The following is a 72089-nucleotide window of genomic DNA, read 5'->3' as shown; positions in this document are numbered from 1 at the left end:
TCTTCCTTAAATTTTTTTATTTGTTGGATATGTGCACGTGTGTGCATTGGTGTACATATGTGAGTTTGGCCACCCCAATGGGCTAATACTTGGATGATTTGGATGTCATATAAACATTTTTGTGGGGCCCACTATCAATGGGTCCCACATGAACTTTATAATAAATTGATTTTATATGTTTTCTCCTATCCATCCACACCATTAATAGCATCATCATCATTATTATAATTTTCTTCACCATCAATCATACTATCTTCATCATCTACACCATTGCTAACATTTGAGTATCATATTCACTATCCATAAACATAATGAAAACAAAAATAAAAATAAGTTGGGAGGGACTCACCTTGATGAATTACATGGATGGTTCAGATGGATGGAAGGGATGGAATTGATGGTTGAGATGGATGGAAGGGATGAGATTGATGGAGTTGATGGCCCACCAAGATCACTCCTCTCTCTCTCTCTCTCTCTCTCTCTCTCTCTCTCTCTCTCCATGTGTAGAAAAATGGTGAAATGTTAAGGGATGGAGGGGTATTTGTAGAGAAATTCATAAAAATTTGGTTAAGTTAGGCTAATGTGATTAATATTAGCTTAGGTTAGAATTATGAAAATTAATTTATGATTTATAATTAATGGTGAGTTAAAGGAGTATGGGATGGAATGGTGTGATGATGTCACACATGAGGTGTGGCATGGAGAAGAGTTGACTTGAGGTGTACATGAGAGATGGGAGGTATGGGTGTGTGCATCACACACATGGGTAGAGATTCTCTCACCCATGTGTGGCATGTGCATGTGTGTATGACATGTGTTGTGCACATGTATGGAGTGAAGTACATGGCGCCTTACGCACATGATACACTAATTATTCTTCACGACGTATCTCACAAACGGAGTATCGTATAGAGGCACGGGTTGTACCTCCATGATCCCGGCGACGGGGCGGTCGATATGAGATAGGTTTGGGGTCTTGGAGTTCCGGTCAGTTGAGTGTGTACTATGCTCAGCTAGTCCAGGTTTGGTCAAGGGCGTCGATCATCATGTATATGAGCATAGAAAGTCGTACGGAATAGATGGGGTCTTACAATACGGCTTAGTGTATCCCCTTGGGGAGCACTGGTATTGTTTGTAAAGAAGAAGGACGGGTCGTTACGGTTGTGTATTGATTATCGCAGACTGAATAACGTCACGGTTAAGAACAAGTACCCTCTGCCTAGGATAGATGACCTGTTTGACTAGTTGAAAGGGCCACGATATTTCTCTAAGATTGACCTGTAGTCAGGGTATCATCAGTTGCGCGTCAGGGATGAAGACATGCATAAAACAACATTTAGAACCAGTTTTGGGCACTATGAGTTTCTTGTGATGTTGTTCAGTGGGCTTGACGAACATCGTGGGAATCAAGCCCAAATAGTATCCAGAAATGCACAACTTGAGCCCTGAGCGAAGTGTGTGAGAAACGCGAATATCCTTAGAAAAGGTATTGAAATTTAAGTGAATTGGGTCATTCACTTGTGAGCAAAATTGAAGATTTTAGACCGTCAGTTTCTAACCGAACTTGAACAATGGATCAGGAAAATTTTCCTACACATATATGTATACTTGTGGCCCTGATCGAGCGACAATGACCGTTGATTTGACAAGGGTCCTCCATGGTCAATCCACTAATCCGATTATACCAAAATCATAACTTGGCTTAGATCTATGGTTAGGGAACTTACCCTACGCCGTAAGTGAGAAAGGGACCTTCCTAAGGGCTCTGTTTGTCAGAAACAGGCACTCTTTGGCTGTAGCCTAAGTATACCATAGCCTTGGGGCCATTTACACCAGTCTTGGGCCTATATAATGCCCTTAAACCACCCTATTCCCATTTCATACGAATTTCTCTAACTCTAGGAGAGAGAAGAGAGAAAAGAAGAGAAATGAGTGAGGAGAAGAGAGAGAGATAGGGAGATCGTTGCTGGGATTCACTCCCACTAGTCCACGGGCTGAATCACCTCTTCCGTTTCGCTACACAACCTATTTCAACTACGATTTGAGTAAGAAATCTTAACCCTAATCTTGATTTAGGGATCCAGATAGCGTAAACGATAAAATAGCTAACCTATTTTAATGTTTAGGTACCTGTTGTTCTGTATTCGGGAACGTAGGATTCGAACTGAGTTCGAAACGAGTATTCCGACGAAAGGTACGAACTATAAACGTTTTGGTTATGATTTTCAATGCTCTCAATGTCAGCTAATGATTTATGTCTGACTTGATTACTACCATATCATCTTAGATACATCGATTTCGATGTATTACACATGTATGAACTATGTTGTATAACTATGCATCCTATATGTTTGTTGAAATGTTTGAATGAACATATAAACATGATTTGTGCTTATTATGATTACTAAGCTAGGATTCATGATTGCTATTTGCATGATGATATCCTTGTAGATGGAATTGCTAAAATACTTGTTATAACTAGCCTAGTCTATATATTTGCTTATGTGTAACATAAGTGTTTGATAAATTGTCAGAATGAGAAAATGTTGATGATTTGTACTTATTATAAGTATTAAAATATTATTTTGCATTACCTTGTACGTATGTATAATTTATTTCATGTAATCATACTTGCCACTACGCAATCTATGAATAAAATGCAAGTGTTTATTAACAAGTTCAAGGTGTTTGATAAAATGCTCAAATGAAGTATTTACTTGGATTGTTTGTCAAATGCTGAAATGATTATCACATGTATTTATTCGCTACATCTGAGTAAGATTGGGGCTACAACGTAATCCAGGCAATCAGTAACAGTCCCTGTTCAGGTGGCTAAATTAGTCATGTCACATCGGAAAAACTTGACGAATCTGGGTCGCACGAGCATTGTCGGAAGTGGTTAGGCCACATGGAGTGTTTATGCACTCCATGTCAATTACATTAGCGTGTGCTCGTACCAATCGAACTTTCCTAACAAATCGATCGACCTATTGTATGTTCACCATGTATGGATGCCACTGCTTGAATCTAAGATACCCCCGCCAGTATAAAAGCCCATTTTAACCATGGTACCACAATCCGCTAAGACTCATGAGTCGGGCATGGTGGTATGGGACACCGTGGTCAAGCTGTCGACCTACGCTGGGGTGACGAGCTTCCCCGTAGTGACCAGTGAGCAACCCAAACTCATGAGCCGAATACGGTGGTGTGAGATACTGTATTCAAGCTGCCGGCCTGCGCTGAGGTGACGAGCCTCCCCGTAGTGATCTCGAGTATAAAGTCTCGAACTTACCTATCCACTGCTTTTCATTAGGAGTGATGTCCTACAACTTGCCTATTGTATGTGATTAACTAGGATCGACGACCCTAAATGGATCTTTTGGTCGAGTAAATGATATAAAGGGAGGTACCTTAGCTTCTCGAATTTGTTGTATGAATCAGCCTAATTAAGTACTTGGCTAACACGATCATGCACCGCATTGCATGTGCTTTGGCGAGGAAGTGCACTTTAGGGAGTTTGCCATGCGCGAATGGTTGATGTAGTCGCTTGAGGGAGTGTCGTGCGAGGGCATGCATCATTACTGTAAGACCCGTATCCTAGACCGTACCGTTCCGTAGGCTTCCACGATCCTCCCGGTCAAATTTCGGCAATCCTCGACCTATATCCGACGTTTGTATGCGATCCTAAGCCGAGTCCTGCATACCAAAGTCGGCTCGACCCGAAACTTGTACCCTAGTGACCTCGCCAACGCTGCGGTTCCAATGCCATGTCTCGCGCGCCGAGGCGATACCCCGGCTAGGAGATGTAGGCTCGCATGTGGTTCGAAGAAAACACCGCGCATTGCAATCCCGAGAAAATCCATCACATCAAATGTCAAGTATACATCACATCACCCCCATCACTCACACCCATCCCCAAGTACAACTACCCATCCCCAAAAGTCAACTTTCCATCACTTCGCCCATCTCTCTCCCCATTACTCCATCACTCACATCACCTCTCTCTCTCATCTCTCTCTCATTTTTCTCCCAAGCTTCATGAGAGCAACCCACGTCCAAGCAAGCTCCATGAGAGAGCTTTGTGTGGCCCACTCCCTACCACTCAATCCAACCCTTCAAAGATGATCTCAATCGTTGGAATCCACCATTTGGAGCTCTAGATCATGTGGGTGAAAGAAGAAAGAGGAGATCGACGGTGGGTGCTTTTATTATTTGATTTGTGATTTGAGGGCCCACATATGTGGGACCCATCTTGATGTATGCATTGTATAGAGGGGCCTATAGTGGCGGGGTCCCTCCGCTACTCCGATCTCTCTCTCTCTCCCTCTCTCTCTCTCTCTCTCGCTTGTGATGTGTGGCCCATCATGATTTTATCCGCACTGTCCCATTTGTGGGGCCCACCTCACTGACGTCCCGGGGCAGCGGCCCACTATGATGATTTTATCCATGCTGCCCATTTAGTAGGGCCACCCTGCTGGCCATCCAGCAACAGCCCTTGCTGCCCGTCCATGATCGGACCACTTAGACAAAGGGATAGTACAAATATCAGCTTTATTTAAAGTTGGTGGGTTCCACGTGTGTGGACCCACCTGATGCATGTCTTTTACTGTGCCATCCGCCGTCCAGTCTGTTGGACGGTGGGGCCTACCCAGCGTGATGTGGTGCCATTAACACCATCCACGTAGGGACGGTGGGGTCCTGATGTGGTGATTGTTCACGTGGGATGTGACCCACCTTGGTGCTTATGTATGAGATCTAAACCATCCACCACGTAGCAGCAGCTGCTGTTTGGTGTTGACAAGTGCCATGGGCTCCACCATCTCCACCTACTCCAACGACATCAGCAAGTCTAGGGGCCACCATGAGGTATGGGTTTTATCCTAACAATCCGTCCCTTACTAGGACGTGGACCCCACTCATGTGGCCCCACCTTACTGTTGCATTTTATCTGCATTGTCTAATGCAAAGGCCTGGACAGTGAAGATCCACCTTAATTACATGCCTGTCATCCCTGCCGTCCATCACATGGACCCTATGTGGTTTAAATCCACACCGTCAGTCCAGACGCTGGACTCCCTCTTTCTCATATAATATTTTATTATATTTTATATATATGTGTGTGATATACACACACACACACATATACATATATGTATACGGTGGGCCCCATGTGGGACCCACTTGCTAACGGATTGGATGGTGTGCCTCATGCCTGCTATATGGTTGGTGAATTAACGTCACCAAGTTCTGTGGTCCCCATGAGGAATGTGCCTCATCTATGTCGTCCAGATGGAGGACCCCATCTTGATATACGTGTTTCATATGCACCATCCGTTTGGATGATGCCATGTGCGGTCCCACCATGATGCAACTGCACAGTCTGACCACCCACCATGATGCAGGCGTTGTGTCTACACCGTCCAACCATTTTGAGAGACAATTTTAGGGCTTGAGATTAAAAATAAGACAGATCTAATTATCAAGTGGACCACACTACAGAAACAGTAGGATTAAACGTCTACCATTGAAACCCCTTTGGTTACAAAAGTTTTAGACCAATATGATATTTGTTTTTCCTCCCAGTTCAAGTCCTTGTGGCCTTATGAGCAAATTGGATGGGAAATGAACACTATGGTGGGCCCATTGAGGTTTTGCCAGTGGAAAAAATCATTATCTCCACCGTTATTTGTGGTATGGTCCAGATGATCTTTTGATACGATTCATTTGTTTGGATAATGCCCTAAAATGATCTCTATAGATGGATGAATGGTGTAGTTGGTGTGGCCCGTTGATACAGCCCATTTAATGTATTTGGGGCCCATTTGAGAAGGGCTGATATAATGTATTAGGGCCCATTTGGTGAGGCCCAATGTGATGTACTAAGGGCTCATTTGATAAGTCCCCATGTGATATATGAGGCCTTTGTAAGAGGCCCAACTTGTTGTATTTGCGGAGGCCCATCATGATGTATTTTTGGCCCACGTGATAGGGCCCACTTTGATATATTTGTAGCATATCCATGAGGCCCATTAGTGCAGCCCATTGATGTAGCCCACTTGATGTATACGATGGCCATGGGTGCGGACCATTGTGATGTACTAAGGCCCATGGGTTAAGGCCCATTGTGATGTATTTGGAGCCCATGGGTAGAGGCCCATTGTGATATATTTAAGGCCCATGGCATGTGGCCTTTTGTGATGTATATTAGTTCTGTGTTAAAGGCCCAATATGATGTATATGTGGCCCATATGATGCGGCCCACCTGATGTATGAGAGGCCCATGGATGTGACTCATCGTGATGTGTATTAGGCCTTTGTGTGAGGCTATGGGTCCACTATATGTTTGACCTTATGTGGGCTACCCCCTTAGGGGTAATGTTAGTTGAATGTCCACATTAATGGGCGGTGATGGTTAAATGTCCACATTGTGACCTTCCCTTAGGCCTGGATAGGCCCATTCTCATCGTTCTCTAGTGGGTTAACCCAAATGCTTGGGCCCCATTGATATTGCTTAATCCATCATCGGTCGTCCATCAATGGACCTTGCCTTGCATCGAGGCCAATTTTGATTGCCGAGGTTGATTCCGTTTGTCTAGGCCGATTCTGATTGTCGATTCCAATTGTCAATTGTCGACCCCGATTCCGTTTGTCGAGGCCGATTTTGATTATCGATTCCGATCTTCGATTGACGAGGCCGAGTCCGATTGACAAAGCTGATTCCATATGTCAAGGCCAATTCCGATTGTCGAGTCCAATTGACGAGACCGATTCCGTTTGTCGAGGCCGATTCTGATTGTCGAGGCAGAGTCCGATCGACGATGTCGAGGCCAATTTCGATTGTCGAGGCTGAGTCCGATTGACGAGGCCAATTCCATTTGTCGAGGCCGATTGTTGAAGTTGATTCTGATTGTCGATTCCGATTGTCAATTGTTGAGGCCAAGTCTGATTGTCGAAGCCGATTCCGATTGTCGAGGCTGAGTTCGATCAACGATGCCGATTCCGATTGTCGAGGCTGAGTCCGATCGATGATGCCGATTTCGTATGTTAAGGCCGATTTAGATTGTTGAGGCTGAGTCTGATTGACGAGGCTGATTCCATTTATCGAGGCCAATTATCGAAGCCGATTCCGATTGTCGATTCCGATCATCGATTGTTGAGGCCGAGTTCGTATGTCGAGGCCAATTTCGATTGTCGAGGTCGAGTCCAATTGACTAGGCCGATTCCGTTTGTCGAGGTTGATTCGGATTGTCGATTCCAATTGTCGAGGCCGAGGCCAATTGACGAGGCCGATTCCGTTAGTCGAGGCCGATTATTGAGGCCGATTCCGATTGTCGATTCTGGTTATCGATGTCGATTCTGATTGTCGAAGCCTAATGTAATGTATATGCAGTCCGTATTTGAGGTCCATTATGATGTATATTCAGCCCGTGTTTGAGGCCCAATGTGATGTATATTAAGCATATGTGATGAGCCCTAGTGTGGTGCGTTTGAGGGCCAGGCGATGGAGCCCATTGTGATATAACTTAGACCCATGTAAGAGGCCCATCGTGATGTGTATTGAGCTCTTGAGTAGGGCCCATGGTGCTATATATTAGGCCCTTGTGCGACGACATGGGTCTACTATATTTAGGCTCTATGTGGGCCATTCCACGGGAGCAATGTTGGTTAAATGTCCACATTGTCGAGGCCGACTGTTGATGTCGATCATTAATACCGATTATGAGTATGTGACAGCATAGCATCATGATACATGCCCATACGCATCATCTGCATGTTTGTTATGGGATGTGGTTGACCATTGCATATATCAGTGGGCAGGTTGTTATAAGACTCCCTAATAGGCAGAGGTTATCTCACATGATCGCACGGTATGCGCAGGATTAATGCATGACTAGATTGTATGACTCATGCATATTGCATTGTGTGTTGTGATTACTGTATGCCCTAGCGACATCAAGGCCATAGCCTCCATAGGCATATCGTGGATGGCAGATGGGATACCGAAAATGTTTGGTTCGAGCATCGGGCTGCCATAGATGGCCCTGGGTAAAAATTTCTAAACCCTCTTGGTACCAGAGAACACCCCAACGTCGAGATCGACTGGATATGTATGAGCACATGAAGGCCGTATACTTGTAGGCTACGTCTCCTACTGTATTGTGGTTGGTAGGGAGGGGGTGTGGCCTTACCCGCCCGAGGGAGTAGGCATAGCTTGGTTGAGTTTGATCAACTCGTGAATGGGTCTGCTATTGACGTGCCAGGTAGATATTGGCTGACTACTGGCCAGGCGGATAGTGGGTCTCTTCCACTTACCCAGTTATGCGCTTGATGGGGCGGCAAGCTGATATAGAGTGTACTAGACCCCGGTGATGATCCCAGAGATGAACAGTACTGATATGTGGACTCATTGAGCGGGAGTTGCATACTCATTCATTCATTCATTTACTATCCACTTGAGCTGGTGGTGCGTAACTATTTGTTACGTGTACCTCCGCAATGACCAGGATTTCGGTTGGGGCGTGCGACTAACCTGAGATCAGGAGTTTATCACATCGAGTTTGACTATCCAAATTAGGTATGAGACTGGTTTGAATAGAAGTCCCTTGTGATGGATCCTATAGCCTGTGATACTACGTACTATCATCCCGACTTCACACTCCAGCATGGTCATTCCATTTACACCACATATTGCATTTCATCTACGACATATGACATTTTAGATTACTGTGTTTTTTGCATTTATATGGTCTAGGTATGGCCAACACTATACACGAACTCATCAGGAATTGTATATTGTATTGCATCATCGGCATCTGATATTTGGCTCTTTATGACTCTTCATTGGCATAGCTGATCTGTATTGCGTATTCTGATATTGATTGACTCATGGACTTGTCAGTATTTCCGCTTACTCTAATATCATATGATTCATGATCTTACCAGTATTTTCGATATTGTGTGATTATAGCATTGTATCGAATACTTGGCACTTACCTTGTGCACACACTTACACCACCCTCTAAGCTTTCTATAAGCTTATGCACAATAGATGCGTACAGGTGATGTTAGGCTGCAGCAGCGTGGAGCTTGGAGCATGTAGCTGACTTCTGGAGCTTTGATTTTGACATATGTATTTTCCTTTCAGTATTGTATTCAAATGTTTATATTAGTGGATATGTGAAGATGATGTTGTCCTTATGATTTAGGTAAACTTGTAGTTATGCTTGTTATGAAACAAATGTACATTAAAAATCTTTCTTGTAGGATCCCAGGATCGGAATCTGGCGTATGGATGTTGGAAGCTGAGAATGGGGTACTACGGAGGCTGTCGGCACCGGATTCGGCAATCCGAGAATTTTGTGAGCCCAGTTTCCGAATTTGGGGAGTGACAATTACTGCAAACCATCCCTGCATTAATAAGAGTAGTTAGGGAATGATTGTTGTACTGCTTTATCATTACTGCTTGATTAAATTGATAACATTATAACCTTTGCCTTATAGTACCACTGAGTTGATCACTCACTCCCACTCTGGGATGGTATTTTAAAATACCAACCAGACTCTATTATAGATGCAGGTGATGAGGATGTATATGCAGCGGAGTTAGAATTCGCAGACAAGGAGGAAGAGTTCTCCTATGTTCAGCTCTCTGGCAGGTCTATGTAGACCTCATGCTGCTTCGATGAGATTTCAGGGATACATGGATTAGTCAGACACTTACATTTTGTCATTTTGTATATTTTGAGTTAAAACATGTATATATTCGGCCCGATAATGTACTCATACTCTGGAGGTTGTGAAACACGTACATATACCTTATATATCTATCTTAGTCTTCTGCTTGCTTAATTACATTAACTCTGGAGTATGATATGCCGATTTAGTGTAATCCCTCTCATGTTTAATGCACTAATATAGACAATATTTAAACATCACTATCTATGTTGCATAAGTGATGCGTTGGATCTCGGGAGTTGAGCTTTGCTCGACCCTCGAAATCCGAGGCGTTACATTAATGAACTTGGTTATTTGTGATTATATAAGTCCTATATGGGCGCTATGTTTGGATTTTTATCATAGTTGGAACATTTTTTTATGTCAATGCATGGTTTACTCTAGCTTCGTCACTGTTGACTCTGATTAGTGATAAACGGTTCGAATTTATACTGAATTTTCGAGATTAACACTTAGATTTTTGGGAAACGGGTCATATACTCAGGTCCTGAAAACATGGGGCGTTATAACTCCCCAGCTGAGCTAACAACGTAGTTCGGCCAGACCTGTCCCATCTCACGTTTCTGGGACCATCCCTTTGCCCGCGTCGGACATATGAGATGGGTTAGATTGGAATAGGTGTGGCAAAGACCCGGTTGAAGCTACTGCTGAAAGTGGAGAACCATGGAAAGCCGAGCTAAAGCATTTGCGAGACCAGATCGGCAACATGCAATAGACATACCGAGCTAATGCGACAATGACTACAGTGGAAGAAACCGAGTCCCCATTCACTGCTGACATCCTTCGGGCACGACTGCTAGACAGGTTTTGCTTACCTCGGATCACCCCCTTCTCAGGAAACACTGACCCATCAGAACACATGGAATCCTTCCGGATCTACATGGAACTCAATAATGCTTCGGATGCAGTCATGTGCCGAGCTTTCTCCTTAACCTTGTCTGACACTGCCCGGCTATGGTTTAAGAAACTGAAGCCGAAGTCCATCAGCTCATTCTCTCAGCTCAGCCAGGCCTTCGTCACGAATTTCATCAGAAGGAAAAAGAGGCTCAAAGCACCTGCCCATCTTCTACATGTGATTCAGAAAGATGGCAAACTTCTGAAAGAATACATCAAGCGCTTTAACCTACAAGCACTACAAGTTCGGAAGCATTCAGACGATGTCGCCCTAAATGCTATCATGAGCGGGCCCCATGGAAAACAAGTCATGGACTGGACAAAAGAATGCAAGGTGGTCTTCCAGCAACTCAAGCAGTACCTAGGGTCGCCGTTGTTGCTTTCCAAACTCGAACTAGGCGAATCTTTATTACTATATTTGGCCATCTTCGATGCTGCAATTAGCTCGGCCTTAATTAGAGAACATGAGGGAAAGCAGTTCCCAGTCTACTACATTAGCAAAGCTTTAGTCTCAGCGGAGACAATGTATCCTATCTTGCAGAAATTAGCTCTGACCTTATCAAGAGATTGGATGGCAAATAAACACTACATAAACATTAAAGGTGTTCACTAAGAAGTTTTTAATGGTAGGGAGTTCAATTACTATTGTTTCATATGATATGGACTAGATAATAATTAGATCTACTTCATTTTTTTCTCTTAATGCCATAAAATGATATGTAAAAACATATGGACAATGTTAATACAGAATACATACACCATGGCGAGCCCCACGGAAAGGGCCGCGCAAGTCTTAGGTGATTCAGGTGACTCAACGAATCCGCGTCCCCTTGGTTAAGTTTGATTGATTTTTGTAATCCAAGTTTCCTTGGGCACATGAGAGAGATGCCAGTTAGTCTCAAAGCGCACGAGAGGTGAGTTGCCCCTTACCCCGCTCCCAAATGGAAGCTACATGGAACGAACCCTCATGTTTTTTAGAAACCCATCTGTTTCACCAGCTCATGTCATTACATGATGTCAAAACTAACGAATATTTAAAACTCAATTAGGCCACATTGCAAGAAACGGTAGATAGGCAGATGCTTACCATTGTTCTAAAATCCAACATGGTGTTTATGTGCTATCCCAAACGTTCGTAAGGTTATTTCCACGCGCTTAGATTCACTTCGCCTAAATTAAATGTTGTGATGACTACCGCGTTTTGATACTGACTGTCTTGATGGACCAGATTGAATAACATTACTCATACTGTCCAACTGTTTTTCATTAGTTAACCATTTGGATATTTTCTTAAAATATCAAAACCTGTTTACAAAATTATTATATATGACTATCATTGACATTACTCAATGAGGCCCAAGTGGAAGAATGTAAGAACTCTATTTAGTGGACCTCACTGATCAACGGTCTGGATTGTCATACATTCGGACTGGATGATTGAGTAGACTAGTGGGCCCCACTTTAGGTGATGCGTTGCGCAGTATATCTGTGCAGCTCTGCGTACTAGGGCTGGAATGCTATAGCTGTCTTACGCAGACAGCAATTTGAGTTGCACTAGGATGCTACAATGTGGAGCGTGGGAGAGAGAGTTGTGATGAGTTTCAAACTCTCTCTCCACAGATTTTATAAAAGAGAGCTGGGTCCCCTATCCTACACTACAGTAGAAATTCGAGTCCCATCTTGTGAATTACAGAAAGGGTATGAAGGAGAGGAAGATCCTAAGCTCTACAGGTATTTTGGTATTCTTATCCGGCTTCCATGGCGGCATCTCAGCTAGGTAAGCTATCCGACCCCTGATCGCCATGTCCCATGCACAGACAGATCCGTGGGCCTATTCCACATATAGATTAGATTCCACATTTGGTATTAGAGCCACTGTGCAAAGGCATGATGATCAGATTCATCTAATTTTCATATTCAGGTTCGTATTAGGGATTTCAGTTCAAAACTCATATAGATAATCAGGGTTTATTTTTTCCCAAATTTGAAGCTTTATTAATGTTTAGGGATTTTAATCCCAAATCCAATATTGGGATTTCAGTCTCATAAACCCCAAAAATCCAGCTAAGATTAGGGATTTAGAATCCCTGTATTCAGCAGATAATTAGGGTTTTCGATTTCGAATCCCTAAATCCAGTTAAATTAGGGATTTTGGATTCGAACCCCCTAAATACAGACATCTGATTAAGGATTTCGGAATCCAGATCCCTAGATTCTGAGAATTAGGGATTTTGGATTCAAAACCCCAAATCGGGATTTTGGAATCCAGTAATACAATTAGGGATTTCGAATCCCAAATTCAGAATTAGGGATTTTAATCCCAAATTTAGATATTGGGGATTTCAGATTCTAACCCCCAAATCATTAATTAAAGATCATTCGAAACCCTAAATCACGTTAATTAGGGATTTGTATACCCATACCTATGAATTGGTGAAGGCCGGCATGAACGATTGGTTCTTCCACTAGAGCTGTCTGAGAAACTTCGATTTCTCTAGATCCACCTCCATTCATGGCTGTTGAAGCTTTGAACTAGCCACATCGTTCAACCACGACCATGTCCGACGTATTTGGAGGAATTTGCGTCTCATATAGAATCGAGGGAGATACCATCGTCAATCTTCTCTTCATCTGATCGAGCGGACAGAGGAGAACAGATGAGATTCATCTCTCTTTCTTCTTCTTTTTTCGAGACTGCATACAGCGGGTCGAGATCCACCGGCTCCTTCCTCGCCGCAGACATCCGGTCGAAAACGACCTGCGGCTGGAATTAGGTCGAAAACCGACCTTATAAGAGGACGGGTCCTCTGACCCGATTTTAGTTTAATCGGATCCGTTGTCTAGACCCGATTTTAGTTCAATCGGATCTGCTCTTTGGAACTTTGAACCGGGCCTGACATGATGTGTAAGCCCATTTCTGACCCTTGGGCACATTCCACTGAATATTTGGGCCATTAGTCTTCTAAAAGACATCCATGGGCCTGATTTTTCATAACCATTGATGGGCCAAGGTCATATATGATTGACATTGTAAACATTGTGTTTACATTGTGGACATTGATTAATAGATCTAAATCATCCATTATGTATTCCGTAGGCATCTCATGTAGAATATTCAGTAAGTGGGGATCAAGGGTGTGTATACACCATAATTGAACTAAACGTATTATTGATTATTACCACCCATCTTGTGATAATTCTAATCTAATTATGAGTGCCTTAAGGATGATATATAGATCATACAGATTAAATTCTGATGAAGCCCCTATTTAGGCCCATTACCCATCCTTGATATTATTACATAGACCATAGGATCATAGAAAGCGAAACATATCTGACAGTTTCTCTTTAGATAATCTATTTTCCAATGATCAAAACTAACTATCTAGTGGGCCGCATCAGAATAATTAAGATATAATCCATAGAGAGGCAGGATTATAATAGCAATCTTGCAGTCTATATTTGTAGTTTTGGATTCGGTTGTGCTAGCCACCATAGTGACCTCAATTGATAAAAATTTTACAAGTACAAACTTGTAACATTGGGATAAGCGGATTGCATACAGTTGCGTTCACGTTTTCATGCGTACGGTAGCGAAAACATAGATGATTATCGTATGGCAGTCAATTGAACGGGTGAAGTAAATGGTGTCGGTAATGTAAAGCTGAAAGACTCATCTCACCCACAGGTGTTGAGTGTCTCAAATTTACATCACTGACATCACTTAACTTCATATTTAGGAGGATTACTATCGTGTTGTCATTACCGCCCACAGGAGGAATGATGATGATGTAACAGATTCTCACTAGGATGAGATGGTTGGGCCCATCGTCATTCTAGATAATTCAATTGATGCCTCCCTTAGCAACTGAATTGGTTAACTTTGCCTGATATTTGTTTACATTCACGAAATTGATTTGTGAAACTATGAAGTAATGTGAGTATATATGTATCTCCTTTATTTCAGTCTCAATTCCAACTAATCAGAATCAAGTCCCTGCCCTTAATGGATCTAATTACGCTCAATGGAAAAACGCCATTGAAGTTGTACTAGGCTGTCTTCAATTAGATCTTGCCCTGATAACACCAGAACCGCCAAAGCCATCTGATAATGCCACTGAAGCTGAATACAATCGACGGGTTGCATGGTTTAGATCAAATGATACATGCTTGAAAGTCATTAAGTATTCAATTTCTGAATCGATGAAGGGTGCTATGCCTGAAACAGATAAGGCTAAAGTTTTCCTGACTGAAATGGAAAACGATTCAAGAAATCTAATAAATATGAAGTGGGCATTCTTTTGAATAAATTGACTCGCTCATCCTACGATGGAAAAGGCAACATCCGTGAATATATTGTAGAGCAGATCGAAGTTGTTTCTAAGATCCGTGCTCTAGGGCTTGTACTCACTGATGATCAACTGGTTCATTTGATCATGAACAACCTACCTCCCCAATTCGGCACGTTCCTGGTAAACTATAACACTATGAAGGACATGTGGACATTGGATGAACTCATCACTCAATGCGTCCAAGAAGAAGACAGGATCAGACAGATGATAAAAGTTCAAAATATTAATATGGTGACTTCAGGACAAGGGTATGAGCAAGGGAATAAAGGTAAAAGGAAGAGGAAACAAGGTTCTAATAATGGATTCTCTGGTCCTCAATCTGGAAACCATGAGAATCAATCTGAAAATGGATCTAAACGCAAACGGGTTAAAGGCAAATCGTGTTTCTTTTGTAAAAAGACGGGTCATCTAAAGAAAGACTGCGAAGGTTTTAAGGATTGGCTCATAAAGAAAGGTAATCATTCTGTTCTTGTCTGTTTTGAATCTAATTTGACCGATATGTCAACAGATTCTTGGTGGATAGATTTAGGAACTACTATTCACATATGCACTTCTATGCAGGAATTACTATAGGCCAGGCTACCAACTGATGCGGAGCGCTCAGTATACATAGGCAATGGTGTCAAAGTTGACGTGGAGGCAATAAGAGTCTATAGGCTTAAGTTGAAGTCTGGTCAATTTTTGAATTTAGTAAATACATTCTGTGTGCCGTCTATAAGGCGCAATTTAGTTTCAATTTCCTGTTTGGATAAGTTGGGATATTCGTTCCACTTTGGAAATAAAAATTTTAGTATTTACTTTAATTCGATTAAAGTTGGAACTGGCTCTTTAGTAAACAACTTATATCAGTTAGACTTGATTGCCTCTCACGTCTATAATATTAATACCTTGCATGGAAATGTAGTGAGATCCAAGCGAAGACTAGACTATGAGAATTCCTCCATGTTGTGGCACAGGCGGCTATGCCATATATCTCGTGAGAGATTAGACGGGCTTGTGCGAGAAGAAATTTTACATTCTCTAGACTTCTCTGACTATAAAGTATGCATTGATTGTATAAAAGGGAAACAGACTAGAACGAGAAAGAAAGGTGCAACCAGGAGTGTAGATCTATTAGAGGTTATACATACAGATATCTGTGGACCATTCCCTACAGCCTCATGGAGTGGCCACAAATATTTCATTACCTTTATAGATGACTACTCTCACTTTGGGCACCTATACCTTATCAGTAAGAAATCAGATGCCCTGGATGCTTTTAAAATCTTTAAGGCCGAGGTTGAAAATCAACTCGATAAGAGAATTAAAGTTGTCAGATCTTACCATGGTAGTGAATACTATGGCAGATATGACGAATCAGGACGTAATCAAGGGCCATTCGCTAAATACCTACAGGATTGTGGCATTGTTGCTCAGTACACTATGCCTGGTACTCCAGAGCGGAATGGAGTTACTGAGAGACGTAATCACACCCTTATGGATATGGTGCGAAGTATGGTCAGCAATTCAACATTGCCAGAATCTCTGTGGGGTGATGCGATCAAAACCGCAGTTCATATATTAAACAGGGTTCCTAGCAAAGCAGTAAGCAAAACTCCTTTTGAGTTGTGGAATGGGAGAAAACCAAGTCTCCGATATCTACATGTCTGGGGTTGTTCTGCTGAGGCCAAAATTTATAACCCGTATGAAAAGAAGCTTGATCTTAGAACCATAAGTTATTTCTTCATTAGATACCCAGAAAAATCAAAAGGCTATCGATTCTACTGTCTTTCCCACTCCATCAGGATTGTTGAGATTAGGAATGCCAGATTCATTGAGGACACTGAAAACAGTGGGAGCACGAATATAAGAAATTTTGTATTTGAGGAACAAAGGACTGTGACTCCTGTCATAGTCAATCCAGATCACGTGGACATTAATGATGCAGTCGATTATGCAGTCACTGCAGAGCACCACGTAGAACCTCATATACAAACCACTGATGAGGAAAATCAAGATCAGACCCAACAAGCTGAACCATTAAGAAGATCTGAAAGAGAGAGAAGGCCTGTAAATCGAGACGATTACATCGTATACTTACAGGAACACGACTTTGACATAGGAGTGGAAAAGGATCCTGAATCCTTTACACAAGTCAAACAAAGTGCTGATCCTTCTCGTTGGTTTAATGCCATGAAAGATGAGTTGAAATCCATGCAGGACAATAAAGTATGGGATCTTGTAGAGTTATCCACTGGAATAAGGCCGATTAGTTGTAAATGGATATTTAAAACCAAACGGGACTCCAAAGGTAATGTCGAATGATATAAAGCCAGACTTGTAGCCAAGGGTTTTAACCAACGTGAGGGCATTGACTTTAAGGAGACTTTCTCACCAGTATCCAAGAAAGACTCATTCAGGATCATAATGGCTCTTGTAGCTCATATGGATTTAGAGTTGCATCAGATGGATGTAAAGACTACATTTCTCAATGGGGATCTGAATGAGAATGTGTACATGTTGCAGCCCGAAGGTTTTGTAGCTACTGGCTCAGAACATTTGGTTTGCAAACTTAAGAAGTCCATCTATGGGATGAAACAGGCATCGTGACAGTGGTACCTTAAGTTTCATGAAGTAATTTCTTCATATGGCTTTGTAGAAAATACTGCAGATGAATGTATCTACATTAAAACCAGTGGGAGTAAGTTCGTTGTGATGATTTTGTATGTTGATGACATTCTGTTAGTAAGCAGTGATACCAGGATGTTGAATGACACCAAGAAATTCTTATCTCAAAGGTTTGAAATGAAAGACCTTGGTGAAGCTTCTTACGTCATCGGCATTGAGATTCACCATGACAGAACACTTGAACTGCTCAGCTTGTCACAGAGGGCCTATATTACTAGGGTACTCGAAAGGTATGGTATGCAAAATTGTGCTTCAGGAAAGTCGCCCATTGTGAAGGGCGACAAATTTGATTTATTTCAGTGTCCAAAGAATGATTTAGAAAAGAATCGAATGAAAGAATTTCCGTACGCATCAGTAGTAGGGAGCATCATGTATGCTCAAGTCTGTACGCGACCGGACATTGCCTTTGTCACTGGAATGTTGGGAAGATATCTATCTAATTTAGGAATGCAACATTGGATAGCTGAAAAGAAAGTATTACGGTATCTTCAAAGAACGAAAGACTTCGGACTCACATACAGAAGGTCTGATCAGTTGAAGTTGATCGGGTATTCAGATGCAGACTTCGCAGGCTGCGTTGATACTAAGAAGTCTACTTCAGGATACATCTTCATGATGGTGGGAGGAGCTGTGTCGTGGAAAAGCGTGAAATAATCTACCACAGCCTCATCCACTATGGAAGCTGAATTTATTGTCTGTCATGAGGCATCTAATCAGGCACTAATCCCGAAACCATTGAGAATATTTTACGATAATTCGGCTGCTATTTCCTTCTCTAGTAACAACAAGCATTTGTCAAGGTCGAGGCATATCGATATCAAGTATCTTGTTGTAAAGGAAAGGGTTCAGAATCATCAAGTGTCCGTGGAATTTATCGGCACTAAGCAGATGATTGCAGATCCGCTCACTAAAGAGGTCCCTATCACGCCATTTCAGGAGCATGTAACATCCATGAGAGTCATTAATCCCACAAATGTTTTCAGTTAGTGAGAGTTGAGCGTACTTTGATTTTCACAGACACTTAGAGATCTCGTTTTATACAGTTTGTTTGGATGATTTTGATATAAAGATTTATTTCTACTTCTCTATATATATGCGTAAATTTTGAGTAAGTAGAACTACAGTCGTGTCTCGTTGGAGACATTAAAAGCTTCAGGACCTCTTAAGGATAGACACATATTGTCACACTAAAATGTATAATCCTTATACCACATTTCCTAGTTCGTGATATATGTCGTTAAGATTGAAAGTATTTGTGATCGCGCTTAGACTCACTTCGCCTAAATTAAATGTTGTGATGACTACCGCGTTTCGATACTGACTGTCTTTATGGACCAGATTGAATAGCATTACTCATACTGTCCAACTGTTTTTCATTAGTTAACCATTTGGATATTTTCTTAAAATATCAAAACTTGTTTACAAAATTATTATATATGACTATCATTGACATTGCTCAATGAGGCCTAAGTGGGAGAATGTAAGAACTCTATTTAGTGGGCCTCACTGATCAACGGTCTGGATTGTCATACATTCGGACTGGATGATTGAGTAGACCAGTGGGCCCCACTTTAGTTGATGCGCTGTGCAGTATATCTGCGCAGCTTTGCGTACTAGGGATGGAATGTTGTAGATGTCTTACGCAGACAGCAATTTGAGTTGCACTAGGATGCTACAATGTGGAGCGTGGGAGAGAGAGTTGTGATGAGTTTCAAACTCTCTCTCCATAGATTCTATAAAAGAGAGTTGGGTCCCCGATCCTACACCATAGTAGAAATTCAAGTCTTATTTTGTGAATTACAGAAAGGGTGTGAAGGAGAGGAAGATCCTAAACTCTACAGGTATTCTAGTATTCTTATCCGGCTTCCATGGCGGCGTCTCAGCTAGGGAAGCTATCCGACCCCTGATCGCCATGTCCTATGCACAGACAGATCCGTGGGCCTATTCCGCATATAGATTAGATTCCACACCTCAGTTTTGGACTCAAGTGTCATGCCCCAAACTCGGAAACCGGGCTCACAAAATTCCCGATCACCGAATCTGGTGCCGACAGCCTCCGTAGAACCCCATTCTCGGCTCCCAGTGCCCATTCGCCAGGTTCCGATCCTGGGATGCTACAAGGAGGATTTTCAACATCAGTTTGATTCGTAATAAGCATAACCAAAGGCATAACCCACAAACAACAACCAAAAACTCCATCACATTTCCACTATAATCAAAAACTTTACAAGTACAATGAGCATAAGGGAAATACAATGATGATGAACAAAAACTCCAAAATGATCAGCAACACGTCCAAGCCTCAGCGCTGCTGCGATCCAACATCACCTGCACGCAACAGTCGTGCATAAGCTTATAGAAAGCTTAGAGGGTGGTGAAAGTGTATGCTTAAGGTGATAATACAGTTATGCAGTATCAGAGTAAGGCGAAACATGCTGATGAATACCAAGAATACCATTAGCCTTACCAAGGCCATGCGGTACAAAGAATGATGTCGGCCATACCAAGGCCATGCAATGCGAAATGCAACTCAAGCATACAAATCCTCATCTAAGTCCACATGTCAATACAGCTTAAAATCTGGAATATCACCGGGGTCTAGTACACTCCAAGCCAGATTACCGCCCCATCGCGCGCAATAAGGTGAGTGGAAAAGACCTCACTATCCGCCTGCTAATATTGGGCTCAGCTCGTCAATAGCGGACCCATTCCTCGAGCTGGTCAGACTCAGCCTAGCATTGCCCCCTACTCTCGGGCGGGTAAGGCCGCACCCCCTTCCAACCGACCATGACACAGTGGAAAGCGCAACCGTCTGGTAATCGGCACCCAACGCTCATGCACCCACTCGGTCTAGACGTTGGAGCAACCTCCTGGTACCATAAGGGTTTAGGGACTTTCACCCAGGGATATCTATCGCACCCCATGTAGAACAGTATTTCCGGTATCCAATCTTGCCAACCACGATACGTCTGTGGAGGCTACGGCCCTGATGTCGCTAGGGCGTATAGTAACCATATCACACAATGCGAATGCATGAATCACACTATCCAGTCATGCAGCAATCTTGCGCGTATCGTGCGCTCATGTAGGGTAACACCCCCTGTACGGGAGCCCCTAAACCATTTGCCCAAAGGCATATGCTATGATCAGTCATTTCTTATATTAAGCATACGTATGATGCATATGATCATGAATCATGGAATTAAACATGTTATATGGGATAGATGATATTCATAATGAATATGGGCCTACACGGCCTACACATTACACGCATGGGCCCAAGGGAAAGTCATAATGCGGACATTTAACCAACACTATACTTGCAATGGGGACGTCAAACCACCATTACTCCCAAGGTGTGGCCCGACGTAAACATCATTACATAACCCATGTTGGGATCACACATTGCAATGGACCTTAGGTACATCCCATTGGGCCGTAAATACATCAAATGGGCCAAATCACATGGGCCTTATATTCATTAAGTGGGCCACATTAATGGGCCGCACCAATGGGCCTTATGTACATTGCAATGGGCTATAACCCGTGGGCCTTAGAGTGCGTCAAATGGGCCTACTCACATGGGCCTTATGTGTATCAAATGGGCCTCGCCAATTGGGCCCCATATGCACATCAAATGGGCCTTAACTCGTAGGTCCTAATACATCTTAACGGGCCTTAATCCATGGGCCCCTAACACATTAAATGGGCCTCGACCCATGGGCCCATGACACATCAAAGTGGGCCTCAATCATGGGCCAACAATAACTGAGATGGGCCTCCCACCAATATTATATATGATATAATATATAATATATATATATATAATACATATGATATTATATATAATATAATATTATATATATATATACACACACACACACACCACACACGCACGCACGCACACACAGACGCACGCACCCACCCACACACGCACGCACACACATCACAGTGGACTCCACCGTCCAGGCGGACGGTGGAATAAAATACTTACATCACTGTGGGCTCCATGTGGGGCCCACCACAATGTTTCTATGCCATCCAACCCGTTGATAAGGCCACATGGGCCTAGATGAAGGGTGAAAATAAATTTCACCCTGATCCAAAACTTCTGAGGACCCCAAAAGGATTTCAAAGGTAGAAATCCAATCCCACTGTTTCCTACGGTGTGGGCCACCTGAGTCTTGGATTAAGCTAATTTTTGGGGTGGGCCCACGTCAGGGAGTGGCCCACCCGATGGACGGGTCAGATGTCAGATAAGCATCAAGGTGGGGCCCACGGCTACAGCCGTGCTTGGCTATACGTGCGTCCGTCCGGGCGCTGGCGTGCGCAGGCAGCGCTGCTGCATCTGACACAGCAGAGCAGCTGTTGTGTTATATATATATATATTTTGATTTCTGGAATTTCCATGGATTTTATAGGTGGGGTCCATATCCAGTGAATCCACTCCGTCCAGTAGCCCTCTATGGCTCAAGACAAGCAAACCAAGCCCAATATTGGGCATATTTCAACGTATAAAAGATTTAGGGAAGGTTTCAATGGTGCAAACCACCATTTGCTATGGTATGGCCCACTAGGACCTCGAGTTGGCACCATATCTTGGTTCAACGCCTGAAATGGGGTCAAGAAAGGAATGGACGGCGTGGATTGAATACATGCATCAAGATGGAGCCTACACAAGTGGACCACCTCATTGGCTTGAAACCAAGCTAATTTTTTTGCATTTTCCAACAGAAACGTCCAGCGTCCGTGGACGCTGGACTTTGTAAATACATTAGAGGTGGGCCCTGCTTAGGTGGGCCACCTCATTGAGGATGGTGTGGATACTAAGCACAAAGTGGGCCCCACTTGTAGATGGCTTGAGTAGGATGTATGCTTCAGGGTGGGATCCATCCAAGTGGGCCATACAAGCATGATATAATCACACATAAAAAAAATGAAATAGAGAGGGAGAGAGAGAGATAGAGGGAGAGAGAGGTGGGACCCGCATGATGGAGGGACCCCGGCACTATGGGCCCTCCCTTGCATTAAATCATACATCAAGTGGGTCCCATTACATGTGGATCCATGAAATCGAAATCCAACGGTGGAGATCCCTTCTCCACTAAAATAGACAGTCTAGATGACCCTAAGCATGCAAGAAAATAAACATCATGATGGGGTCCATGGAGAATGGCCCCATCATGGAATGATCATGATGATCCAAGTGGGCCATCGGCCACATCTTAGGGTCCAAAGTGAGATCCAAACCATTGATCGGTTGGTCTCACTTGGCCCATCATAAAATTATCAAAATCTACCCTATCAAAACACCCACCACTTAATCTTCTTGCTCCCTTGGCTTCCTTAGCTCCTTGTGCTTCTCTTTGATGGAGGATGATGAGAAATGGACGGTTGAGATGAGAGATGAAGGGGTAGGAAAGGTGGGCCTCACAAATGAAATTTTCTCACCATGGGAGGACTCATACGTATGGGATTTCTTGCTTATGGGAGAGTTGAAAATGAGAGAGACTTGTAAGGGAGAGAGAGAGAGAGAGAGTGATGGGTGATGGAGTGATGGATGGGAGAGAGAGGGATGGGTGTGTAAGAACTTTTTGACTTTTTTGGCAAAAGTTGTAAGAGGAGTTATGGGTTGTAAGAAACTTTTTGACTTTTGGGGCTTGCTTGGGAAAGGGTGAAAGGTGATGTGTACTTGACATGATGGGATTGATGGGATTGATTGATTGATGTGACACCTCGTAGAGATTCCCTCGGAATTCGCACGAGCGGCGTTTCCTCGCACCGAACGCTGGCCCACATCTCCCAACCAGAGCATCGCATCAGCGCCCGAGTCGCGGTATCAGAACCACGGCGACGACACGGTTGCTAGGGTACAAGCTGTGAGACTCATATCCTAGCATGTACCATTCCATAGGCTCCTGCTGTCCTCCCGGTCGAATTCCGGCGACCTGCGATGCGTAGATAGCATTTGCATGCGACCTTAAGTGTCATCCTGTAATTTCAAGTCGGCTTGACCTAAGACCTATGTCATTGCGATCGCATCGTCGCTGCGGTTCCAACGCCGCGTCTCGCATGACAATCTGATATGTACATCAAAAGATGTAGGCCGCGCTTTATTTAAACCTTGATCGCATTTGTGGGACCCACCTATCACTTTGGCACTTTTCCCAAGGCTAGGGTGACATCACCCTAAGCCATCCATAAATTCTAGTCAAAGCAATAATGACCCTAGCCCATACTTGCTACCTTTTCCCCAAAACACTTATTACCTAGCTAAGAGAGAGAGAGAGCTATCATCATTACTCTCTCTCCTTCATCTCTCTCTTCCTTTTTTTCATTCTCCATTTTCCACCATGGTAGCAAGACCTTGGACGTCCCAAGCTCTCCAAATTCCTAGCCCTTTCCCACCTTAGATCCCCCATATCCTGCCATCAAAAAGCTCATCTCCACCATTGAAGGAGCCCCATTGGAGCTTTGGAGCATCAAGGAGGAATAAGGAAGGTGGGTGCTTCTTTCTCCCACTCTTTCTTTCTTTATCTCTTTGTGATGGTGTGATCATGTGGCCCACTCAGATGGACTCCACATTGATATATGTCTTACCCACATTATCTAACCTTGTGGTTGCCCACCTTAAATAATATATTATATTCAAACGTCCAGCGCCAGAGACGCTGGACGTGGTCTATGCAGTGTGAGCAGACAGTGGGTGTAAAAAAAAAGTGTTCTTTGTTTCCTTTTTTAGCTTTTAGGTGGACCGCCCATACAGGCCCCACCTTGATGCATTGAGCCCATCCAAGCCGTCCATTCCATTCCTTAGATCATTTTAGGCGTTGAGCCGAAAAATGGGGCCAATCCAACTTTCTGGTAGGCCGTCCCTTGGAAAACTGTGGGTTTCACCATTGAAAACCCACCCTGATGGTTCTATACACTGAAGTATATCCAATATTGGACTCGTTTGGCCCATCTTGATTAGTAGAAACCAATGGATGGAGTGGATTCATCAGATGCGGGCTCCACATGTGAAGTACTGCAAATAAAAATAAATAAATAAATAAATAAAACAAAGGAGCAGCAACTGACGCTGCTGCTGTCAGAAGGCAGCCCACGGCTCTAGCCGTGGGCCCCACCATGATGTTTGTATGACATCTAAGCCATTCATGAGGTGGGGCCCTTCTTGACATGGGCCCCTTCCAAAACGCAGGCCCATCCAAAGCTCAGATGGCCCACATCACAGGAAACAGTGTGAATTGAACCGTCTGCCATTGAAACCCTTGTTGGGTCCATAGGAGTTTTGGATCAAAATGAAATTTGCTTTTCCCTTTCTTCCAGGTACGGGTGACCTTATGAATGGGTTGGATGGAAGATAAACGTTATGGTGGGCCCCACGTGGGACCCACACTGATGTATGTGTTTCTTTTGCACCGTCCACTGACAGTGGATGGTGGCAACCCACCTTTATGTGTCCTATCCGCACCGTCCATTGCATTGGACGGTGGGACCCACCCTACGTGTGTGGCTGCACCATTTGTGTGTACGTGTACACACACACACATACATATATATATATATATATATCATATATTAAATATATATATTATCTTGTATATTATATACATATATATTATATATTATATTAGATAATATATACCTGATGGTGGGCCTTTTGTTGAACCCACCTGTTTCACCCTTGCCGTCCATCTATGAGGCCCACCTTGATATATCTATTTTAATTCTGCATCGTCCATTTGGACGGTGCCGTGTGGAACGCCATCATGATATATGTGTTTTTCTCTACGCCGCCTGTCCCTTTTTGGGTGTGGGACCCACCCCACATGTGCTGCACGTGTGGGGGTGGGGTCCACCTTGAGATATGCCTTGTATATCCAGCTGTCCATCTGAATGGGAGATGGAAGCAGATGGGCTGATGTACCTCACAACCAGCTTATAGCTATTGTATTGACGTCAGTAGTGGTTTGACCATGAGGTATTTGTTATATTCAAAATGTCCATCCACTTGGCAGGTGGGGCCCACCATGATCTAGTGTTGTAACCACACCGTCCGTGCATTGGAACAGTGGGCCCTGCTCGTGTGGCTTTCACACCGTCCATCAAGTTGGACGTGTAGCCCACCTTGATGTTTTGTACATTCACACCGCCCATGCATTAGGACGATGCTGGCTGCGCCATGACGCCAGTGTTATATTTGAACAGCCCATTCATTTAACGAGCTCGTCTTACGCTTGTAGGCCATGTACATGGACCTCACCACCACCATTGATGTATTTATTCTATATCCATGCTTTCCATCAGGTGGACCACGCTGCAAATAATAGAAGGTTGAACACCTACCATTTGAAACCCTTTTAGGAATGCAGAAGTGTTGGATTTATATGAAATTTGTTTTTCTTCTTAGTTCAGACCCTTGTGACCTTATGAACAGATTGGATAGAAAATAATCTCCATGGTGGGCCCTGAAAATTTGAAGCTGCTGAAAACATTATCACCACTGCTATTTGTGGTATGGTTCAGATGATTTTCCAATCATCATCTCCACCCCTATTTAGAGTGTGGTTTAGATGATCTTTCGATATGATTCATTTTTGGAAAGTATCAGGCCCATTGATGCGGCCCACTTGGCGTATATGAGGCCCATATGATAAGGCCCGACTTGAAGTACACAAGGCCCATTATGTGTGTATTAGGCCCTTATCGTGCGACCTATTGTGACGTGTATTAGGTTCATGACGCGTGGCCTACGTGATGTATTTGAGGCCCAGGTGTAGGGCTCACCTATTGTATATTTGAGGGCCAAGTGATGCAGCCCATTGATGCGGCCCACTGGATGTGCTTGGGGCCCATGAAATATGGCCCAGTGTGATGTACATATGGGCCCAATATGATGTACATGTTTTATCTGCACCGTCCATGGGACGTGGGCTCGACGTGATGTATGTGTAATATCTATTTCGTCTGGCCACGAGAGACGTGGGGCCACCGCTATGTATGTGTTGTATAATTCTGCACCATCTAGCTTGTTGAACGGTGGGCCCTTCTGCTGTGTAATCGCAGGACCCACCATGTTGTATGTGTTTCATCTATGCCGTCCACTCATGCAGCCCACCCTAATGTGTGAACAACAAGTACACTGTCCATTCGTTGGGGCCCATTTGATATGTGCAGGGCCCGCCTCGATGTGATGTATGTAAGGCCCATTATGATGTATTTGAGGCCTAGATATGAGGTCCATTGTGATATATGAGACCCTTGTGTAAGGCCCATCTTGATGTATTTGTGGCCCGTCCATTGAGGCCCACCTATTATATATATTTGAGGCCCATGTGTAGGGCCAACCTATTGTGTATCCAAGGCTCACTGGTCGTGGCCCATGAATGATGCCCAATGTGATGTATGTGTGGCCGTTACATTGTTTATGAATTCCTTATGTAGGCCACTCCTTGGGAGCAATGTTGGTTATATGGCCACATTGATGGGCAATGACGGTTAGATGTCCTCATTGTGACCTTCCCTTAGGCCTTGTTAAGCCCATTCGTGTCGAACCCGATTGTCGAGACCGATTTACCGATTCTGATTATCGATCGAACCCGATTGTCGTGGCCGATTTGTCGATTGACGTGACCGATTTGCCGATTCTGATTATCAATCGATCCCGATTGTCATGGCCGATTTGTTGATTGACGTGACCGATTTGCCGACTCTGATTATCAATCAATTCAGATTGTCGTGACCGATTTACCGATTCTGATTATCGATTGATCCCGATTGCCGAGACCTATATGGTGTATATGCGACTCGTAGTTGAGGGCCATTGCGATGTATATTCGACTTGTGTTTTAAGCCTGATATGATGTATATGAGGTCTATGTGATAGGGCTCATTGTGATGCATTTGAGGGTCAGGCGATGGAACCCATTGTGATGTATGTTAGGCCCATGTGAAAGGGTCATTGTAATGTGTATTAAGCTCTTGAGTGAGGCCCATGGTGTTGTATATTTGGCCCTCGTGTGAGGTCATGAGTCCACTATATGTTAGGATCTATGAGCATCATTCCCCGGGGGCAATGTTGGTTAAATGTCCACATTGTCGAGGTCGATTGTCGATGCCGGTTATTGATACCAATTATGAGTATGTGACAGTATAGCATCATGATATCTACCCATATACATCATCTACATGTTTGTTATGAGGTGTGGTTGATCTTTGTATATGTCATGAGCATGTTGTTATGAGACTTCCTGATAGGCGGAGGTTATCTCACATGAGCGTACGGTATGCGCAAGATTGATGCATAACTGGATTGTATGACTCATGCATCTTGCATTATGATTACTATATGCTCTAGCGACATCAGGGTCATAGCCTCCATAGGCATATCGTGGATGGCCAGATGGGACACCGAAAATTTGTTCTACATGGGGTACTATAGATATCCCTGGGTGAAAGTCCCTAAACCCTCTTGGTTCCAAAGGTTGCTCCAATGTCTAGACCGAGTGGATGCATGAGCGCATAAGGGCCGTATACCATTAGGCCGCGTCTCCCACTGTGTCGTGGCCGGTTGGAAGGTGGTGCGGCCTTACCTGCCCGAGAGGAGGGGGTAATGCTAGGCTAAGTCTGACCAGCTCGAGGAATGGGTCCGCTATCGACGAGCCGGGCCCGATATTGGCAGGCGGATAGTGAGGTCTCTTCCACTCACCTTATTGCGCGCGATGGGGCGACAATCTGGTTTGGAGTGTAATAGACCCCGGTGATGGTCCTAGAGATGAACCGTACTGATATGTGGATTTAGTGAGCAGGAGTTGCATACCCATTCATGCATTCATTCATTCACTATCTACTCGGGTTGGTGGTACGCAACTAGTTGTTACGTGTGCCTTCGCAATGGCCAGGATTTCGGTTGGGGCACGCGACTAACCTGAGATTAGGAGTCTACCACATTGAGTCTGACTATCCAAATTTAGGTATGGGACTGGTTTGGATAGAAGTCTCTTGTGATGGACCCCATAGCCTGCGATACTACGTACTACCATCCCGACTTCACACTCCAGCATGGTTATTCCATCTGCACCGCATATTACATTACATCTGCGGCATACGACATCTTGGGTTACTGTGCTTCTGCATTTATATGGTCTAGATATGGCTGACGCATTTGTGAACACATAAGGAATTATATACCCCATTGCATTCTCGGCATTTGATGTTTGGCTCTTTATGACTCCTCGTTTGCGTAACTGTTAAATATTGCGTATTCTGATGTTGATTGGCTCATGGACTTATTCGTATTTCCGCTTACTCTGTTATCGTATGATCTATGATCTTGTGAGTATTTCTGTTTACTCTGATAATTCCTGCTCTTATCAGTATTTCTGCTTACTCAGATAATTCATGATCTTGCTAGTATCTTTGCTTATTCCGATATTGTACGATTTATGGATTACCAGTACTTCCAGTTTCTATGATAATGGCATTATATTGAATACTTGACACTTACCTTGTGCACACAATTACACTACCCTCTAAGCTTTCTATAAGCTTATGCACGATAGATGCGTGCAGGTGTTTTTAGGTTGCAGCAGCGTTGAGCTTGGAGCGGGCAGTTGTATTCTGGAGCTTTGATTTCGATATATGTATTTTCCCTTTCAGCATTGTACTCAAATGATTGTATTAGTGGATATGTGATGATGATGTTGCCTTTGTGAATTGGGTAATCTTGTGGTTATGCTTATTATGAGTTAAATGTACAAAAAAAAAATCCTCCTTCTAGGATCCCAGGATCGGAATCTGGCGTATGGACGCTAGGACCCGAGAATGGGGTACTACGGAGGCTGTCGGCACCGGATTCAGTGATCGGGATTCCTGCGAATCCAATTTCTAGGTTTGGGGCGTGACACAAGCCCTGGGTTGAGTCGACTCGGGTTGACGGCACGAGAATCCAGGTCGCGCGCAAATACCGATTAAGGGTCGAAGGTTGTAAGAATTCGACTGGAAAGACCGCGGAAGCCTATGAAACGGTACGGTCTAGGATACGGGGCTTACAGCTCTCCCCTCCTAATAGAATTTTCGTCCTCGAAATTTACATAATCATCGCAACTAGGCAGAACTTAAGAGGGAGAAGAAACATAACATCACTATATAAAATCAGAGATAACATACAACATACAACACATCATCAATCATAAAAAAGATGGGGATAACGCTCTAGAATCTCAGCCTCGCGCTCCCAAGAAGCCTCCTCAACAGAATGGTGACCCCACTGAACCTTCACCAACGGAATGACCCTGGTCCGGAGGACCTGCTCCTTCCGATCAAGGATACGGACTGGCTGCTCAATATAGGAAGCGTCCTCACGAACCTCTAACGGCTGCCAATTGATAACAGGAACTTCCTCAACATAGAGACATGAAAAACGTTGTGGACGCCAGACAACTGAGATGGCAAGGCAAGCCGATAGGCCACGGCGCCAACGCGCCCAGTGATCTCAAAAGGTCCTATGAATCTCGGGGCAAGCTTGCCCTTCGCTCCAAATCGAACTACACCCTTCATGGGCGAGACCTTGAGATACACATGGTCCCCTACATCAAACTCCAAGGGACGACGCCGACGATCAGCAAAACTCTTCTGCCGGCTCTGAGCTGGTGCATCCTCTGCCTGATGATATCAATAGCCTCTGACGTCTCCTGCACAAGCTTGGGACCTAAGAGACGATGCTCTCCAACCTCGGTCCAACAACTCGGTGATCTGCATGGTCTGCCATATAGTGCCTCAAAAGGAGCCATGCCGATGGTCGCCTGATAGCTGTTATTGTATGCGAACTCAGCCAATCGCAGATGCTCATCCCAGCTACCCCCGAAATCAATCGCGCAGGCCCGAAGCATATCCTCAAGGATCTGGTTGACCCTCTCGGTCTGGCCATCGGTCTGCGGATGGTACGCGGTGCTGAGCTGCAAATCAGAACCCATCGCTCTCTGGAAGCTCCCCCAAAACTGAGACGTGAACCTCGGGTCTCGGTCAGAAATGATCGAGACTGGAACGCCATGCAGTCTCATAATATCCTCGATGAATAATCTCCAAGCCGGTCCAAAGGCCAAGTCGCACGTATTGCAATAAAATGTGCCAACTTCGTTAGTCGATCAACAACAACCCAAATGGCGTCATGACCGCGCTGAGTCCTCGGCAAGCCCATAATGAAATCTGTCGACACGTGCTCCCACTTCCACATCGGGACACTCAACGGCTGCAATAGACCAGGGGGTCTCTGATGATCGGCCTTGACACGCTGGCACGTGTCACACTCGGCCACAAAGCTGGCGATCTGGCGCTTCATCCCCGCCCAAAAATACTGTCGCCTCATGTCATGGTATATCTTCGTCGAGCCAGGATGGATAGAAAACCGCGATCGATGTGCCTCGGTCATAAGATCTCTACGTAACTCAGGAATATCCGGGACACATAATCGGCCTCTGAAGCGAAGTCCACCATCTGTACCAATCTGCCAATCTGCCTGACCCTCGGATGCTGCCTCTGCTCGGTAATCCTGTAACGACTCGTCTGCCTGCTGAGCCTCGATCACCCTTGCGACAAGAGAGGGTTGAATCGACAGGCTCGATAACTGCACAATAGAAGATTGCAAGCCAAACTCAAAGTCGTACTCTGCTATATTCTCGAGCATCCGCCACTCCTGAATCATCATATGCGCCACCAGGCCTCGTGGCTGACGGCTGAGGGCATTCGCCACCACGTTCGCCTTACCCGGGTGGTACTGGAGATCGAAATCATAGTCCTTCAGGAGTTCCATCCAGCGCCTCTGCCTCATATTCAACTCAGACTGTGAGAAGAGGTACTTCAAGCTCTTATGGTCAGAAAAGAGCTCGAACCTAACCCCATAGAGATAGTGTCTCCACACTTTCAGTGCGAAGACAACTGCAGCCAACTCTAAATCATGCGTGGGGTAGTTCAGCTCATGGACCTTGAGCTGACGAGACGCGAAGGCTACAGGCCTGCCGTGCTGCATCAGGACAGCACCCAAACCAATATGCGAGGCATCAGTGAATACAATAAATCCGTCACTCCCAGAGGGAAGAGTGAGGACAGGAGCGGACGTCAGACGGTCCTTTAACTCCATAAATGCTCGCTCGCAGGCGTCACTCCAAATAAACTCTGCGCCCTTCCGAGTCAACCTGGTCAACGGGGCTGCAATACGAGAGAAGCCCTCAATAAAACGCCGGTAGTAGCCCGCTAAACCAAGGAAACTACGGATCTCGGACGCAGTCGTGGGCTGGCCCCACTGCCTCAACCTTTGAGGGGTCCACTGCGACACCCTCCCTCGTCACCACGTGACCGAGGAACTTCCCCTCCTCCCGCCAAAACTCGCACTTCTCCAGCTTAGCATACAGTTGGTGTGCGCGGAGGGTCCGCAACGTAACCTCCAAATGCTGCTCATGCTCCTCACGAGTCCTCGAATAAATCATAATGTCGTCGATGAAGACTACAACAAATCGATCGAGATACGGACGGAAGACCTCGTTCATCAATCGCATGAATATCTGGCGCATTGGTCGGTCAGAAGGACATGACCAAACTCGAAATGACCATAACGCGTCATAAATCGTCTTCGGAATGTCCTCCTCTCGGACCCGAATCTGATGATAACCGGAACGCAAGTCAATCTTCGAAAAGAACTGTGCACCCTGCAGCTGATCGAACAAATCATCAATCCTCGGGAGCGGGTACTTGTTCTTGATCGTGACCTTATTGAGCTCGCGGTAATCTACGCAGAGCCTCAACGAGCCATCCTTCTTCTTCACGAAGAGTACCGGCGCTCCCCACGGTGAACTGCTCGGACAGATAAAGCCTAACTCGCGCAACTCGTCCAACTACTTCTGCAGTTCCCGCAACTCCAACGGTGCCATACGATACGGGGCCTTCGAAATAGGCGGAGTACCGGGCACGAGATCAATCTGAAACTCGGTAAGTCGACGAGGCGGTAATCCTGAAATCTCCTGAAACACATCGGGAAAATCGCAAACCACAGGCAACTGGTCGACGCTCACCGCTAAAGGCTCCTCTATGGCACACAACATCAAACAAGACAGCGGCTCTCCTCTGGGCTCAGCAATGAACTGGAACTGCGGCAAGCCAGGTATACAAAATGTGACTATCCTCGCGGAACAATCCAATATGGCGTGGTACTCGGCAAGCCAATCCATGCCCAGGATGACGTCGAACTCGGACATAGGCAAAGCAAATAGGTCGGCAGGCAAAAACATATCCCCAACCAAAACGGGGCAAGACAAGCAAAATCGGCCCAACACTGCAGTCTTCCCCAAGGGAGTCGATACTGTCAACCCCTCACGAGCAGACTCCAATGGCAAACCAGTCGATCGGCAAAAACTCTCGGCTACAAAAGAATGCGATGCACCAGAATCAAACAACACACGTGCAATGCATGCAAATACTGGAAGTATACCCTCAATGACTCCTCCAGATGACTGAGGATCCTGCTGGGCCGCATAGAATCGAGCCTGAGTCGGCTGGGGAGGTGCCTGTCCCTTCTGAGCGTGCTGCTGCTGCTGCTGTCGCTGAGGCGGTCGAAACTGCTGCCTCTGCTGCTGCGGCCTAGGAGGCTGGTGCTGGTGCTGCTGCTGAGGTGGTCTCGGTGGTGGGGGCTGCTGTGGGGGCCTCTGCTGCTGCTGTGGGGGTCTCTGCTGTTGCTGCGGTGGTGGAGGCTACTGTGGACCTCTCTGCTGCTGCTGTTGGGGGCGAGGACACTCCCACATACGGTGTCCTGCCGCACCGCACCTTAAACAAGTGCCGGTGAACTGTCTCGGAGGTGGTGCTGGAGGTGGTGCTGGCGCTCGGAAGGCTGGGCGACCTGTGCGCCTCTGCTGTGGTCGACCCTGCTGCGTATCACTGGAAGAAGCCTGCCTCTTCCGGTCTCTCCTCTGACCGCGATCAGACTGAGAATCGTCCCACTCAGCCTCAAAAATCTAGGTCTTCCGCACCACTTCCTCGAAAGTCGGGAGCTCATGCCCAATAACACGACCTCGAAGACTGTAACGCAAGCCGCTCTCAAATCGGCGGGCTCTCCGCTCCTCATCATCCACTAAGTAAGGTGCAAATCTGGACAGTGCTACAAAACGAGCGGCATACTAAGCCACTGTCATATCGCCCTACACCAAGGCCTCAAACTCCAACGCTCGCTGACGTCGGATGTGATCAGAAAAATACTGTCGGTCAAACCGATCCACAAAATCCTCCCAAGTCCATACAAAATCAGCACCCGCTGCTCAGGAGACTGACGCCCACCAGTGCTCAGCCTCACCATGGAGAAGAAATACGGCTAATCGGACTCGCCGCTCAGTCGCGCATCCCATCGTCTCAAATATCTTCTCTATGTCAGCGCGCCATCTCTCAGCCACGGTCGGGTCTGGCTCACCCTGGAAATGCAGGGGATCGAGGCGTCGAAACTCTCTAAGGAGGGCACTCGAGCTCTCCTGCTCTGCCTGTGCTGGAGAAACGACTGGGGGTCTGCCGTGCCCCTGAAGTGCGGCCGTCACAGCCTACAGCATCTGCTGTAACTGGGAAGCACTCACAGATACAGTCGGCTCCGCACCGGTCTCTGGTGGAGGAGCTGCACCCATAGGCTGGACAGCATGAATCTCTGGTAGAGGAGCGGCATCCTCAGGTTGAGCAGCAGGAATCTCGGGTGGTGGAGCAGGAACCGTAGGGGGTAGTGCGGGAGCAGCAGGTGGTGGAGCCGGAGTAGATCGAGTCACTCTCCTACGCGCCATGTCCTACAGGAAAGAGCGAAGGTGCCTAATCAACTTTGAAAACTCTCGGAGGCACACTCGTTAAGGGTCGGTAATAAAAGATCGCTAGGCTACCTGAACTTAGGACTTAAATCATTCATAGCAGATATGTAATGTTGTTCTTGGTTATTCCCGAGTTATGCTCTGATACCAACTTCTGTCACGCCCCAAACTCGGAAACCGGGCTCACAAAATTATCGATCGCCGAATCTGGCGCCGACAGCCTCCGTAGAACCCCATTCTCGGCTCCCAGCGCCCATTCGCCAGGTTCCGATCCTGGGATGTCACAAGGAGGATTTTCAACATCAGTTTGATTCGTAATAAGCATAACCAAAGACATAACCCACAAACAACAACCAAAAACTCCATCACATTTCCACTATAATCAAAAACTTTACAAGTACAATGAGCATAAGGGAAATACAATGATGATGAATAAAAACTCCAAAATGATCAGCAACGCGTCCAAGCCTCAGCGCTGCTGCGATCCAACGTCACCTGCATGCAACAGTCGTGCATAAGCTTATAGAAAGCTTAGAGGGTGGTGAAAGTGTATGCTTAAGGTGATAATACAGTTATGCAGTATCAGAGTAAGGCGGAACATGCTGATGAATACCAAGAATACCATTAGCCGTACCAAGGCCATGCGGTGCAAAGAATGATGCCGGCCATACCAAGGCCATGCAATGCGAAATGTAACTCAAGCATACAAATCCTCATCTAAGTCCACATGTCAATACAGCTCAAAATCTGAAATATCACCGGGGTCTAGTACACTCCAAGCCAGATTGCCGCCCCATCGCGCGCAATAAGGTGAGTGGAAAAGACCTCACTATCCGCCTGCCAATATCGGGCTCAGCTCGTCAATAGCGGACCCATTCCTCGAGCTGGTCAGACTCAGCCTAGCATTGCCCCCTACTCTCAAGCGGGTAAGGCTGCACCCCCTTCCAACCGACCACGACACAGTGGAAAGCGCAACCGTCTGGTAATCGGCACCCAGCGCTCATGCACCCACTCGGTCTAAACGTTGGAGCAACCTCCTGGTACCATAAGGGTTTAGGGACTTTCACCCAGGGATATCTATCGCACCCCATGTAGAACAGTATTTCCGGTATCCAATCCTGCCAACTACGATACGTCTGTGGAGGCTACGGCCCTAATGTCGCTAGGGCGTATAGTAACCATATCACACAATGCGAATGCATGAATCACACTATCCAGTCATGCAGCAATCCTGCGCGTATCGTGCGCTCATGTAGGGCAACACCCCCTGTACGGGAGCCCCTAAACCATCTGCCCAAAGGCATATGCTATGATCAGTCATTTCTCATATCAAGCATACGTATGATGCATATGATCATGAATCATGGAATTAAACATGTTATATGGGATAGATGATATTCATAATGAAGATGGGCCTAGACGGCCTACACATTACACGCATGGGCCCAAGGGAAAGTCATAATGCGGACATTTAACCAACACTATACTTGCAATGGGGACGTCAAACCACCATTGCTCCCAAGGTGTGGCCCGACGTAAACATCATTACATAACCCATGTTGGGATCACACATTGCAATGGACCTTAGGTACATCCCATTGGGCCATAAATACATCAAATGGGCCAAATCACATGGGCCTTATATTCATTAAGTGGCCACATTAATGGGCCGCACCAATGGGCCTTATGTACATTGCAATGGGCTATAACCCGTGGGCCTTAGAGTGCGTCAAATGGGCCTACTCACATGGGCCTTATGTGTATCAAATGGGCCTCGCCAATTGGGCCCCATATGCACATCAAATGGCCCTTAACTCGTAGGTCCTAATACATCTTAACGGGCCTTAATTCATGGGCCCCTAACACATTAAATGGGCCTCGACCCATGGGCCCATGACACATCAAAGTGGGCCTCAATCATGGGCCAACAATAACTGAGATGGGCCTCCCACCAATATTATATATGATATAATATAATATATATATATATATATATATATATATATATAATACATATGATATTATATATAATATAATATTATATATATGTATATATAAATATACACACACGCACACACCACACACGCACGCACGCACACACAGACGCACGCACCCACCCACACACGCACGCACACACATCACAGTGGACTCCACCGTCCAGGCGGACGGTGGAATAAAATACTTACATCACTGTGGGCTCCATGTGGGGCCCACCACAATGTTTCTATGCCATCCAACCCGTTGATAAGGCCACATGGGCCTAGATGAAGGGTGAAAATAAATTTCACCCTGATCCAAAACTTCTGAGGACCCCAAAAGGATTTCAAAGGTAGAAATCCAATCCCATTGTTTCCTACGGTGTGGGCCACCTGAGTCTTGGATCAAGCTGATTTTTGGGGTGGGCCCACGTCAGGGAGTGGCCCACCCGATGGACGGGTCAGATGTCAGATAAGCATCAAGGTGGGGCCCACGGCTGGCGTGCGCAGGCAGCGCTGCTGCGTCTGACACAGCAGCAGCAGCTGCTGTGTTATATATATATATTTTTTGATTTCTGGAATTTCCATGGATTTTACAGGTGGGGTCCATATCCAGTGAATCCACTCCGTCCAGTATCCCTCTATGGCTCAAGACAAGCAAACCAAGCCCAATATTGGGCATATTTCAACGTATAAAAGATTTAGGGAAGGTTTCAATGGTGCAAACCACCATTTGCTACGGTATGGCCCACTAGGACCTCGAGTTGGCACCATATCTTGGTTCAACGCCTGAAATGGGGTCAAGAAAGGAATGGACGGCGTGGATTGAATACATGCATCAAGATGGAGCCTACACAAGTGGACCACCTCATTGGCTTGAAACTAAGCTAATTTTTTTGCATTTTCCAATAGAAACATCCAGCGATTTGAGAGATCATTTTAGGATATGTAAAAAAAATAAAATGAGATAGATCCAAAACTCAAGTAGTCTGCACGAAAGGAAACAGTCAGGATCTAGTGACCACTGTTTGAAGCATTTCGTATGACCACAAAGTTTCAAAACAGGCAAAGTTTTCGATGTTATCATTTTATCCCAGTGGGAATGACCTTATAAACGGTTTGGATGACATGTAAACATCAAGGTATATCCCAGGAGGATTTCAACAATCTTTCCCGGGTTTTCCCTCGGTTATGGCCGCCTTGAGCATTAGATCTACCTGATTTGTGATTCTATGTGCTAAAATGATCTGGAAGAACGGATGGACAGTGTGGATTTCTCAAAAGATACACGGTGGCCCCACCTAACATGCCGGCGCAGGAACTTCATGCGAAATCCGCGTAACCACTCTCTCTCTCTCTCTCACAAAGAGTCCAACCCGGATGCGGATTTCCTGCGAAAGCCTTTCGCAGGATCTTGGTGCGACGGTAAGGTAGGTGGGACCCACCGTAATGTTTACCGGAGATCCACCACGTCCATCAGTTTTTCAAGATCATTTGAAGTGATGTGACCAAAAATGATCTAAATCCAAAACTCAAGTGAGCGGTACATCAGGTACATGCGTTTAGGTAAATTCCTTTCGTTGAAACCTTCTGGGGTCCACAGTGTTTTTTATATGCCATTCATACCATTTATAAAGTAAATTTTAGTAGGATTAACTGAAAACATAAAAATTATCCTGATTCATATCTTCTCTGGCCCACGTGTGTTTGAAGGGTGGGCATTCAATCCTTTGTTGTGTAGCCCATATGAGGTTTGGATTTCCGTCATTTCGGGGTCCGTATATTAACATAATATTGAAGAAATGATGGACGTAGTAGATTTCCAATAAACATCACGGTGCTATTCACCTAACTTCGCAGAAGTTTCTGCGAAAGCCTTGCGCAGGAAATCCGCATCCGTCCATCCCAAACCTCTCTCTCTCCGAAGAACCAGATAAAGCCCAAAACCCCCTCTCCCCTCCCTCTCCCTCTCCCTCTCCGTTGATCCCGAGATCTCTCTCAGAAGAACCCATACCTAGCCCTTTCTCTCTTTTGCCTCACAAAGGTGCGGCCTTTGGGAAGAGGAAGAAGGCAACGGCCATCTTTCTCTCCCTCTGCCTCTCTCAGAAGAACCCATACTTAGCCGTTTCTTTTAGGGAACTAAATCTGAGGTAAGTCGCCATCTTTCGTTTTCTTCTTCTTCTTCTTCTCATCTCATTGGTAGCAAAATCGCATCTTTTTGGCTGGCACTTTCATATATTAACAAAAAAGATTGAATTTTTCTCTGATTTCTTTCCCTTGTAATACACAGGTTCTCTGATTGAACCATGGATTTGCACTCTATTCTCTGGATCTGACTTTGTCTGTTTCACGGTCATATTAACAAAAAGATTGATTTTTTCTCTGATTCCTTTCCCCAGTAATACAAAGAGGAACCATGGATTTGCACTCTATTCTCTGGATCTGATTTCGTCTGATTCACCGTCCATGTCTGGGTGGTTCACACCGTTGATCTCTTAGAGATAAGTCATATTTGGACGGTCGTAGACGTCCGATTGCTTGCAACCTTTTGTAGACGTTGACTAATTTTCTTCTTAACCATCTTTTACTTCAAAGGGTTAGGGATTATCCCTCCAGGTTTTTTTAATCTCTCTCTCTCTTTTTTTTTTTTTTTTTTCTTTTTTTTCTTTTTTTTTTTTTGTGAACGCCAGCATATCAGCAGTCTAGATCTCGCAATTGTGGGTCCTTGTACAAACTCATGGCTCGATGATAACTGCGTCCATATCCTTGGCATGAGTATCATATAATACTTCTTAGTTCCATGCCCAACGGCAGCAACAACACTGATTGCTCCGCTTGTACAAACTAGTGCCAATGTGGGCTTTTGATTATTTGGTGGGTCAGTGCCAGTGTGGGTTGCTTCTTCTTATGTTGAAATGTTGGAAATCTAAACCAATAAGCATGAACAGGCATCTACCATAGCTTCTCTGAAATCAACATTGTCCTAAAGGCCATTACTGTTGAATTGGTGTGGTCATCCTCATAGCTAGCAAGACAACATACGGCAAAGGAAAAAAAATTATGCAAGATGTTTGTGTTAATTTGTTATTGATGATAAAAAAAATATGGTCAGAAAAAGAGAAAATGCCAAAAAATTCGGTGAATGAGAAATTCGGGTCTATTACGGCTTGAATTCAAAAAACAGATTGAAGAAAACAACTATATATACCTTTTTTTAAAGGTATATATATGTATATAAATAAGGTTAAAGTAGAATAGTTTAGTTAAGATAATTAGAATTTCTACAAGCATGAACAATAATGTATACGGAAAGTAGAATGGTGTTCTTTGCCTCTCTAAGATCCTTTCTTTTCAAGTAATCCTTAGATAAATCAATCCATCTCCATTATAGCAGAAACTTGGGATACTATTTTCCTCTAGCAATAGGAGGTTTTATGTTAGTAACACGATTGATTCTTAGAAAATACATTATATTGCAGTCATTGATAATATCTAAAAACCTCGGCCGCATGTTATTATTTCAATTCCCCGAGTGGTATGAGGATTTGAAGGAATTTCTACAAGCACGAACAATAATGTAGAAAGTAGAATGGTGTTCTTTGCCTTTCTAAAATCCTTTCTTTTCAAGTAATCCTTAGATAAATCAATCCATCTCCTATAAAAACTTTCACCTTCTATTCACTTTCATTGATTTGTGGAGACCACCAATATCTAATTTTTAAATTGCCGCCAAAAGGTTTTTATTTTTATTTTTTTTATTTATTTTTGTCTTAGTCTTTCGAAATGTATGGAGTTTTAAATGATTGATTAATTGTACGAGTATTTAAAAAAATACAGAGTTTAAAATGGAGTTTTGCTAACTATGAGCAGCCATGATTTTTGCACACTCATTTCACATGATTTAGTAGAGGTAGAATCATTGGAATATGACTTTCAGCTCATCAAACACAATCATCAAAAACTGAGTCAAGTCTATAATCCAAATAGCATGATTTGAGGAAAGATCATAAGATATGCAGCTCGAAATTAAGTGCTATGAGTAAATGATTCAAGATCAATTGCCATTTTAAATGAAGACCAATGAGTAAAATGATTGAAATTCACTTACAATTTGGAAAAGAACAACAACTAAAATGAGTGTAACTTTGATGCTAAATCAAAGAGTACAACCCAAAAGCATCTCATACCCTTTTTTTTTTCCAAAAAAAAAGAAGAAGCTCCAAAGCCACAAATATAAATCCCCGATGTATGACCTATCTTTTTTGTATTATTTTTGAAAGGTAACAAAAATTTATTAAGGAACTTGCAAAAGCGAGGAAAGAATGCTAAACCTATCTTTGAAGAGAAGGCTGTTAACAACCCTAAAATTAATGCTAAACCTCAAACACTATCTAGACCATCCATCCCATCTTGATGCAATCTAGGTGGGCCCATGTCAAAGCATTATTGGGAGAGAATTAGTGGTGCCTCTCATTTAGTGGTGCCATTTCTTATGGAAGTTGACATATGAATGATAGTGTCCCTTACCCATGACAAACTAGAATTAGTGGTGCCTCTCATTTATGATCTGATCAAATGTTCCTTTTGTTTTTATTTGAATTTTGGTTATTTGTTTATGAATTATTAAGAGAACATGCATACACAAGCCCATACCCACATGCCTGCACACACACACACACACACACACACGCACACACACACACACATGTTCACACATACATGCCTTCATGTGCGTGCACGCACGTGGTGGGCTCAACAGTGGTACTGGTACCACCATATGTAATGGCAGTGCCAGGCTGTTGTGGGCCATATATGTTCTGTTATGATATACAACCTGTTGAAGAGGTGAGCCCCGCTATAATTGTCAAGTGTGCAAATAACAAGGCTAATCCACTCATCAGGTGTGCAATTCCATAGAAAACAGCCTAAAAAATCATTATTCTTGCACATGTGCAACTTCTAGCACACGTGAAAGCATGATCAATTTTGTCACTTTTAAGCTCATACGAGGGCATTTTTTCATTTCAAGAGAACTGGACAGTTGTTAGGGTTTCTCAACAGATGTTGTTCCCTCAAAAGCACAGTTAAAGTGTGGGTTGTAACATTGATCATCATCATCTGCATCATCTAAGCCTTATCCCAAGTAACTTGGGTCTGCTACACGAATCCTATTCCACCATTTCACTCTTTCAAAGGCCTTCAATTAGACCATAGATCATCAAGTTTTTCCTTATTACCTCCATCTACGTCCTTTTGGGCCTTCCCTTGCCCTTTTAGAGCCTTCAACTTGTACCAACTCACTCCTAACCAGCACAGTTCTAAGTTTCCATTGCACATGATCAAATCATCCAAGTGTACTTCCCTCGTCCTAACCGGCGCAGTTCTATCCTTCTTTGTCTTGCCACTTATCCATATCAATATCCTCATTTCAGCTACACTCATCCTATGAACATGCTGTTCTTAACTGCCCAACATTCTGTCCCACAAAGCAGCTGATTTTATAGCTATCCTATAACATTTCCCTTTCAGCCAGTGGCACACAACGATCACATAAGAGGGTTCTTATATCGGTACCAAAAATAAAGTGCAATAATATGGGTTGTTTTATCCATGGAGCACTTTCCTTTGGGGAAGTCAGCATTTAAGTGTTGGAGCAGTTCTATTGGTTTCTTATTCCAGTTGCACCTGGGGCAGGGATTATTTTCTTTCTTTCTTTCTTTTTCTTTTTTTTCTTTTTTTTTTTTTTTTTTTTTATTTTTTTAATGTATTGCTGATTTTTCCCTTTGTGTGAGTGATGAGAGGGCAACTTTTCTCTGTGTACCTTTCTTTTTTCTTTACTTTAGTAAAACTGTCACTTATGAAAAAAAAAAGGTGGTAAAGTTGCATCATGGTCTGCCATCCAAAGAATGCCTGCAAGTAAAATGTAGGAATTGTGGTGATTCTATTTAACTATATACAAGTCTCCAAGATTTCATACTTTTAAGAGTTTGTACTTTTGTCTTTGTTGGATTTATCTCTACTTTGCTTTCACCCCCCACCCCCTCTTATATTCATTGTATTACAAAACACCAACTTGTAAATTGAAACCTTTATTTCTGAATGTGCAGCTTATTTTCTAGTTTGGCCAAATAATTTATGAAGGACAAGATGGATGCAGAAGAGAAACAGAGAAACATTGGTTGGACATTCCAGAAGAGGTTTTACAATTGATCATACCACACATATCTGCAGTGGACCATGCACATTTATTCGCTGTCTGCAAGGGATGGTTATCGATGACTCCTGCATTTTGGTCCCCTTCGACACCGTGGCTCATATTCAATCATAACTTAGAGGGTGTGTGCAAGTTCTTTGACCCCTTGAACAGGAAAAATTATGTTTCTGAAATCCCGGGCTTGTCTGGTACAGTATTCCATCATTCGAAGGGTGGTTGGTTGCTAGTGTCTCGAAATGATGACTCTGTGTTCTTCTTTAATCCTTTTACGCAAGAGCAAATCGACCTTCCGAATTCAATTGGTGTCTTTTGGGGGATATCCTTCTCATCGCCTCCAACTTCTCCAGACTGTGTTGTTTTTGCTGTTCATAACATAAATCCATACCATATTTCAATCAAGACATGTTGTCCTGGGGATATGTCTTGGAAAAATTATTCTGACTATGAAACTACAGTGCCTTTTGTCGTTGTTCACAATAATCCTGTTTTCTATGAAGGCCTTTTCCATTGTTTGGGCCTAGGTGGAAGGTTAGGGGTTTTTAATCACAGGGAAAATACTTGGAATGTTCTTGATAAGCCAGAAGCTGTCCAAAATGAGACATGCGATTGTTTCTTGACAGAGTCAGGTGGAGAGTTGGTAATGGTTTCTGTAGATCATCTCGGAGATCCAATTAACACTTTCCTATTAGACCAGTCTAAGATGGTCTGGGTAGAAGTGAAAAGCTTAGGAGAGCAAACGCTTTTTGTCGGTCATGAGGCATCTCTTTCAATGAAAGCCATAAGAGGAATGGAAAACAAAATCTACTTCTCAAGAATTCGTGGAAGCTGCAGCAATGAGCCTGTATTCTACTCTATGGAGACGAAGAACGGGAGAGTGGAATTTTGGAAGTCCAAAGTATATAGCAATTGCACTTGGATTGAACCCAATGGTTACGTATTTGAATCCAACCAAAATAATAATGAATTGAGGTTGATAGGCTCAAGATAGTTTGTTGTTTTTTGAAAGGCGACACTACTAGGGATTGAATCCTGGATCACTCACATATTACAGTCTCCACCAGCTCATCTAACAACCAGGGAGAAATAATCATTTGACAAAATAGGAAATGGACATGGGTTGTCATAAATCGTCATTCAATTTTCTTATGTTGATCGTTTTTTTCTTTTTCTTTCTTTTTGTAAGGGGGGGGGGGGGGGGTGGGTGTGTTCAGTGGGATTTCGGACACTGTACATTTTGAAAGATGCATTGGTCACTTCCACTATTTGCATACTCAACAGATGATGCTTTTCATTAACGTTGCCAAGATGGCAACAACAAGTTGGACATCAGGAGTTGTGAATAAAGTAGAACTCAAGCATGGGTAGTCTGGTGCACAAATCAGGTTGCTTCCAGCTCATAAAGCAGCCCACTTATGTACGGTTTGAAAGAAAAACTTGCCAGGGGTTTATGCTCTCAAACGTACTGGTGTGGCCCACTTAATTATTAGGACTGGGCCTGATTTGGTACAGATAATCTTCATAGCAGCTTGTAATGTTCACTTATTTTATGTGGGGTATGCCTGTTACATCAATTGATGTGGTAACATATATTCCTTTATGACTCAATTGCCTTGTTTTATGATAGGGAATTTTTATTTATTTATTTATTTTTTTTATTTTTAATACTAACTGATTTTTATGGAATTTACATGTTGGCACTGTTTTTAATTCCACATATAAACTCCTACCTTTCATGTACTTTTACTGTTCATGTGCAAACCAACCCTCAATTCCGTTTAAAAAGACAATAAAAAAGATGAAAATGCTCCACTCCACTCTAAAAGAGGGCTTTAAATATCCACAATAGAAACATAATAACAACTAAAAGTAAATCGTAGTAGTCCAAAGTCTTTCTTCACTATATTTGAATCTCAAAGGGTAGGGGTTTATGTATGCAACAAACCCATTATTGAATTAAGTAAATTTCATTAAGCTACCTTACATTATTTTTATTTATTTATTTATTTATTTTGTTAAAATAATGATAGTTCAACAATCAATGTTCAGAAGTCAGAGATAAGGATTGTCCAATTGATCTTATTTTGAAAACTTTGGCTCAAGTACAATGATTTTCTCAATTTAGTTGGTTTTGATTTGAGTTGATATATGCCACATTGTACAATTTAATAGTGCTTGTGCATCATCTGTCATATTTTAACAGAATATTGAATAACTTTCCAAAAAACCTCCCTACTGTCTAAAACGCCTATGATCTCTCTCAATCCTGTGTCTGGCGTGGGTACAGGTGGCATGCCTATTGCTAATTGAGTGCCAAGTAAATGGAACTTTTATGAGATCCTCCCCATCCATCATGTAAGCAGACTCAAGTTCACTTTGGAACCTAAGAATGATGATGAAAAAAAAACTCAGGTATGCCACACCTTAGGAAATAATTGGAATGAACATGTCTACCATAGTTGCGTGCACAGCAAGCACTTCACGTTGTTTATATACTATACAATCCATTCATCTGAGGTTCCTTCCCGGGATAAAAGAGTTACCCAAATATTACACTATTCTCCATAACCCCAGGTTGGCCGCACCATGTGAATTGAGAGGCTCTACAAAATAAATTTATAGTTTTGGGATCAAAGTGAACGAGGAGATGGGGCAGCTGATGGACAATTCACCTACTAGGCACTCACTTAGCATTAATCAAGCCTTACCTAGCCAACTTGGTATGGACCACTGGTAGAATCATACCTAGAACCTCTATTAAATTCATGTGTTACTGTATACCTGTCATTTTTGGAAATGATTTCAGTTAGATAAATGGATTGGATTAAATATTAGGCCCTATACAAAACTAGTGATGATGGGCATTCGATTTCCAACTATTTCATGTGGTGTTTCCTACCTGACCCTTTTTTTTTATATATAATAAATATTCCTCATTTATGAGTGTTAGGGTGAATGAGAAGAATGTATCTAATGAAATGATTCGACTCTCATCAAAGTTCCACCAACGAATCCAAGAACAATGAATGCACACCCAAAAAATCATGATTTCCAAAATTCTAGGTGAGCCATGAAACATGGTTTTATAGGTTTCACGCATTGACCTAATTTTTGGGGTTCAAGGAGAATAGGAATGGGTTCATATTGTGGACAAATTGATGTCATGAAAACACCATGATAGTCCCCACATACCGTGGTACACTAATTTAGAGATGTTTGTATTGGATCCAGCCTCAAATGGTTTGCTCCCAAATCCCTATCCCACATGTGATGCTTGTTTCCTACCGGTAGGGAGCCCCAGCAACAAAAAGGCCACCCGATACAAGTATCATATAAGAATTAGGTTGTTACCGTTATTGAGTTACAACATTGAATGGCGCGTAGATGAAAAAGAAAGAAAGAAAAGGAGTTGCATTACCTGGATGATCTTGATTCTTTATCTTAAATGGATACCACCCAATGAGTACATTAAAAAAATAAAAATAAAAAACTTACGTAATTTTGTTACTTTTTCAACTCAATATAGTTTGGTAAGTACCATTGTAAAAAGTTATGTGATAAGAGTGATTTATTCCTATAGTTTTTATTTTTTGCTTTTCATCTTTTAACTTTTCTACTTCTCTCTGTCTCTCTCCATGTGATAGATGGTCCCCATCAAAGTTAGGCCCCACATGATGGATAGTCCATATCAAAGGTAGGCTCCACATGAGGGGCGGTGGATACTGAAGGTTGCCCCACATGATGGACAATAACATTGAAGGTGGGTCTCACATGACGGATGACCACATCAAGGTGTGACCCTACAGAATGGATGGTCCACATCAAAGGTCAACCCCTAATGATGAATCTCCACGTCTAAGGCAAGCCATGCATGATCGATGGACGACCCACACCAAAAGTGGGGCCCACATAATGGATGGTCCACATCAAAGGTGGGCTCCACAGAAGGTGGGTCTCACATGATGGACAATTTATTTTGATAGTGGGCCCCACATGATAGACAACCCATATCAAGATGGTACAAATTAAAGCAGAAGAAGCTATTGAAGTCAAAGAGTATGGTTGAATTCGAAGACATCTGACCATCCCTTTTGCAAGAAAATGGTGTAATTTTTTCTTTTCCTTTTCATATCTTGAATCAAGTTACTGCTCCACTTTACACATCCTAAGACATCTACAAGACTCATTCACACCGTTTCCGCACTCTTCTCTTCTCTACATTCTTTTCTATTTTCTTATTTATTTATTTATTTATTTATTTTGCTTACCTAGGGTCTTGATATCCTGCGAAGTATTACATGATGTAATTAAAAGAAATGCAAAATCTCATAAAATAGAGACTGCATGCTATGCGGGTGGAAAAATATGCTTAACTCGTTCCTTTTTCGTAACCAAGGCCCTTACCTGAAATTTATAGGGCAAATCCTCGAACTTTTTAACACGATCACACACACATTGATGAAGGGTAAACACAAATATCAACTTGATCCAAAACTTCTGGTGGTGTGATCCACTTGAGCTTTGGATCTGCCTTATTTTTGTCCTCATGCCCTAAAATGAGGAGGTAAAACAAATGGACGACATGGATCAAATATACATAATAGTAAGCCCCACAGATTTTAATGGTACCATGTCTTCTTTTCTCTTTTTAGCTTAGGAAGCGTTCCAAACAAGACTAGCTGTTAACGTCAGTTGGAGGCGGCTCAAGTGAATAAATGAGTAAATAAATTTTCTCATTTATGTCGCATTTACGGTGTTAATTGGAAACAAAATGTGAAATACAAATAATTCAAATTAAGCTCCGTAAAAATTTGTTCCGTGAACTTTGGCCGACCTGATGATATAACTGGCTTAATTTAAGGCCAAAGAAGGGGTGGGCAGGGACCAACCTCATGTGCATATTGGATATCATGTTTACATGCTGCCTTGCCACATGTAATTGCGTGGAGATAGCCACCTTATACATGCATGCATGTAGGCTTAACATTGCTCTTTTAATCTTACAGAGGTTTGCTCGCATACGTCCCCATGTATTATAACACTGGTAAAGATTTATACCTTTCCAATTATCTAAACCATTTATACGATGAATCTCGCCTTCTATATTTAGAAATTTAACAAATAAAATATCTTAATTGCATTATTTTAAGTTTTTGATTATATGGCTATTTTGATTTGATGATGAACGGTCTCCATAAAATTCACCTAATAAAAGAGTTAAAGTATTCAATACAATATATTTCTCGGGCACCTCACCATCCAGTGGTAACTCTGCTGATGTAGAAATCTTGACGTCCTTCTTAGACCACTTGATACCTGTAAAAGAAGACAAAGATGGAGACCTTGGCTTCTGTAAGGGACTATCCGATGTCAAAGTCAGACAGGTAAGGTACGTCTAATAGAACTTAGGGTTTTTGGGCATAGAGTTGTGTACCATTCACCATTAGAGGCGCTTCTATTTATAGTTGAAGAGGGGTGGTGGCGTAGGTAAAGATATCCCTACTTAGTAGGAACATATTGTACAGGGAATCGTATCCCAAAGGCGTTGCGAATATCTGTCCGAGATCTTCGGTTGAGATCTCGGACAGATCTCTTCGTTAGAATCTGAGTGGTCAGAATCACGGTAGGAGGCTGAGGTCAAGCATCCAAGGTGGCCTACATGGCCGTCCTGAGGAGTAGTTTGCCGATGTGGATTTTGTAGTAAACCATGGTTGAGTATTTTCTGAGCATAGACAGGTCGTCGACCTCCCGCGCTGCCCTGGGAGGTCGTGTCCGGGCACGGGGGTCGAGCTCCTTTCCTTGGTAGAATACAGATGAGATCGGGGATGACCATTCACTTCATCTTATTATATGGGAGAAGGTTCTCTGAGTATAATGGCTCAGAGATGGATGGGACCGTCGGAGGACTCGACATCTGATGGAGGCGGAGATACTCCATCTTCTGGTGGCCGAGTTCATGGGGCGGGCCTCTGTTCCCAGCAGTGGGTCGATATTTTCTGGTCGTGGCTAGCGCTGGCTGTCCACGCAGATGACTGATCTAACCTCACACTTATAACCAACTTATTTTCACCTATAACAGTAGCCCCCTACTTCCGAGTTGGCCGTGGCAGGCTCAGGAAGTAAGGCGGTGTAATGAGCTCGGTCGTGCGGGAAGTCAAGTCAGTGTAGCATTAATGCATAGATAGGTAGCAAGCGCGAAGATCGAGGGAGATATGCAATGATGGTATGGCGCATTCGAGGAGGAGTGCGCTGACAGGGCATCTTTTCGCTCCCCGTCCTATGGGGCGCTGGCATGTGGCACGGCCCGGGAAGCCGGATCATTGGACAAGTGAGGGCACTCCGCGTGGCTGAGTGCGGGCATCGAGGTGCTTCTTTGGCTATGACATTGAATGCTTGTGCCTATAGCTTGCGGTCAGGATTCCTATAAAAGGGGGAAGAGCCTTAACCGCTCTGGCCATTTGCTTTAGTATTTGCAGCTGTCCTAAGGTTCCCAAACCGAGCGATTTTCGGTATGTCTGAGCTTTTACTCTAGCCATCTTTCTTTTGCTTTTTCCTTCTTTTATTACACTTCCACCATCCGAAATGTCCAATATTTCGGATGAGGATGTTGAACCGATGGCTTTCCAGGGTGATTCAGACCCTGAAAGCATAGATTCACGGTTGGGGGGCGCCAGAAGGCCCACCGTCTTCGATATCCCTTGACCATGGCTAGTCAACAGGGTCCGTCTATCAGAGAGGGCAACTGCTCGGACCGAGGCTGAGCAGCCAATTGATGTCGGTCCTACTGTGTTGACATTGATAGAGGCAAATCTGGCCCAAATCAGGTCTGAGTTCTGGATCCCGGACTCAGTGGGACTTAGAGTTCCCGATTTTGGTGAGATTCCTGGTGACCCACACGAAGGTGAGGTGGCCATCTACTAGGTCGCCTTGCAGTGTGGGCTCCACCTGCCTTTCCATCAGATTGTGCGGGAGGCCACTTCTTGCTTGAGACTGGCCCCTGGCCAAATCACCCGAATGCCTGGAAGGCACTGATTGGGACATATATCCTCTAGTTCCAGCTCAAGAACGAGGAGCTGACAGTTGAGGAGTTCATGTACTTGTATTAGCCCAAGGCTCATTCAAAGGAGCTGAGTTGGTATTAATTCTTGGCATGGAGAGGAAGGGTAAGGCTCTCATTGTCGGCAACCCAACCTCCAGCAAAAATTAGAAGAACAAATGGTTTTGGGTGTCTGGAGAGTGGGAGGCGTGTTCACAACCCCAAGTGTAGGGTCGCGATGCAGTAACAATCTCGGTGAGATCGAGGTCAAATCTACAGGGACTAATCTCGTGTGTATTCTAAAAGAAACTAGAAGTAGAACTAGAAGAAGATGCAAATCTAAATATGGAATTAAATAGAGTAATTGTGAGAGAATTAATTATGAACTTAAGAATTTAAAGGTGGGAACTAGGGTTTCCAAGGATCCACTTATAGCAATCAGGGAGATTTATGCTTGATTCAAGGACACAACTGGAATCGGAGTCCTATCTTATCCAATTGGAAGATATCTCAATAAAACTAAATCTGAACTTCCTTTCACCTAATTCTCAATGGAATAGAGTTGTGAGAACTAGAAGTGATTCCATCACAAAACCATGCCCAGGAGACAATGGCTCACAACAGGATATACCAATTCACAATCAACATAAGAGAATTGTGATGATTAGAAGGGATTCTATCATCCAGCCATGCCCAAGGGACGATGGTGAGCAACAAGATTTTCTAATTTCACAATCTCAATTCATGAAAAGAAGATACTCAAAGCTATTGTATATCTACTGTAATTTGCGTCACAATAAACCATTAAAAACTGAAAGTATTTCTTAAATATCAAACTAGAATAAAAGAGAATTTAACATAAACATGACTCATAAAAATAGAAAACATTCCATCACGCTACAAGCTTCACCACTTAGCCCTAGTTAAGAGGTTTAGCCAACTATAGACATGATTGGATCTAAAACCCTCAAAGAAAGCATTAAAAACTAAGGAAGAAAGAAGAAAAACACTTAGCGACGGCTCTCCGCCCTTGTGCTTCGCTCCTCCAAACCCTAGATTGATTAGATAGATCCCCAGGGATGCCTTGGGGACTCAGTTATGCAATATCTCCTTTTGCACCTCTTTGGAAAAATCTGGAAACTGCATCAAATTTACACACTCCGCATAACTCTACGTAACTTCGCGATGACATCGAACTGCCTTCAATGTTATCGAAGGTGTCTTTTATACGTGCTTTTTTTATGCTTTTGTAACTTCATCCGGACTTTGTAACCTTCGATGTCATCGAAGAGGCCTTCGATGTCATCAAGCATTATTCAAGGAATCGATAATGTGTCCAAAACAGTTTGTCACGCCCCAAACTCAGAAACCGGGCTCACAAAATTTTCGATCGCCGAATCCTTGCCGACAGCCTCCGTAGCACCCCATTCTCAGCTCCCAGCGCCCATTCGCCAAGTTCCGATCCTGGGATGCTACGAGGAGGATTTTCAATATCAGTTTGATTCGTAATAAGCAAAATCAAAGGCATAACTTACAAACAACAACCAAAAACTCTATCACATTTCCACTATGATAAAAAACTTATAAGTACAATGAGCATAAAGGGAAATACAATGATAATGGACAAAAAGCTTCAAGATGATCTGATAAGCGCTCCTGCCTCAACGCTACTGCGGTCTAACGTCACCTGCACGCAACGATCGTGTATAAGCTTATGGAAAGCTTAGAGAGTGGTGAAAGTATGTGCGCAATGTAGTAATACAATTATGTAATATCAGAGTAATGCAGAATATGCTTATGAATCCATGAAAACTATAGGCCGTACAAAGGCCATGTGATGCAAGGCATGAATGATGTCGGCCATACCAAGGCCATGCTATGCGAGATGCAACTCAAGTATACGAATCCTCATCCAAGTCCACATATCAATACAGCTCAACTTTGGGATATCACCAGGGTCAAGTACACTCCAAGTCAGATTATTGCCCCATCGTGTGCAACAAGGTGAGTGGAAGAGACCTCACTATTCGTCTGCCAATATCGGGCCTGACTCGTTGATAGCAGACCCATTCCTCGAGCTGGTCAAACTCAGCTTAGCTTTGCCCCCTCCTCTCTGGCGGGTAAGGCCACACCCCCTTCTAACCAACCACGACACAGTGGAAAGCGCGACCTTCTAGTAATCGGCACTCGACGCTCATGCACCCACTCGTTCTAGACATTGGAGCAACCTCCTGTTACCATAAGGGTTTAGGGACTTTCACCCAGGGATATCTATAATACCCCATGTAGAACAAGATTTTCGGTATCCAATCCTACCAATCACAATATGCATGTGGAGGCTATGGCCCTGATGTTGCTAGGGCATACAGTATACATGTCACACAATGCGAGATGCATGAATTACCCAATCCAGTTATACAACAATCATGCACATACTGCGCACTCATGTGGGCATCTCCCTTCACCAGGGAGTCCCATAACAATCTGCCCAATGACATGTACTATGATCAGTCACTCATCTCATCACAAGCATACAGATGATGCGCATGGGTATATATCATGATGTTATGTTGTCATATACTCATAATTGGTATCAATAGCCGGCGTCGGCCTCGATAATCGGCACCGATAATCAGCATCGATTCTCTGCACCGAAAAACAGCATATTTAGGCAAGGCGGGGTCCATAAATGATCAACCGATCAACCATATATAAAGATCGGCACTTGGCCGTGGTTATATCAAATCTGGTAACATGGAGTCATCCGCCTACAGCGAATGGGGCCCACTTATTTGGGTTAACCCACGAAGAGAATGGGCCTAACAAGGCCTAAGGGAAGGTCACAATAAGGACATCTAACCATCATTGCCCTTCAATGTGGACATCCAACCAACATTGTTTCCAAGGAGTGGTCTATATAAGGAATTCATAATCAATGTAACGGCCATACACATATATTACATTGGGCCTCGCTCATGGGCCTCACACACATCGCATCGGACTTCATATATATCAAATGGGCCGATCGAATGGGCCGAATCAATGGGCCGATTCAAATGGGCCAATTCAAATGGGTCGATCAAATGGGCCAAATGTATATCAAATCGGGCCCACCCTTATGTATTTGAGATCCGACTTATTCATAAGTTATCATAGAGATAGATGAAATGAAAACAATTATCAACTTAATTGGAAACTACCGTAGCCCTTAGGAGTTTGAACGGTGGATGTCACGGTCCACTATTTAAATGGTGGGGTTCACTTGAACTTTAGATCTGGCTCACCACTATTTGCCCATGCTGTAAAATGATCTCACAAATGGTCGGACGGCATGGATACAACACATGCATCATGGTGGGCCCCACCATTCAAATAGTGGACGGTGTTGATATACATCAATGTGGGGCCTATGAGCTTGCTGCCAACAAAGGAGCAGCTAGATGGCTGCTGCACAGGCAGCTGGCTGCACTAGGAAGGCAAAGGTGGGTCTCACGTAGGGCCCACCACCATGTATATATTATATAATATATAATATATAATATATTATTTTTATAATATATCTGACGTCCTTAGTAGTGGGACCCACAGAACTTGTTGTCATCAGATGGTAGTGGGTCCCACCATCAAAAACAGATGGATGGTATGTGTAAAACACATACATCATGGTTGAGATCCACCTTCCATGGGCTGGACAGTGGATGCAGCGCATCATCAAGGTGGTCCCATTGTCAAGATGGATGGACGGTTGTGTAAAACACATACATCATGGCTGGGATCTGTAGCTTGCTGACGTAAAGGGAGTAGCTACGTAGACGTAGCATGTGCAGCGTTGCTGCCCCTTTCCTTTCTTTCTTTTTTTTTTTTTAAAAACAAAACAGAGGTGGGTCCCACGTAGGGCCCACCACAACAGGTATATATATTGTATAATATAATATAATATATATATATAATGAATGTATATAATATAATATATATATATATATATATATATAATGTATGTACAACGTCTAAGCCCTGGACGGCCTGGACGGTCGCATATAACATTGCAGCCCCACACATGTGGTGGGTCCCACCGTCCAAAGACGGTGGACAGCTTGGATAAACACATACACTATGGTGTGGCCCATCTGAATGGATGGAGGATGGGGGTGGGTCCCATGGACCCCACCGTCAACCCACACTTCACTGTTAGCCACCCTCACTAGGCAATTAATGCCAAGACCTCAGCGTTGAAATGAGGTATCATTCACTCCGCCTACCACTGGAGCTATGGGCCAGTGTTGAAATGAGGTGTCTTTCACTCAGCCTACCACTGGAGCTATGGATCTGGGTCCCACTGTTTCTGGTGGACGGTGATGATAAAACTCATACATCACGTGGGTACGTGTGGTGGCCCAGGGTCCATGGCCCAAGCTAATATTCGTGTTTCTCTTACGTCCAGGCCCACCTAAAGATGGTCAGCAAGGTGGGCCTTACGGATGGGACGGCGTGGATCATACATCACAGTGGGGTCCATAATACATGAGAAAGAGAGGGAAAGAGAGAGAGAGAGATTTCGGCGGTGGAGGGGCCTCACCACTATGGGCCCCTCTTGTTACAAAGCATACATCAAGGTGGGTCCCACATATACGGACCCTTAATTAAAAAAATGAATGAAAGACAAAAATTCAAGATCACCCACCGTCTTCTTCTTGCTCCCTTGGCTTCCTTTGTTCCTTAGCTTCGATTCCAACAGAAGATGACGAAGAATGAAGGGTTGAGATGGGGGATGAGAGGGTTAAGAAGTAGGCCACACACAAAATTCTCTCATGGAGATTTGGGAGAGCTTGGACGTGTGGTATTTTGGTATTTTGGGTTGCTTGGAAAAGAAGGGAGAATTAAGAGAGACAGGAGATGGGATGGAGTGATGGATGGGAGAGAGGGATGGGTGTGTAAGAACTTTATTGACTTTTGAGGGAATTTTTGTAAGAAGGGTATGGGTTGTGTAATGGTTTGTTGACTTATGGGGTTGCTTGGGGATGCGTGTGAGGTTATGTGTACTTGACATGTACTTGACCCTTGATGGGATTGATGGATTGATTGAGGTGACATGTTGTAGAGATTCTCTTGAGTTTTGTAACGCGCGACGTTTTCCTCGAACTGAACGCAGGCCTACATCTCTTAGCCTGGGTATCGCTTCAGCGAGCGAGACGCGGCATTGAAACCGCGGCGACGATGCGGTCGCTAGGGTACAAGTCTCGGGTTGAGTCGACTCGGGTTGACGGCGTGTAACTCAGGGTCATGCGCAAATGCCGATTACAGGTCGCAGGTTACCGAAATTTGATAGGGAGGATCGCAGGAATCTATAGAATGGTACGGACTATGATACGGGTCTTACAGCTCTCCCCTCCTAATAAAAATTTCTTTTTTGAAATTTACACAATCATCGCAACTAGACATAACTCAGCAGGAAGAAGAAACATAACATCATCATGTAAAATCAGAGATAGCATACAAAATACAACACATAATCAATCATTAAAGAGATGGAGATAGCGCTCTCGAATCTCGGCCTCGCGCTCCCAAGAAGCCTCTTCCACAGAATGGTGACCCCACTGAACCTTCACCAACGGAATGACCTTGGTCCGAGGACCTGCTCCTTCCGATCAAGGATACGAACTGGTTGCTCAATATAGGAGGCGTCCTCACGAACCTCTAACGGCTGCCAATCAATAACGGAAACTATGTCTGACCCACACTTCCTCAACATGGAGACATGAAAAATATTGTGGACACCAGACAACTGAGATGGCAAGGCAAGCCGATAGGCCATGGCACCAATGCGCCCAGTGATCTCAAAAGGTCCTATGAATCTTGAGGCAATCTTGCCCTTCGCTCCAAATCAAACTACGCCCTTCATGGGCAACCTTGAGATACACATGATCCCCTACAACAAACTCCAAGGGACGACGCTGGCGATCAGCAAAACTCTTCTGCCGGCTCTGAGTTGTGCGCATCCTTTGCCTGATGATATCGATAGCTTCTGACGTCTGCTGCACAAGCTCGGGACCTAGGAGACGGTGCTCTCCAACCTCGGTCCAACAATTAGGTGATCTGCATGGTCTGCCGTATAATACCTCAAAAGGAGTCATGCTAATGGTTGGTTGATAGTTGTTGTTGTACGCGAACTCAGCCAATCATAGATGGTCATCCCAGCTACCCTCGAAATCAATTGTGCAGGCCCGAAACATATCCTCAAGGATCTGGTTACCCTCTCGGTCTGGCCATTGGTCTACGGATGGTACGCGGTGCTGAGCTACAAATCAGTCCCCATTACTCTCTGAAAGCTCCCCTAAAATTGAGACATGAACCTCGGGTCTCGGTCAGAAACGATCGAGACTGGAACGCCATGCAGTCTCACAATCTCCTCGATAAATAACCTCGCAAGACGATCCATAGACCAAATCGCACGCATCGCAAGGAAATGTGCCGACTTTGTCAGACGATCCACAACAACCTAGATGACGTCATGACCGTGTTGAGTCCTCGGCAAGCCTATAATAAAATCTGTCGATATGTGCTCTCACTTCCACGTCGGGACGCTCAACGATTGCAATATTCTTGAGGGTCTCTGATGATCGGCCTTGACACGCTGGCATGTGTCACACTTGACCATAAAACTGGTGATCTGGCGCTTCATCCCCACCCAAAAATACTGTCGCCTCATATCATAGTACATCTTCGTCGAGCCAGGGTGCATAGAAAACCGCGATCGATGTGTCTCAGTCATAAGATCTCTGCGCAACTCAGGAATATCCGGGACACATAATCGACCTCTGAAGCGAAGTCCACCGTCTGAATCAATTTACCAATCTGCCTAACTCTCAGATGCCACCTCAGCCATATAACTCTGCAACGACTCATCAGCCTACTGAGCCTCGATCACCCTTGCGACAAGAGAGGGTTGAATCGACAGGCTTGATAACTGTACGATAGAAGACTACAGGCCGAACTCAAAATCATACTCTGCTATATCCTCAAGCATCCTCCACTCCCGGACCATCATATGTGCCACCAGGCCGCGTAGCTGACGGCTGAGGGCATCTGCCACCACGTTCGCCTTGCCTGGGTGGTACTGAAGATCGAAGTCATAGTCCTTCAAGAGCTCCATCTAGTGCCTCTACCTCATGTTCAACTTGGACTGAGAGAACAGGTACTTCAAGCTCTTGTGGTTGGAGAAGAGCTCGAACCTAACTCCATAAAGATAGTGCCTCCACACCTTCAGTGTGAAGACAACTGCAGCCAGCTCCAAATCATACATGGGGTAGTTCAGCTCATGGACCTTGAGCTGATGAGACGCGAAGGCCACTGGTCTCCTGTGCTGCATCAGAACAGCACCCAAATCAATATGCGAGGCATCAGTAAATACAATAAATCCATCACTCCCAGAGGGAAGAGTGAGGACAGGAATGGACGTGAGGCGGTCCTTCAACTCCATAAATGCTCACTCACAAGCGTCACTCCAAATAAACTCTATGCCCTTCCCAGTCAACCTGGTCAGTGGAGCTGCAATATGAGAGAAGCCCTTAATGAAACGCCGGTAGTAACCCGTCAAACCAAGGAAACTACGAATCTTGAACACGTTTATGGGTTAGCCCCACTGACGCACTGCCTCGACCTTCGAGGGGTCCACTGTGACTCCCTCCCTCGTCACCACATGACCGAGGAACTTCACCTCCTCTAGCCAGAACTCGCACTTCTCCAACTTCGTATAGAGCTGGTGTGCGTGGAAGGTCTGCAATGCAATCTCCAAATGCTACTTGTGCTCCTCACGGGTCCTTGAATAGATCAAAATGTCGTCGATGAAGACTATAACAAACTGATCGAGATACGGATGGAAGACCTCGTTCATCAACTGCATGAAGACCGCGAGTGCATTGGTTAGTACGAAGGACATGACCTGAAACTCAAAATGACCATAACGCGTCCTGAAAGCCGTCTTAGAAATGTCCTCCTCTCGAACCCGAATCTGATGATAATCGGAACGTAAGTCAATCTTCAAAAAGAACTATGCACCCTGCAGCTGATCAAACAAATCATCAATCCTTGGGAGCGGGTACTTGTTCTTGATCGTGACCTTATTGAGCTCGCGGTAGTCCACGCAAAGCCTCAATGAGCCATCCTTCTTCTTCACGAAGAGTACTGGCGCTCCCCACGATGAACTGCTCGGACAAATAAAGTCCAACTCGCGTAACTCGTCCAACTGCTTCAATAGTTCTCGCAACTCTAACGGTGTCATACGATACGGGGCCTTCGAAATAGGTGCGGTATCGGGCATGAGATCAATCTGAAACTCGGTGTGTCGGTAAGGCGGTAATCCTGGAATCTCATAGAACATATCGAAAAAATCACAAAACACAGGCAACTGGTCGATGCTCACCACTATGGGCTCCTCTATGGCACACGACATCATACAAGACAACGACTCTCCTTTGGGCTCATCAATGAACTGGAACTGTGGTAAGCCAGGTATACAGAATGTGACTGTCCTCGCAGAGTAGTCCAATATAGCGTGGTACTTGGCAAGCCAATGCATGCCTAGGATGACGTTGAACTCGGACATTGGCAATGCAAACGATCGGCAGGCAAAAAGATATCCCCAACTAGAACAGGGCAAGACGAGAAAAATTGGCCCAACACTACAATCTTCCCTAAGGGAGTCGATACTGATAAGCCCTCATGAGCAGACTCCAACAACAAACCAGTCGATCGGCAGAAACTCTCGGCTACAAAGGAATGCGATGCACTAGAATCAAACAACACACATGCAATGCATGTAGAGACTAAAAGTATACCCTCGATGACTCCTCCGAATGACTGCAGGTCCTACTAAGCCGCATAGAACCTAGCCTGAGCCAGCTGGGGAGGTGCCTATTCCCTCTGAGTGTGATGTTGTTGCTGTTGCTGAGACTATCGAAACTGCTGCCGGTGCTACTGCGGTCTTTGAGGCTGGTGCTAATGCTGCTTCTGAGGTGGCCTCGGTGGCGGGGGCTTCTATCGCTGCTGCTGTGGGCTCTCTGCTACTGTTGTGGTGCAAGCTGTCGTGGACCTCTCGGCTGCTGCTGCTGATGGGGGCAAGGACACTCTCACATACAGTGCCCATTCATACCGCACCCAAAACAGGTGCCAGTGAACTACCTCAGAGGTGGTGCTGGAGGTGCTACTGGCGCTCAGAAGGCTGGGCGACCTGTGTACCTCTGATGTGGTCGACGTTACTGGGAGTATTCAAAAGGAGCTGCCTCTTCCGGTCACTCCTCTGACCGTGATCAGACTGAGAACCAGCCCACTCAGCCTCAAAAATCTGAGCCTTTCGTACTACCCCCTCAAAAGTCAGGAGCTCATGCCCAATAATACGACCTCGAAGACCGTAATGCAAGCCTTCTTCAAAGCGGTGGGCTCTTCACTCCTTATCATCTACCAGATATGGTGCAAATCTGGACAATGGTACAAAATAAACCGCATACTGAGCTACTATCATATCACCCTGCACCAGGGCCTCGAACTCCAATGCTCGTTATCGTCGGATGTGATCGAGAAAATACTGTTGATCCAACCGATCAACAAAGTCCTCCCAGGTCTACTCAAAATCTACGCCTGTTGCTCAGGAGACTGATATCCACCAATGCTCAGCCTCATCATGGAGAAGAAATACTTCTAATCAGACTCACACTGGGTTGTACATCCCATCGTATCAAATATCTTCTCCACATCGGAGCGCCATCTCTTAGCTGCTGTCGAGTCTGGCTCACCCTGGAAATGCGGGGGATCGAGCCATTGGAACTCTCGAAGAAGGGCGCTCGCGCGCTCTTGCTCTGCCTGGTCTGGCGAAATAACGGGGTGCCTGCCCTTCCCCTGAATGGCGGCCATCACAGCCTGCAACATCTACTGTAACTGGGAGGCACTCACAGATATGGTCGGATCCGTACTGGTCTCTAGTAGAGGAGCAGCATCCACAGGCTGCAGTAGGAATTTCTGGTGGTGGAGTGGGGATCGTAGGTGGTAGGGTGGGAGTTGCAGGTGGTGGAGTGGGAGTCTTAGGTGGTAGAGAGGGAGTTGATCAGGTCACTCTCCTACGCGGCATATCCTACAAGAAAGAGCGAAGGTGCCTATCAACTTTGAAAACTCTCGAAGGCACGTATGTTAAAGGCTTATAATGGAAGATCACTAAGCTATCCGAACATCGGGACTTAATCATTCTAAACTCATAGCAGACATGTAATGTTATTCTCGGTCATTCCTAAGTTATGCTCTGATACCAACTTCTGTCACGCCCTAAACTTGGAAATCGGGCTCACAAAATTCCTAACTGACGAATCTGGCGCCGACAGCCTCTGTAGTACCCCATTCTCGGCTCCCAGTGCCCATTCGCCAGGTTCCGATCCTGGGATGCTATAGGATGCTACAAGGAGGATTTTCAGCATCAGTTTGATTCGCAATAAGCATAACTAAAGGCATAACCCACAAACAACAACCAAAACTCCATCATATTTTTACTATAATCAAAAATTATAAGTATAATGAGCATGAAGGGAAATATAATAATAATGGATAAATAGCTCCAAGATGATCTGCTAAGTGCTCCTGCCTCAACGTTGCTGCGGTCCAACGTCACCTGCACGCAACGATCGTGCATAAACTTTTGGAAAGCTTAGAGGGTGGTGAAAGTATGTGCGCAATATAGTAATACAATTATGCAATATTAGAGTAATGCGGAATATGTTAATGAATCCATGAAAGCTATAAGCTGTACCAAGGCCATGTGATGTAAGGCATGAATGATGTCGGTTATACCAAGGCCATGCAATGCGAGATGCAACTCAAGTATATGAATCCTCATCTAAGTCACATATCAATACAGCTCAACTCTAGGATATCACCGGGGTCTAGTACACTGCAAGCCAAACTGCAGCCCCATCGCATGCAACAAGGTGAGTGGAAGAGACCTCACTATTCGTCTACCAATATCGGGTCCGACTTGTCGATAGCGGACCCATTCCTTGAGCTGGTCAAATTCAGCCTAGCTTTGCCTCCTCCTCTCAGGCGGGTAAGGTTACATCCCCTTCCAACCGACCACGACATAGTGAAAAGCACGACCTTCTGGTAATCGGCACTCGACACTCATGCACCCACTCAATCTAGACGTTGGAGCAACCTCCTTGAACCATGAGGGTTTAGGGACTTTCACCAAGAGATATCTATAGCACCCCACATAGAACAAGATTTTCAGTATCCAATCCTGCCAACCACGATATGCCTGTGGAGGCTATGGCCCTGATGTCGCCAGGGTGTATAGTATACATGTCACATAATGCGAGATGCATGAATCACACAATCCAGTCATACAACAATCATGCGCATACACCGCACTCATGTGGGCATCTCCCTTCACCAGGGAGTCCCATAACAATCTACCCAATGACATGTGCTATGATTAGTCACTCATCTCATCACAAGCATACATTTGATGCGCATGGGCATGTATCATGATGTTATGTTGTCACATACTCATAATCGGTATCGATAACCAGTGTCGGCCTCGATAATCGGCACCGATAATCAGCATCGATAATCGGCATCGATAATAAGGGTCGATAATCGGCGTCGGCCTTAATAATCGGCACCGATAATCAGCATCGATACTTGGCACCAACAAACAACATATATAGGCAAGGTGGGGTCCATAGATGATCAGCCGATCAACCATATATAAAAATCGGCACTCAGCCGTGGTTATATCAAATCCGGTAACATGAAGTCATCCGCCTATGGCAAATGAGGCCCACTTATTTGGGTTAACCCACAAAGAGAATGGGCCTAACAAGGCCTAAGGCAAGGTCACAATGAGGACATCTAACCATCATTGCCCCTCAATGTGGACATCCAACCAACATTGCTCCCAAGGAGTGGTCTACATAAGGAATTCATAATCAATGTAACGGCCACACACATACATTACATTGGGCCTCGCTCATGGGGGTCACATACATCGCATCGGACTTCATATACATCAAATGGGCCGATCAAATAGGCCGATTTAAATGGGCAGAATCAATGGGCCGACCAAATGGGCTAAATCAAATGGGCAGATCAAATGGGCCAAATGTATATCAAATCGGGCCCACCCTTATGTATTTGAGATCCGACCTATTCATAAGTTATCAAAGAGATAGATGAAATGAAAACAATTTTCTACTTAATTGGAAACTACCTTGGCCCTTAGGAGTTTAAATGGTGGATGTCACGGTCCACTATTTAAATGGTGGGGTCCACTTGAACTTTAGATCTGGCTCACCACTATTTGCCCATACTAGAAAATGATCTCACAAATTGTTGGACGACATGGATACAACACATGCATCATGGTGGGCCCCACCGTTCAAATAGTGGACGGGGTCGATATACATCAATGTGGGGCTTGCAGGCTTGTTGCTAACAAAGGAGCAGCCAGATGGCTGCTGCACTAGGAAGGCAAAGGTGGGTCTCACTTAGGGCCCACCACCATGTATATATTATATAATATATAATATATTATTTTTATAATATATCTGACGTCCTTAGTAGTGGGACCCACATAACTTGCTGTCGTCAGATGGCAGTGGGTCCCACCATAAAAAACAAATGGATAGTATGTGTAAAAGACATACATCATGGCTGAGATCCACTGCCCATGGGCTGGACGGTGGATGTAGCGCATCATCAAGTTGGTCCCACCGTCAGGATGGATGGACGGCTGTGTAAAACATATACATCATGGCTGGGATCTACAGCTTGCTGACGTAAAGGGAGTAGCTGCATAGACGCAGCATGTGCAGCGTTGCTGCCCTTTCCTTTCTTTCTTTTTTTTTTTAAAATAAAAACCAAAAAAAAGGTGTGTCCCACGTAAGGCCCACCACAACAGGTATATATATATATTGTATAATATAATATATATATATATATATAATGAATGTATATAATATATATATATATATATATATATATATATATATATAATGTATGTACAACGTCTAGGCCCTACACGGCCTGGACGGTCGCATATAACATTGCAGCCCCACACGTGTGGTGGGTCCCACCATCTAAAGACGGTGGACGACTTGGATAAACACATACACTATGGTGTGGCCCATCTGAATGGATGGAGGACGGGGGTGGGTCCCATGGACCCCACCGTCAACCCACACTTCACTGTTAACCACCCTCACTAGGCAATCAATGCCAAGACCTCAGCGTTGAAACAAGGTATCTTTCACTCCGCCTACCACTGGAGCTATGGGCCAGTGTTGAAACGAGGTGTCTTTTACTCAGCCTACCACTGGAGCTATGGATTTGGGTCCCATTGTTTCTGGTGGACGGTGATGATAAAACCCATACATCACGTGGGTACGTGTGGTGGCCCAGGGTCCATGGCCCAAGCTAATATTCGTGTTTCTCCTACGTCCAGGCCTACCCAAAGATGGTCAGCAAGGTGGGCCCTATGGATGGGACGGCGTGGATCATACATCACAGTGGGGTCCATAATACATGAGAAAGAGGGGAAAAAGAGAGAGAGAGAGAGAGAGAGAGAGAGAGAGAGAGAGAGAGAGATTTTGGCGATGATGAAGGGGCCCCGCCACTATGGGCCCCTCTTGTTACAAAGCGTACATCAAGGTGGGTCCCACATATATGGATCCTTAAATCCAAAAAATGAATGAAAGACAAAAATTCAAGATCACCCATCGTCTTCTCCTTGCTCCCTTGGCTTCCTTTGCTCCTTAGCTTCGATTCCAACAGAAGATGATGAAGAATGAAGGGTTGAGATGGGGGATGAGAGGGTTAGGAAGTGGGCCACACACAAAATTCTCTCATGGAGATTTGGGAGAGCTTAGATGTGTAGTATTTTGGTGTTTTGGGTTGCTTGGAAAAGAAGGGAGAAATAAGGGAGAGAGGAGATGGGATGGAGTGATGGATGGGAGAGAGGGATAGGTGTGTAAGAACTTTATTGACTTGTAAGGGAATTTGTGTAAGAAGAGTATGGGTTGTGTAAGGGTTAGTTGACTTATGGGGTTGCTTGGGAATGGGTGTGAGGTGATGTGTACTTGACCCTTGATGGGATTGATGGATTGATTGAGGTGACATGTTGTAGAGATTCTCTTGGGTTTTACAACGCACAACTTTTTCCTCGAACTGAACGTGGACCCACATCTCCTGGCCTGGGTATCGCCATGGCACGCTAGACGCGGCATTGAAACCGCGGCGACGACGCGGTCGCTAGGGTACAAGTCTCAGGTTGAGTCGACTTGGGTTGATGGCGTGTAACTCAAGGTCGTGCGCAAACACTGATTACAGGTCGCGGGTTTTCAGAATTCGACAAGGAGGATCGCGGGAATCTATGAAATGGTACGGACTATGATACGGGTCTTACACAGTCCAGAGAGTTTATTTAATTTCTTTAATAAATTCAATGTCATCGAAGAGGCCTTCGATGTCATCGAGCAGGTCTTTGATATCATCAAGGAAGCTTTCGAGTAATAAAAAATGGTGCCCAATATGTCCAATGAGTTTCGTCGAAAATCCACAAAAAATTTGATGTCATTGAAGAGGCCTTCGATGTCATCGAGAAGGCTTCAAGTCATCGAACAAGTTCTCAAGTCATCGAAAAACATCTTTAATTTGTCCAGCGACCAACTTGATTTTCCTTTATAAATTCGATGTCATTGACCTGTGTTCAATGTCATCGAATGTGTCCTCGATGTCATTGAACGGTGTTCGATGACACAGACAATGTGTATTCTGCACTTGTTCTTTCGGCTTCGTTCCTTCTCCACTTAGTTTTCTTGAATCTTAGGACCTTAAAATCCTCAATCTTTGTCTCCTAAGATCCATTCTTTTTCTTGGTCATCTTTAAGCATTAAATCCATGCTTTTAGCACCTTTTCCAATCCAAGCTCTTAAATTCACCTTGCAACACAAACATGAGTAAAATAGGACATTAAGCAATATCATGTTCATAAAACCAAGATATAAATGGGGTTTAATATGCAATATTTGACCCTCAACAAGGCATTTGTTGTTGAGCTATCTCAGCTGCGTGCTCAGGTCCCTACCAAATTTGGTACTCAAGGTCGGATATTGCCAATGCATTGGACTTAGGATCTTTCTTTACATATTTGTAGTTACGTTCACTAATCACTTGACTGCTCTTGTAAGCTTTCCCAAGGCCCATCCTCTTCTTTCTGACCTGCAACTTAGGCAGGTGAATAAGGAGAAGGTGACAAAGGAGGAATTCCTCCTTTGGATCGTGCTGATCACCCCGGACCTTCTTTGGCAGTCTGAAATTTACAATGCTACCTCTTTCGTTGCTCCTAGTAGGTGATGGATTGTAGAGATGTTTCGATGTCTTAAATTTCCTTTTAATAACTTCGGGTGTCTTGCCGTGCAGACATGGATGAGCCGTCGAGGTCTGGAAAAAGGGTCCGTCCTCCCCCTGTCTCTGAAATAGTCGGACAGAAGTCATTCGTGAGAAGGAAGGTGATAGTCCCTTCGACCATATTGGTTGGAACCTATACTGTGGTGGAGGTGAGATCGGAGCTCAGCGATGAGGGGTCCTCGGTGGAGCAGTCGCTTCCGACCGCCTCAGGTGAAGGGGCACGGGACACTCCATCCCTGGATGTTCCTCCACAACAGGCGACTGTAGAGGTAGTGAATCTAGAAGGGACATCTCTAGTCAGAGAGGTTCAAATGGCCGAGGAGCCCCAACCTTCGATCGTACAGGCTCAGGACGAAGAGGGCGACGCCTCAGACCCTCAAGTGGTCGAAGAGGGTGATACCTCAGGCCCGGGGGGGGGGGGCAAAACTGAGGGATCGAGTTTCCTGTCCCCTAGGCACCATATGGCCAGTCTGACAAAGTGGGTGGCTAGGCATGCTCTGGAAAATTAGATTGTCGATTTGATCAATACCCATTCGGAGGTTTTTCTAAATGATGTAGCTGTTGGAGTATAAAATTAGTAAAGGAAGAGCTGTGAAAGTAAGAAAATTCAACTAGCAAAAGGAAAGAGAAGAATAGGCAAAACTATTTTACAGAAGAGTATTGTTGCGAGTACCCACGCAACAGAGGTTTGTTGTGTGGGGCCGCATGTTCACAACCCCAAGTGTAGGGTCGTGATGTAGTAGTAACTCAGTAAGACCGAGGTTGAATCCACATGGACTAAACTTGTATGTATGCTGAAAATAACTAGAACTAGAAATAAAAAAAATATCTAAATTAAAATCTAAATAATTGAGAGTAATGGTAAATAATGTTGATTAAAACTTATGAATTTAAAGGTGGGAACTAGGGCCCAAGGATCCACTTGTAGCTATCAAGATGCTACCTTACTTGATTTAATAAACACAATTGGAATTGGAGTCCTATCTTATCCAATTGGAAGATAAAACAATTTAAATTAAATCTGAACTTTTCATTGATCTAATTCTCAATGGAAGAGAATTGTGAAGATTGGAAGGGATTCCATCACCCTACCATGCCCAGGAGACGATGGTAAACAACAGGATTTACCAATTGTTGAGACTCAAATATTGCATAATTTTCCTCATTTATATATTGGTTTTATGAACATGAATCAGCTTAATGTTCTATTTTACTCATGTTTGTATTGCAAGGTGAATTTAAGAGCTTGGATTAAAAAGGGTACTAAAAGCATTGATTTGATGCTCAAGAATCACCAAGGCAAGGGATGGATCTTAGGAGACCAAGATTTAAGAATTCACATGCTAAAGATCCAAGAAAACCAAGTGAGGAATGAAGAGAATCGGAGATTTGAAGTAAAGAAAAGGAATCTTGAAATTATCTTGAAAAAACGTAGTCTGAAGTCTATTTTGGGAAACGATGTGGAGTGAAGTCTATTTTAGCAAACTACATAAATTTGAGGTGGTTTCTAAAAATTTTCAACTTGGTACGAAAGTTGGAGTTCTCTACTTATAAATAGGGCTTCCCGGGGCATTCCTAAGCATCATTCAAGGCATCCCAAAGCAAGATCTAGGGTTTTTACTGAGTTTTATAGTTTTAATTTATTTTTCTTTACAAGATTTTAAATATTTATTCTTTCTTGTTGCTTTCTTTTTCCATTATTATTATGTTTTTCTAGTTCCCTCTAGCCCAAGTTAGAAGGAAAGCATATTGGTTTAATGTTTTCATAATTATGGTGATTGATTCTTTTGATGATGAGAAGAATGGTGTATGCATGTTATCTATTGTTTAGGTTTAGTTTTTTATCCTAATGTGAGATCCATATGTTTCCATCATATAAGATTCACATTGATGGATAGGCTTTGTAACATCCTGAAATTTCACGGCCAAAGTTTATACTCGTGCTCGAGAAACCGGGTGTTAATAATGTAAAACTTAGATGCTTTGAAAATCACACCATATATATATATATATATATATATATATATATATATATATATATATATATATATATATATATTTCATTTAGATCGCATCCAGATACATTTCTGAAGGTATCATTTACAAGAGTAAGATCAACTGTATTGATTATATTTCATCAGAGTAAAAAAGAATAATCAAATGCCCTCTCGGCTTTGAAATATTTGCTATCTAAGAAGGATGCAAAGCCAAGACTTTTGAAATATATCCTCCTACTCCAAGAATTTGACTTAAAGATAAAAGATAATAAAGGAGTAGAAAACGTAGTGGCCAATCACCTTTCCAGATTGGTGTTAGATGATTCCACTGAGGAGATGCATATCTAGGACACTTTTCCTGATGAACAATTATTTGTGATCTCCAAATTGCCTTGGTATGCAGATATAGTGAACTATCTTGTAACGGAAAAAATACCATTGGAAGTCACAAGATAGGAAGCGTTTTGAAACCGACGTTAGGTACTTCTTCTGGGATGACCCATATTTATATAAATATAGGACTGATCAGATTTTTAGATGTTGTATCTCAGAGGATGAAGTTCAGAGTGTTATTTCTTTTTTCCACATGAAAGCATGTGGTGGCCATTTTCTACTAAGAAAACCACTGCAAAAATGCTACAGTGTGGTTTTTACTAGCCCACCATGTTTAAAGACACCCATGCTTTCGATGTTGCTTGTGATAGATGTCAAAAGTTGAGAAGAGTGTCCCAGGCAACATGATGCCTTTATCCCCAATTTTACCATTGGAGATTTTTTATTGTTAGGGTATTGATTTTATGGGCCCATTTCCATCTTTTTTTGGATTTCTTTATATATTAGTTGGTGTGGAATATGTTTCAAAATGGATTGAGGCAGTTCCAAGTAGGACCAATGACAACAAAGTAGTCATACAATTCCTCAAGGAAAACATTTTTTCTAGATTTGGAACTCCAAAGGCCATCATTAGTGATAGCGAGTCTCACTTTTACAATAAGACATTTGAGGCTTTGATGAAGAAATATGGCATCAAGCATAAAGTGAGCACCCCATACCACCCAAAAATGAGTAGGCAAACTAAGATTTTTAATCGAGAAATCAAACACATTTTAGAGAAAACTATAAGGCTAGATAGGAAGGATTGATCCCTCAGACTATCTGATATTTTATGGGCTTATAGGACTGCTTATAAGACCCCGATTGGAATGTCCCCATACAGATTGGTGTATGGGAAGGCTTGCCACTTACCTGTAGAATTGGAACATAAAGCCTACTGGGCAATAAAGAAATTAAACTTTGATATGGACCAAGCAAGTGGATAAAAGAAATTAGAGTTGAATGAATTAGAGGAGTTGAGGAGAGACTTCTATGAAAATTCTAAAATCTACAAAGAGAGGACCAAAGCTTTTCATGAAAAAAACATCCTGAGGAAGAATTTTGAACCTCAGTAAAAGGTCTTATTATACAATTCCCGTCTCTAGTTCTTTCTAGAAAAATTAAGATCAAGATGGACAGGCCCCTTCATTGTGAAGAATGTATATACTCATGGGGCTGTTGAAATTGAGAATCCACTTAATGGCAATGTGTACAAAGTTAATAGTCAGATATTGAAGCCTTATGTGGAAAACTTTCATTTGAGAGAGGAGTCTGCCCCTCTTCATGAGCCAGAATATTCGGATTGATGCTCCTAGTCTGACGGAGCATTTATGTAGGATTTGTATCATATTTAATTTTTTTAAGTGTCACCTAGCAGGTGAGTTCTTCATGGTAGGTACTATCCACCCTTTCTTTTATTTTATTGTTCTCTACATTACATATATCATTACATTGGGGACAATGTAGATTCTAGGTTAGGGGGTGTGGATAGTCATCCATGTGAGTTGAGTTTTTTTTTTTTTTTTTTTTTTTTTTTTAAGGTTTATGGGAAATTTTTTCAAAATTTTTAAATTTTTTTTATACAAGAATGTGAACATAATATTATGCAAATTCCAAAGGCAAAGTTAATATTTATTCTAGGTCGATAGTAGTCAGAATTCTGATAATTGAAAATTATAGACTTGAGTTCAATTATCTAATCACTAGTTTAAAGTGAGTTGTAATTTGATGTATTGAATTCACAATACACCCTAGCTAACTAAGTGAGGAATATGCTATGTGAACTAGAATAACAAATTTTGATCCAAACAAGGTTGAATGAACTAGTACCATTTATATATGCTTAAAAGAGAGAATATTGAAGGAAAAAAAAGTAATGGAAGAAGTAAAATATTATAGAGCATGAATGCAATGACCATAACAATTGTGTCAGTAATCAGGAGTAAGGATACCTAAGTATCCATTACTGTTACCATTACAAGTACGATACCTTAGGTTATGAAGTAAACTCGGTGGAATCTTCATCTAAGGGTGGTCTATAATAATGAGGATATGATGATAAAAGAAGAAATGACATGAAGGAAATGAGATAACTAGAGATTTCATATTCTTGGGATGATTGAAAGGAGTTAGGGTGTGGAACATACATATTTCTCAAAGTTAGACTAGTGTCACCGAGCACCTAAGTATATTGGATCATAACTATTCTAAATTTTGATTGGGTCTCTGAACTCAAGGATGTAATGGATTAAGAAATTGAGATTCTAACTAACTTCAGACTTAGGGTAAGTATTGTTTTGTTTTGGAATTCATATGATAAATGGAGGCATATTGTATAGATTTATGAGTGTTGAACTATTTTTCATATTTTTAATGTTTGTGGATAACATTTCTGGAAACCCCCACGAGACTATAACTTGTCCACTAGGGGAAACTTAGGGATTTAAAGGCTTGTTACATATGTTAAATGCAATCGAGATTACATACGATAGTGGTATAGTTAGAATTTTTATTTCTATAATTAGTTTTTATTCTTATTTTTATTTTTCCTCGCTTATTTTGCTCGGGACTAGCAAAATGCTAGTTAGGGGGGGGGGGGGGGGTGTGTTGAGACTCAAATATTGCATAATTTTCCTCATTTATATCTTGGTTTTATGAACATGAATCAACTTAATGTTCTATTTTACTCATGTTTGTGTTACAAGGTGAATTTAAGAGCATAAATTAAAAAGGGTGCTAAAAGCATGGATTGGTGTTCAAGAATCATCGAGGCAAGGGATGGATCTTAGGACACCAAGATTGAAGAATTCACATGCCAAAGATCCAAGAAAACCAAGTTAGAAATGAAGAAAATTGAAGATTTGAAGTGAAGAAAAGGAATCCTAAAATTGTCCTGAAAAAATGTATTCTGAAGTCTATTTTGGGAAACTATGTAGAGTGAAGTCTATTTTAGCAAACTGCATACATTTGAGACAGTTTCTAGAGTTTTTCAACTTGGTGTGAAAGTTTGAGTTCCCCACTTGTAAATAGGGCTTCCCAGGGCAGTCTTAAGCATCATTCAAGGCATCCCAAAGTAAGATCTAGGGGTTTTAGAACGTTTTATAGTTTTAATTTTTTTTCTTTACAAGATTTTAAATATTTATTCTTTCTTGTTGCTTTCTTTCTCTATTATAGTTATGTTTTTCTAGTTCCCTCTAGCCCAAGATAGAAGGGAAGCACATTGGTTTAATGTTTTCTTAGTTATGATGATTGATTCTTTTAATGATGAGAAGAATGGTGTATGCATGTTATCTATTGTTTAGGTTTAATTTTTTATCCTAATGTGAGATCCATATGTTTCCATCATATGAGATTCACATTAATGGATAGGCTTTGTAACATTCTGAAATTTCATGGCTAGAGTTTATACTTGTGCCCAAGAAACTGGGTGTTGATGCTTTGAAAATCACACGTATTTTTTTTTTCATTTAGATCACATCCAGATACATTTCTGAAGGTAGCATTCACAATAGTAAGATCAACTATATTGATTATATTTCTTCAGAGTAAAAAAGAATAATCAAATGCCCTCTCAATGGGAGCTTATTACAATATCAGAGTTCGCAGCGAAAGTATAAAGCTAAGCAAATAAACTATCTTCGTATTCTTTTGGTGTAGTCTTCTATTGGAAGCTGGTCCTCTAAGTCTTCAATCTGTACATCACCTACAACATCTGTACGGTTGGGAGAGGGTCAGCGCCCTACTCATAGTGATGGTTATCCTTTAAGATTAACAATAATTCAAGAGATTCATAAAATAATGTAAAAGTTCTGATACGTTAAGTACTCCACAACTACAAGAGGTATCAATGCATAAGCAATCTATATGAGATGCATGCCTAGCAAAGCATATGTGGTGTATCACACTTAGCAATCACCACAATGTGGAATACGATTATAGTTATCTAACTCGACCCGCATCCCATACTACGGATATTCGCCAGCGTGTCCCACGTTTAACATGGTTTTATGCAGTTACCCTAAGACAAACACAACACATGCCTGGAAGAATTACGTGACACGATTTGTTCATGGAGCAACTATTTGCGACATTCAATCCCAGAAGTGATGTAACACGCATTGCAAATTATTTACATCGATTTGTGCACCACTACCCATAAAACATGGATTTACGTGTCACCCCAAGGGCCGCTACCGAAAACGCATTACATCCACGATATATATACTCAATCATTAGAGGAAGGATTCCCAACATAGTACTTGCATCTAAGAGAAATCCTTAATCCATGGAATGTTCAAAATATTAAGACGCCTGCCGAGCACTTAAGGTAAAAGAGGTGAGTGCTAGTAACCAGCTCGAATAAGAGGCGAGTGACGAAGGTCAACTCGAATATGAGGAGAGTGCTTAAAGCCAACTTAATGAATAGAAGAGCGGAAACGGCCAATTCTTTAATAAGGAGGGTGGCAATAGCCAACTCCATAAGTAGAAGAGCGACAACCGTTGATTCTTGGATACGGAGAGTGGCAGAGCCAAATCAACATGGTAAGGCAGGAGCAAGGCTTGTATTCATAGCCTC

The 72089-nt window shown here is 43.5% G+C and overlaps 1 protein-coding gene across 1 annotated transcript; it reads left to right on the top strand.

The window, feature by feature from the left end:
* The first annotated feature begins 38407 nt into the window (after positions 1–38407).
* Positions 38408–43819, top strand: LOC131250697 (F-box/kelch-repeat protein At1g57790-like). Its single transcript, XM_058250981.1, has 2 exons — positions 38408–38603; positions 42561–43819. Exon 2 carries the CDS (start codon positions 42729–42731, stop codon positions 43653–43655), a length of 927 nt encoding a protein of 308 aa, XP_058106964.1. The 5' UTR covers positions 38408–38603; positions 42561–42728; the 3' UTR covers positions 43656–43819.
* Positions 43820–72089: the final 28270 nt, after the last annotated feature.

The sequence above is a fragment of the Magnolia sinica genome, chromosome 1 (assembly GCF_029962835.1).
Source record: "Magnolia sinica isolate HGM2019 chromosome 1, MsV1, whole genome shotgun sequence".
Lineage (NCBI taxonomy): Eukaryota > Viridiplantae > Streptophyta > Magnoliopsida > Magnoliales > Magnoliaceae > Magnolia > Magnolia sinica.
Note: the sequence above shows the minus strand (reverse complement) of the source record. Positions and strands in the feature narration are given on the sequence as shown.

Coding starts and splice junctions, on each gene's coding strand:
- LOC131250697 (XM_058250981.1), top strand. CDS start 42,729: ATGACTCCTGCATTTTGGTCCCCTTCGACACCGTGGCTCATATTCAAT.